The sequence below is a fragment of the Sylvia atricapilla genome, chromosome 21 (genome assembly GCF_009819655.1).
Source record: "Sylvia atricapilla isolate bSylAtr1 chromosome 21, bSylAtr1.pri, whole genome shotgun sequence".
Lineage (NCBI taxonomy): Eukaryota > Metazoa > Chordata > Aves > Passeriformes > Sylviidae > Sylvia > Sylvia atricapilla.
In genome coordinates, this window is record NC_089160.1 from 29 (window position 1) to 72,117 (window position 72,089).

The 72,089-nt window shown below is 41.2% G+C and overlaps 3 protein-coding genes and 2 long non-coding RNA genes across 5 annotated transcripts in view; 1 reads left to right on the forward strand and 4 right to left on the reverse strand.

The window, feature by feature from the left end:
• Positions 1-11,410: 11,410 nt before the first annotated feature.
• On the reverse strand, positions 11,411-13,561 carry LOC136370411 (uncharacterized). The gene is made up of 3 exons (XR_010745176.1): positions 13,486-13,561; positions 11,862-12,387; positions 11,411-11,748 (listed from the first exon to the last, which is right to left on the reverse strand). It is a non-coding gene; the product is annotated as an uncharacterized lncRNA (long non-coding RNA).
• A 971-nt stretch (positions 13,562-14,532) lies between these two features.
• LOC136370412 (uncharacterized) lies at positions 14,533-17,616 on the reverse strand. Its single transcript, XR_010745177.1, has 3 exons — positions 17,521-17,616; positions 16,844-16,998; positions 14,533-14,721 (listed from the first exon to the last, which is right to left on the reverse strand). It is a non-coding gene; the product is annotated as an uncharacterized lncRNA (long non-coding RNA).
• Positions 17,617-17,628: 12 nt separating this feature from the next.
• On the forward strand, positions 17,629-58,642 carry RPGRIP1L (RPGRIP1 like). Its single transcript, XM_066333787.1, has 23 exons — positions 17,629-17,726; positions 19,869-19,960; positions 20,742-20,886; positions 22,193-22,491; positions 24,091-24,190; positions 25,578-25,721; positions 26,983-27,088; positions 29,216-29,362; positions 31,197-31,270; positions 36,266-36,405; positions 38,668-38,774; positions 38,988-39,038; positions 40,214-40,393; positions 41,029-41,146; positions 42,284-42,736; positions 43,792-43,943; positions 45,418-45,501; positions 49,177-49,336; positions 50,460-50,587; positions 53,293-53,476; positions 55,545-55,629; positions 57,600-57,733; positions 58,526-58,642. The coding sequence occupies exons 2-23, from the start codon at positions 19,876-19,878 to the stop codon at positions 58,600-58,602; spliced, it is 3,153 nt and encodes a 1,050-aa protein (XP_066189884.1). The 5' UTR covers positions 17,629-17,726; positions 19,869-19,875; the 3' UTR covers positions 58,603-58,642.
• Positions 58,643-64,162: 5,520 nt separating this feature from the next.
• On the reverse strand, positions 64,163-70,302 carry LOC136370360 (small ribosomal subunit protein eS4, X isoform-like). The gene is given in 12 exon segments (XM_066333723.1): positions 64,163-64,325; positions 64,904-65,061; positions 65,467-65,638; positions 66,655-66,693; positions 66,695-66,754; positions 67,210-67,355; positions 67,358-67,387; positions 67,888-67,924; positions 67,926-67,970; positions 68,073-68,228; positions 69,568-70,020; positions 70,270-70,302. Coding segments are annotated over 12 exon segments (1,431 nt in total). The 3' UTR covers positions 64,163-64,223.
• Positions 70,303-71,269: 967 nt separating this feature from the next.
• HDAC8 (histone deacetylase 8) overlaps positions 71,270-72,089 on the reverse strand; it is a 17,275-nt gene continuing 16,455 nt past the window's right edge. Inside the window, 1 exon segment of the mRNA XM_066333724.1 lies at positions 71,270-72,089. This exon segment is cut by the window's right edge and continues 1,876 nt beyond it. The gene's annotated coding sequence lies outside the window, so the exon portion shown is untranslated.

The window sequence follows — 72,089 nt, forward strand, 5'->3', positions numbered from 1 at the left end:
CTTTGACCCCGTGACCTCTAGTGACCTTTGACCCCGTGACCTCTAGTGACCTTTGACCTTTGAACCCGTGACCTCTAGTGACCTTGACCCCGTGACCTCTAGTGACCTTTGACCTTTGACCCCGTGACCTCTAGGGACCTTTGACCCTGTGACCTCTAGTGACCTTTGACCCCGTGACCTCTAGTGACCTTTGACCTTTGACCCCGTGACCTCTAGTGACCTTTGACCCCGTGACATCGAGTGACCTTTGACCTTTGACCCCGTGAACTCTAGTGACCTTTGACCCCGTGACCTCTAGTGACCTTTGACCCCGTGACCTCTAGTGACCTTTGACCTTTGACCCCGTGACCTCTAGTGACCTTTGACCCCGTGACCTCTAGTGACCTTTGACCCCGTGACCTCTAGTGACCTTTGACCCCGTGACCTCTAGTGACCTTTGACCTTTGACCCCGTGACCTCTAGTGACCTTTGAACCCCGTGACCTCTAGTGACCTTTGACCCCGTGACCTCTAGTGACCTTTGACCTTGACCCCGTGACCTCGAGTGACCTTTGACCCGTGACCTCTAGTGACCTTTGACCTTTGACCCCGTGACCTCTAGTGACCTTTGACCCCGTGACCTCTAGTGACCTTTGACCCCGTGACCTCTAGTGACCTTTGACCTTTGACCCCGTGACCTCTAGTGACCTTTGACCCCGTGACCTCTAGTGACCTTTGACCCCGTGACCTCTAGTGACCTTTGACCCCGTGACCTCTAGTGACCTTTGACCTTTGACCCCGTGACCTCGAGTGACCTTTGACCCCGTGACCTCTAGTGACCTTTGACCCCGTGACCTCTAGTGACCTTTGACCTTTGACCCCGTGACCTCGAGTGACCTTTGACCCCGTGACCTCTAGTGACCTTTGACCTTTGACCCCGTGACCTCTAGTGACCTTTGACCCCGTGACCTCTAGTGACCTTTGACCTTTGACCCCGTGACCTCTAGTGACCTTTGACCCCGTGACCTCTAGTGACCTTTGACCCCGTGACCTCTAGTGACCTTTGACCCCGTGACCTCTAGTGACCTTTGACCTTTGACCCCGTGACCTCTAGTGACCTTTGACCCCGTGACCTCTAGTGACCTTTGACCCCGTGACCTCTAGTGACCTTTGACCTTTGACCCCGTGACCTCTAGTGACCTTTGACCCCGTGACCTCTAGTGACCTTTGACCCCGTGACCTCGAGTGACCTTTGACCCCGTGACCTCGAGTGACCCTTTGACCCCGTGACCTCTAGTGACCTTTGACCTTTGACCCCGTGACCTCGAGTGACCTTTGACCCCGTGACCTCTAGTAACCTTTGACCTTTGACCCCGTGACCTCTAGTGACCTTTGACCCCGTGACCTCTAGTGACCTTTGACCCCGTGACCTCTAGTGACCTTTGACCCCGTGACCTCTAGTGACCTTTGACCCCGTGACCTCTAGTGACCTTTGACCTTTGACCCCGTGACCTCGAGTGACCTTTGACCCCGTGACCTCGAGTGACCTTTGACCCCGTGACCTCGAGTGACCTTTGACCTTTGACCCCGTGACCTCGAGTGACCTTTGACCCCGTGACCTCGAGTGACCTTTGACCCCGTGACCTCTAGTGACCTTTGACCCCGTGACCTCGAGTGACCTTTGACCCCGTGACCTCGAGTGACCTTTGACCTTTGACCCCGTGACCTCGAGTGACCTTTGACCCCGTGACCTCTAGTGACCTTTGACCCGTGACCTCTAGTGACCTTTGACCCCGTGACCTCTAGTGACCTTTGACCCCGTGACCTCTAGTGACCTTTGACCTTTGACCCCGTGACCTCTAGTGACCTTTGACCTTTGACCCCGTGACCTCGAGTGACCTTTGACCCCGTGACCTCGAGTGACCTTTGACCCCGTGACCTCTAGTGACCTTTGACCCCGTGACCTCGAGTGACCTTTGACCCCGTGACCTCTAGTGACCTTTGACCCCGTGACCTCGAGTGACCTTTGACCCCGTGACCTCTAGTGACCTTTGGACCCCGTGACCTCTAGTGACCTTTGACCCCGTGACCTCGAGTGACCTTTGACCCCGTGACCTCTAGTGACCTTTGACCTTTGACCCCGTGACCTCGAGTGACCTTTGACCCCGTGACCTCTAGTGACCTTTGACCTTTGACCCCGTGACCTCTAGTGACCTTTGACCCCGTGACCTCTAGTGACCTTTGACCCCGTGACCTCGAGTGACCTTTGACCCCGTGACCTCTAGTGACCTTTGACCCCGTGACCTCGAGTGACCTTTGACCCCGTGACCTCTAGTGACCTTTGACCCCGTGACCTCTAGTGACCTTTGACCCCGTGACCTCTAGTGACCTTTGACCCCGTGACCTCGAGTGACCTTTGACCCCGTGACCTCTAGTGACCTTTGACCCCGTGACCTCGAGTGACCTTTGACCCCGTGACCTCTAGTGACCTTTGACCTTTGACCCCGTGACCTCTAGTGACCTTTGACCCCGTGACCTCGAGTGACCTTTGACCCCGTGACCTCTAGTGACCTTTGACCTTTGACCCCGTGACCTCGAGTGACCTTTGACCCCGTGACCTCTAGTGACCTTTGACCTTTGACCCCGTGACCTCTAGTGACCTTTGACCCCGTGACCTCTAGTGACCTTTGACCCCGTGACCTCTAGTGACCTTTGACCTTTGACCCCGTGACCTCGAGTGACCTTTGACCCCGTGACCTCTAGTGACCTTTGACCTTTGACCCCGTGACCTCGAGTGACCTTTGACCCCGTGACCTCTAGTGACCTTTGACCCCGTGACCTCTAGTGACCTTTGACCTTTGACCCCGTGACCTCGAGTGACCTTTGACCCCGTGACCTCTAGTGACCTTTGACCTTTGACCCCGTGACCTCTAGTGACCTTTGACCTTTGACCCCGTGACCTCTAGTGACCTTTGACCCCGTGACCTCTAGTGACCTTTGACCCCGTGACCTCTAGTGACCTTTGACCTTTGACCCCGTGACCTCTAGTGACCTTTGACCCCGTGACCTCTAGTGACCTTTGACCTTTGACCCCGTGACCTCGAGTGACCTTTGACCCCGTGACCTCTAGTGACCTTTGACCCCGTGACCTCTAGTGACCTTGACCCCGTGACCTCGAGTGACCTTTGACCCCGTGACCTCTAGTGACCTTTGACCCCGTGACCTCGAGTGACCTTTGACCCCGTGACCTCTAGTGACCTTTGACCTTTGACCCCGTGACCTCTAGTGACCTTTGACCCCGTGACCTCGAGTGACCTTTGACCCCGTGACCTCTAGTGACCTTTGACCTTTGACCCCGTGACCTCGAGTGACCTTTGACCCCGTGACCTCTAGTGACCTTTGACCTTTGACCCCGTGACCTCTAGTGACCTTTGACCCCGTGACCTCTAGTGACCTTTGACCCCGTGACCTCTAGTGACCTTTGACCTTTGACCCCGTGACCTCGAGTGACCTTTGACCCCGTGACCTCTAGTGACCTTTGACCTTTGACCCCGTGACCTCGAGTGACCTTTGACCCCGTGACCTCTAGTGACCTTTGACCCCGTGACCTCTAGTGACCTTTGACCTTTGACCCCGTGACCTCGAGTGACCTTTGACCCCGTGACCTCTAGTGACCTTTGACCTTTGACCCCGTGACCTCTAGTGACCTTTGACCTTTGACCCCGTGACCTCTAGTGACCTTTGACCCCGTGACCTCTAGTGACCTTTGACCCCGTGACCTCTAGTGACCTTTGACCTTTGACCCCGTGACCTCTAGTGACCTTTGACCCCGTGACCTCTAGTGACCTTTGACCTTTGACCCCGTGACCTCGAGTGACCTTTGACCCCGTGACCTCTAGTGACCTTTGACCTTTGACCCCGTGACCTCTAGTGACCTTTGACCCCGTGACCTCGAGTGACCTTTGACCCCGTGACCTCTAGTGACCTTTGACCCCGTGACCTCTAGTGACCTTTGACCTTTGACCCCGTGACCTCTAGTGACCTTTGACCCCGTGACCTCTAGTGACCTTTGACCTCGTGACCTCTAGTGACCTTTGACCCCGTGACCTCTAGTGACCTTTGACCTTTGACCCCGTGACCTCTAGTGACCTTTGACCCCGTGACCTCTAGTGACCTTTGACCTTTGACCCCGTGACCTCTAGTGACCTTTGACCTTTGATCCCGTGACCTCTAGTGACCTTTTGACCTTTGACCCCGTGACCTCGAGTGACCTTTGACCCCGTGACCTCTAGTGACCTTTGACCCCGTGACCTCTAGTGACCTTTGACCCCGTGACCTCTAGTGACCTTTGACCTTTGACCCCGTGACCTCTAGTGACCTTTGACCCCGTGACCTCGAGTGACCTTTGACCCCGTGACCTCTAGTGACCTTTGACCTTTGACCCCGTGACCTCTAGTGACCTTTTGACCTTTGACCCCGTGACCTCTAGTGACCTTTGACCCCGTGACCTCTAGTGACCTTTGACCTTTGATCCCGTGACCTCTAGTGACCTTTGACCCCGTGACCTCTAGTGACCTTTGACCTTTGACCCCGTGACCTCTAGTGACCTTTGACCCCGTGACCTCGAGTGACCTTTGACCCCGTGACCTCGAGTGACCTTTGACCTTTGACCCCGTGACCTCTAGTGACCTTTTGACCTTTGACCCCGTGACCTCTAGTGACCTTTGACCCCGTGACCTCTAGTGACCTTTGACCTTTGACCCCGTGACCTCTAGTGACCTTTGACCCCGTGACCTCTAGTGACCTTTGACCTTTGACCCCGTGACCTCTAGTGACCTTTGACCCCGTGACCTCTAGTGACCTTTGACCCCGTGACCTCTAGTGACCTTTGACCCCGTGACCTCAAGTGACCTTTGACCCCGTGACCTCTAGTGACCTTTGACCCCGTGACCTCTAGTGACCTTTGACCTTTGACCCCGTGACCTCTAGTGACCTTTGACCCCGTGACCTCGAGTGACCTTTGACCCCGTGACCTCGAGTGACCTTTGACCTTTGACCCTGTGACCTCGAGTGACCTTTGACCCCGTGACCTCTAGTGACCTTTGACCCCGTGACCCCGTGACCTCTAGTGACCTTTGACCCCGTGACCTCTAGTGACCTTTGACCCCGTGACCTCTAGTGACCTTTGACCCCGTGACCTCTAGTGACCTTTGACCCCGTGACCTCTAGTGACCTTTGACCTTTGACCCCGTGACCTCTAGTGACCTTTGACCCCGTGACCTCTAGTGACCTTTGACCCCGTGACCTCTAGTGACCTTTGACCTTTGACCCCGTGACCTCTAGTGACCTTTGACCTTTGACCCCGTGACCTCTAGTGACCTTTGACCTTTGACCCCGTGACCTCTAGTGACCTTTGACCCCGTGACCTCTAGTGACCTTTGACTTTGACCCCGTGACCTCAGCTCGGAACAAGAGCCCTGGAAAGACATCGGACCGGATGCTTCTGAAGAGAGATACAATTTCCGTGCCTGCCTGAGCTCCAGTGGCGATGGTCGATGCTGTCGGCACCTGGCCGAGGAACCGAGAGACTGGAGATGCTAAGAATGATGCCAGGGTTTTTGATATCCCGCTTGAAGGGCTACAGAAAATGAAATTGAACGCAGGATGCTTGATAGACACAAAGTGCACAATAGACAAGTGACAGGACATGCACCGGGACTGCTCTGCCCTGCACATCCCAGGCATTGGGAGCAAGCCTGAGACTTTACCTTGATAACTAACACCTGCAATAAGGCTGGCGAAGGGAAAATGCAGAGATACCCAATCCGAGGATCTCAACGACAGGCTAGACAACATGGCACACTGGATGACGTGACATTGAATAAAACTGTTCTACCCTGCCCACCTGTAGCTTCCATCGGAAGTAGAGACATTCCCTCCAGCTGCCTTAAGAAGCCCCTTAAAGGACATCCCTTTCCCATCTGCTACCTGTTAAACATGTCCCATGAATTTCCAAACCCCTATCATCCTATCTGCATTCCGTGGCCCGTGACTTATCTTTAGGATGTCCGTCAAGGTGAATCCTCATTGGAACTGAAATGAGTCTGCCTCAGAAGGCCCTGTGATTGTCGATTAGGCTTTTGGCTACAAAAAAGAAAACGAAAATCAATGTACAAATTCAGCAGCACGTGAGCCGACTCCCAATGAGTGGGCTTCTCACCCTCTCCAAAGTGTGCCTTGGACATCGAGTCTGTGGCTTCATCACACATCTAAGACTAAGGCTGTTACAATGTTTGGTACCTGAGTTAGCAGGGGGCAAAGCTGCACAGCAGTTCCATGAGCAGAACGTACGTGCTCACATTTATGTGTCTTACGTGCACTTGTGCTGTAAGAAACATAAATACATCTGCTATTACTTGTGAAAAAGCCTTGGGGGAGGCCCTCGAGTGGACATCCTTTCTCACTTTGCTGCCTTCAAAACCACTGAACAATAACTCCTATCAGGGTACCCTGCTCACAGTCCTTGACCTACCTCTCAGAAACCTTGATTTCAGACATTGCTTTTAACGTGTGGTGAATCCCTTTTGCGGCAGTCGATCGGCTGAAACGATCTAGAGCGTCACGCTTGACACAACCTAGAATTTCAAGAGTTATGATTCTCCTGAAAAGAAAATCAAGAAGTGCTCCAGAAAATTAAAAAAGCACCTTACTACCCCTAAATGCACAAACCAAAACCCTAGACTTCAATACTCACTGTATTCAATGATGGTCTCAAAATCCCAGTTACTTGTAGATGTCCAAACACACCTACTGCAGACAAGCTGAAAGAGCCTCTTCACTGAAATGAGAGGAGAGCTCTTATCCTGGCTGATTCCCAGAAGGGAATGAAGGCCTTTAGCCAAGGCTGGGGTTAATATACCCCTGATTGGGCCCACCTTCCGTTCCCATGATGCCCGGGAAAAGGGAGGAGGCAACTCCCACAAGGTATAAAAGCTTTCGAAGGACCTGCAGCAGTTTGGCTCCTCTGATTCAAGGTGAGTAAATGGCTTGATAGAGACAAATACTCCTTGAGGAAATAACACAGTTTTCCTTTTTTTGCTATAATTACTTCAGACTAGAGAGCAGAAATAAAACAGTATTTTGGCAGCATAGCTGGGTAGCTTGGGTAATTTGTTGTTGACTCAGGTAATTGTTCCTTAATGGCTACTATATAGTACTCCACGTGAGACTAAGTAGGGTGACAAAAAATAGCAACATCAGGAGTGGTGTAAGTCTCCTTGGCACCTCTAAGTAGGGATATCTACATTGTAATTAAAAATAAGAAAAAGATTAAACTCCTGGGCAGGGGTAAGGTTATGTATATCTCTGGCTTGCTGCCATCTGAGATAGCTGGCACTAGGGCGCTGGTACGAGTGCAACTGAACGTGCGGTCTTAAACTCTTAAAATGCTGAAACCGGTAAAGATTCCTTCAACTTGGAATGAGGATATGGGGTGGTTACTTCCACGGAAACCACAATATGGCAAATAAATGGCGTGTGTCCTTTAGACTTCTGCCACCAAGAATTCTGAAGAGATCAAGATTTTTCCCATATCCAAGCTGCCACAAGTGGGAACCCTGGGTGTCCTTGGACCGCCAAACACCTCCTAAAAACTGACCCCAGGAACCTGGGGGCTGAGTTTAGTTTCCCACAGAAAGGGCCACCATTCGTGCACCGAGCTCTGTGCCAGAAGTGGGCTTCTGCTACCTAGAATTCTGAAGAAACCAGGATTCCTCCCACATCCAGGCTGCTACAAGTTGGAGCCCTGGGTACGCTTCGAGTGCCAAACGCCTCCTGCAAACTGACATCGGGAACCTGGGGGCTGAGTTTAGTTTCCCACAGAAAATGGCCCCCGCTCCTGCAAAAATCTCTGTGCCCTGCAGTGAGCTTCTTCCTGCTACAATACAGAACGGTGCAGCGTTCCTCCCAGATCTGAGCTGCCGGAAGCTGGAAACTTGGCCCTCCTTGGAGAGAGAAATGCCTCCTGCAAACTGACATCAGGAACCTGGGGTCTGAGTTTAGTTTCCCACAGAAAATGGCCACCTTTCTTGCAAAGATCTCTATGCCCGGTAGCGGGCTTCTGCTAGCTAGAATTCCGAACAGTGCACCATTTCTTCTTGCTTTATTTATTAGTGGGTTTTACTTACACATCACTTTCAGATCTCACCCACACTCAGTGATAAAAACCTCTGAGCACAAAGCTTCCAGGCACTGCGTGTTCTTTTAAGATATCATTAAAGAATACCATTTTTCATAGCCTGACACGTGTTTTGCAACTAAGTTTCATTTTGAAGTTCTTTCCCTTTTTAAACTGTGTTTCCTCAAAGCTTCCAAAGTGTGTTAATGTTAAAATTCACCACAAGGAAGACCTGGAAAATGTCTTGCCATTCCCTTTCCTCCTCCCTCAAGCTACATCAGTGTCACAGAAGGTATTAGCACCTTTTCCAGAGAAGTTTGCCTCACTTTTGCTGTTGTCTGTAACAGCCGCAACGAAATATGCCTTCCTTGAAGTAGTTTAGCATTTACTGATCGGTTCTTTGTTTTGGCACTTCTGAGCCAGGGCCTGCGGGTCCTCCTGCAGCTGCAGGTCTTCCCTGACAAGGCTCCACTTGTGCAGCAGCAGCAGCAGCATCTCCCTGCTGGAGAGGACGCTGTTGTTCACCTCATCTCCCTAAAAGCCACGACAGCAGGGTATTCCAGCACGGGGCATAAGAACTCAGCCTGGCCAGAGCTACATTATTCTTTCAAAAGAAAACAAAACTGCCAAGTATTTTCCTGCGTGCCAATTTATAAGTACCGTTTTGGATCCTTACTGTCGGAATGGCCGGGAATTAGGGACATAGGACTTGACGCTAACTATGCATTGCATTTTATTTTATTCCCCAGGTATTCAAACCCCTAAATCCTCCTGTCAGAGCAATCTCATCCAAACTCAGTACTCAACACACAAACTGAAAGTGAAAAAAGGCATTCATCTACCAGAGATAAAGAAATCCTCCAGGCCTTAATAAAGTTCAAACTGGACAGAGGATGAACTGCAAACCAACTAAAAAAAAACAAGAGACCTCCTCTGCACAGGCTTCCTCCCTCCCCAGGCAAGGAACTGCATCCTCTCAGGGAACACCGACTTAGTCCTAGGCTGGCAACAGGAGAGGCACAAGGAATATTGTGAAGTCATTCCAATCTCAGTACTGTCCAAGCCTGGGAGAAAGCACTTCCTACACGGCTCTTGGAATTTTCTTGTCTGTCTCTTCCAACTTCAGTCCTGCGTTTTTCCTGCCGATTTTCCCTCAAGCTTTGGAAGGTCGGGCGGCTGCTCTACCCCCGAGCTCACGGCCAGAGGGCTGCGATGCGCATCGGCGAAGGGCACGGCGGAGAGCTGCGGTACCGCTCTCTGTCCACACGGTGGCAGCACTGCCTTAAGCCCAGGCCGGGGCTGCCAGAGGCTAGAGCTGCAGTACCGCTCTCTGCCCACACGGTGGCAGCACTGCCGCAGAGCTCGGCTGCGGGCAGCGCCACAGAGCGAAGGCAAAAAAGAACGTGGCCAAAAATGCCATCCCAAACCTCCTCTAAAATAAATGGCCCAAAAGACCCCCAACCACAATTGCAACAATTCTACCACTAATCAAATTCAAACCAGAAAAGCTTTTACTTATAGCTATGTTCCAATATTTTTGTATTCATTATGCTTATATTTTTTTTCAATACCATTTATCTTTTATGTTCATATCTATGTCTACTCTATATAATACATTATAATATACTTCACATGTAATAATATGTATTGTATTTACTGACGTTATTGATATTGTTTTGTATTTTATATTTCTATTTTTGTTACTTATACTTTTCTATTCCTGCATGTAATTTTTTAATTTGTGTTTAAAATATGAACAAATCAATGGTATTTTAAACTAGATGAATTCATTAACCTAACACATCAGAACCACAATTAATTAGAATTAAATTAGCCTGGTTTTCTAAGGGGTAAAGATTAAATTTTTATTTAAATAGTATGGGCATATTTTCTCTTTCTGTGTTTTTTTCTTAATAATAGTCAAAACTAAAGTAAAAAAATAAATAATTAAAGAAAATAAAAAATTAAAATATAGATGAAAAAATCTTAAAAACACCAAATTAACAAAAGATAACATGAAAAACCTCAACAAAATAAATGAACGTAAAAATTACAAAAATTAAAAAGTAAAAATTAAAAAATAACAAAATACAAAATTTTATAAATGCAGCTCTCTCCTCATGCCACTGCCTAACAGCTCCAGGAATTTCCTTTATTATGCAATATGGAAAACCAACCTGGTGCCTCCCACGAAATAAGGTTTTCCAGACGATTCCCAGTTTTGCCTGGAAACAAATTCTATCTTAGTGGGAAGCTCATTTTTTATGAGCATCCACACGTGTGCCGAGGCAGGAAAGAACCACCCCACTGTGTCCAAGGAACAGCAGCCAGGCCAGAACTGAAGTTTTAATAGCATTCGTGTCATTACAAATACAGCAAATTGAATTTTACAAAGAGATGAATCATTACAATTAAAGACGTAGCAAGTTTTCCTGGGAATTCACAGAATTCTGTGGGTATGGTGCTAAACAATGCCTGATTTACCAACATTAATTGGGTAAATTTCCTTGGAAATATGTTCTAAGATGTACAAAAATTCTAATTAGGATGGAAAAGTGTAAAATATAAATATTCCCTTGTCGGGGGGGGGGTTTCTCACCCGAGCTTTAGGTGGTTTAAAGTCCTTGGCCTTCTAAAAGCCCCAGGTCGTGTCAGTGTAAAAAAAGCAGAGTCCTCAAGGTCTGTTTTCAGATTTCTCGTGTTGTTTATTATTCGATATCTCAGAATTTTCTCTGCTCCCAGCCGAGGTCCGGACGGCAGCTAGGACACGAGGCGACTCCTGCCTCAGGGGATGTCCCCTAACATTTATACAGATAACTACGTACTGGTTATTTACTATTTTGTGCCAATGCCCAGTGCCCACACTAGAAGTGACATTCCACTTCGATCCAATCCACTCTAACTACTTTGTGCCATCACCGCCCCAAAAAATGGAGGATGAGGAAGACATGTACATGAGGTACCACCCAAATTCCACCATCTTGTCCCCATTTACTTCTATTCTAAATATTCTAAAACTACTGAATTCTATATCGTCTACTGTGCTAAACTACAACTTTCACATCCTGGAGGTTTGTAATTCCTTTTGCAATGTTGGAAGCTTTTCCCATGGATTAAAATCAAACCCGGTGTTTTCCTGGGCTCTGTGCCAAGGTCTCCGAGCCCCCTGGACCGGCTCCACGACCCCCTGTCCAGGGCTCAAACTCCTTTCCTCGGGTCCCAGGCCATCCAAGGGGATGTCCTGGACTCCAACATTCCCTTACTAAAATCAGAGGGAAAAAACATCAAATAAAAGGAAAGAAGAATATCTAAATCCCAGCTTGCCCAGAAAACAAGCGCAGGAATTTCTAACATTGAAAACTTTTGGAGCAGTCATCAAGTCGGTGGAAGTTCATGGAACGATGATTTAAAATCTGCTTCCTCTGCTCTGACTTTAAAGTGAAGTGGGAATTCAAAAGGTCTAGTTATTCCTGTTCAAGAGTTATCTGGATTTTGTGGAAGTAACAATCCAAAGAAATGCCAATGTTACTTGTATTTGACATCTGAAACTCCCTGCAGAGCTGGCAAGTTCCAATGGAACAAGAGCCACAATGCCTAGAAAAACATAAGTCAGGAATTCTATTTACAAATACAGAGAAGAGGAAGATGACACCAGGAACACACTGCAGCTGAAAGCAATGATTTATTGGAAAAGGCAGAAAGTCAACCTGACAGTCTCTGTCCAGTTATGGCCAAGCAATTATCCAGGAGTCAGAGAGAAAAGTGGGAACCTTGGACTGGGATAAGGCCTGCCAGCACCTTCACTTCCTACCAGCTCTCTCCTTCTTGCCCTGCAACCACCTGCAAGAGGAAAAACAACAGCAATAAAGTTTCAAACGTGGCCAGGACGCCCTTGCTTCAGGCAGACTCAAGTGCAGCTCCCAGGCAGAGAGGCCGGGCCGTGCCTCGGGCAGCTCCGGGAATCCGGGATCGCCCGTGGGATCCGAGGGCCGGAAAAGCGCACCCGCCTGCCGGGTTCAGTGCTGGGACACGGCGAGGCCTCGGCTCAGGGGCAGAAGTTGGAGCCGGGACTGCAGGAGAGCACCCCAAAGCCCCGTCAAACATCCAGCACTGCACGCAGCACGCTCCAGCAGAAACTCGGGTGGGATCCAAGGCCCCCGGACGCTCCGTGTTCCTTGCCCTCGGCAGCTTTGCCAGGGCCTCCCTCAGAACACTGACCTCACCGTGCAGCTCCTACAAAAGAGGAGAACTCACGGCAATCACCCAGCAATCCACGGATCTCCAGTATTATTAAGAAGCAAAGCTGCAGCAAGATGCATCCAAACTCCACTGCAAACCGGCAGGTCTCAGGAGACGCAGGAATTTATTCCGGAGGGGTCACAAGTGTCCCTCAGCCAGCCAGGATTTCTCTCAGGCTCTCTCCACTGCTCTCTGAGGACACAAACAGCAGTTTTTCCCTGGAGCTCCCCTTTCCACCAATGCAAAGACTTCTGTTCTCCAGCTCCAGGGTCAGGAAGGAAAACAGGAATATTATCATTGCACAGACTGGCCGGGAGAGTGTGCCTGAGGCAGGAGCACCAGCTCCCAATGCACTGCTGCCTCTGGATTTCTAAACGGTACCTTCCATCCTGCCCTTCCCAGCACCATTCCCTGGGTGCCATGTCCACAGACACCTTCCACCATGCAGTTTAAAACCCACAGAAACCAAAAAAACAAGATCAAAAAATCAATTCGCATGCTTCTGGTCTGGAGAGAATGAGGGAGGTCTAAAATCTATATTTATTTCCGAGCACTAGAGCAATTTTTCATGACCTTGAGTATGAGTGACGGGCAGCAAAAGCTGATCAACACCTTCATTAACTTATCAGCAGAAAAAAAATGAAGTTTTAAGTTTAGTAAAGATCAAGTTCTGTTGCTAAAAACTAGGGAGGTGGCATGTTGGTGTTAGTGCTTTAACCTTCTGACATTAGAGAGTATTTGTACAATAAATTCATTATTGAATCAGCTAACTTTAAAATAAGATTTTTTTAAAATAAGGTTCGCCAAAAAAAGTCCTGAAATCAACATATAAGCTGCACAGCTATTTTAAAAAAAGCTGTATTTGGTCTGTATAACTTGACAGCCCCTCAGGTTTTCAGCCCGTACCATTTATTTTTTACCAAGTTGATGATGAAAACCTTGTAGAAAGCACAAAAAAAATTCCAGGACAAAGCTGGTCATTTTGCCAAGTACCCCCAGTGTGGAGCAGTGTCAGCCCCAAGGGTTTGCTCCCTCAGCCCAGCCCGCAGCAGGCTCCAGCTGCTGCCCAGGGAGGGTTAGCAAGGGACTCACTCGTTTGAAGCTGTAAATGCAGGTGGCCTGCACTGGACTGCCAATAAATGTGAAATATGTGACTCTTGTCGAAAACTGACTGACCTTCTCAGGGGGGCACCCTCACCAAGGATAGGGCACTCTGCCATGGATTTTATCCAACTGCATCTGAAAGAAAGTTAGGACAAAAGTCAAATTGCTGCAGGGTAACTTGACGGCTCCAGACATCTTGTGGCAACCTAGGAATACCCTCGACAGGCCAGCTACACCCTACATCAAAAATTTCAAGGCCCCAGGCCTTACCCTATTACCCCTACACCCAGACTGAGCAGCAAGGCAGAGCAGCTCCGGCCCAAACACACACAGACACCCGTGACACAGGGCAGGACAAACGAGGGGACGCAACAGGGACAGAAATCTCTTGGCGAGACGAACGACCACAGGACCGAGAGAAGTCGGGATGAGATGACCGAGGTAAGACTGAGGGTGAGCTGACCAGGCTCAGAGAACCCTGCAGCAAGATGATGCCAATGGGATGATTATCCCAAGAACCAAAAAGATGGATGCCCGAGAGTCCTACGGTCAGAATCCTCTACCTATCTTTGCATTCCTACAAGACCTAATCCTCAAGAATGGATCGTGGCAGTGCACAGCTGTGGACACAGCTCAGAACAAGACCCGAAAAGGCACCAGACCGGATGCTTGTGAAGAGAGATGGATTCTGGTGCGTGTCTGAGCACCCGAGTCAAAGGCACCTGGCCGAGGAATGCAGAGATCAGAGATGCTGAGAGCGATGCCAGGGTTTTGATAAGACCCTCGAAGGGCAAAGGGATAAGTCATGAAAGATGAAACACCCAAAACACACAGAGGGCACAACAGACAAGGGACACGACGCACGCCAGGACTGCTCTGCCCTGCTCACCTCAGCACAGGGATCAAAAATGAGATTTTCCCTCTCTGTAGCCTGAGGTGTCACATCTCGGACATCCCCATCTCCAAACCTGACTCAAAACTTCCTCCTGGTGACTCCCAGCACCACATTTGTATCCCCCCTGTGTCTCACGAGCCCTCCACTTATCTCTCGGATGTCTGGGGATGACATTCCACGTCGGGTGCCAGAGAAGGCTGCCTTGCCCTCAGGGAACTTCCTGCTGTCTCTCAGTCAGGTACCATAAAGAAAACCAAACATCGATGCGTGATCTCGGCAGATCTGTTGGCTGGTCAGTGACGGGGTCCCTGTATAATACAATGGACCACCTGAAACACACAAACAATGATGGATGCTCAGAGCTGCACCAGAAACACTACCCCTAATCCAAACACATGAATTTTAGAACCACACACAAATAGATGAGCTTTAGAAAAGAAAACAAAACAAACAAAAAAAGGACACCAAAAAGAACCCCAACTCTTATTCCTCATAGTCAAACCACTAAATATCATAAAAATAACCCCGTGGCCATTCCCCTCAAAAAACCTCCAAAATATATACCCAGAACCCCTCAACTCAAAGACCTGCCTCTAACCAAATAAAAAGCAGAAAACCCATGTCTTTTGAACTACATAAATTCACTAACCTCACACATCCAAACCTCAGAATTTTAAACCCTTAGTCAAGACTAGTACACCATATACACCAATCCCATCACTACATACAAAATGAAAACCTATTCTCTATTACTAACATAACAAAAAGTCACAGATTTAACTGCAATAAAAACACCTAATTAAAAATAAAATAATCCCATTATAACTAATGCTAAACTCCAAGCAAACTTCCTCCAAACCAAATATTTTAAGTGCCAAAACCCCTCAAACGTCTAAAATAACTACTTCAAAAATGCCTTCTGTACCTTTCAGACCGATCTTGAGAGCAAAGAAAAGGAAGACAAAGCATGCAGTTTGTGTTAAGAAAACAGTACTCACTCCCCTGTATTCCTTCTCCAGTATATTCAGCTCAAGCACAGACAGACTGCAGCACAGAGAGCTGCTTGGCTCCTAGTCAGTTTTAGCTAGCTAGGGCAGAGACGTTCCCCACACTGTTTTTGGGGGTGGGTTTTTTTCCTTTCTCTTAGGACTTTTTAAACCTGCTGCAGACTAGAAAACCCAGAGGAGCACCAAGAGGCGGTACCTCAGCCCACAGGTACCAGGCAGCCCACAGGGCCTGGACTCAGCAATTTTATCAATGCCAGAAGAGCTGATAAAAGACCAAAGAAGCTTAGCTACAACCCACAGCAAGGACTTTCTTATTTTACCATCTCACTTAAAAATAACAAGAAGTTTTATTATTTTAAGCTATTCATTCTTTAGGCTTGAGAATGCTTGGTTTGTTCAATAAATAGCTTTGTCCACTTTTCTCCAAAGAAGTTATTTCCCAAACCAGTTCAAAAGAGAGATATAGTTTGGGTTTACTTTCCAAAAAAACACAATTCAAAAGGTTCCTCCCATATTTACCCTAAACCACGACAACACCAAACAAATCAAACTGCAAAAATAACAAGAGCACAATTACCCTTAAATTACAACACCAAAACCAATTATTCCTAACTCGATAAACCCATAATGCCTCAAAACTATGAAAACAAAAATACCACCTATAAATACACAGAAACCCAAAAGATCCATTTCACTATAAACAATATCTCCCAAATTACCCATAACTATAAAACACACACTATAGCCAAACCAGCTAAATAAATAAACCCCTATAAGAAAATAAACAATAATGCAATTATAAACATTAGGAAACCCTAGGAAATTAACTACATCACATTACCTGAAATCCACCAAAACAAACACTACACACTCACCGTGACAAATGCCACCACTAAATAAATAAAAACTTCCCCTATACCTCACACTACAGCCAGTTACACCATTGTAAACTTTAGGAAACATACCCCTGAAAAATATAAGACCCCACCAAAAAAAATTTCAACAACAAAACTCAGTTCAAAACCAATCTGATCAACGTGGAAACTAAGAAACCTAACATGAAATAAATACACCATATCCCACATCATACACCATCTACTAGCAAAATTAAGCTACACAGTAAATTATTTAAAACCACTAAACAGAAAAAGCTTTAAAAAAATTTAAAAGTGCAAATAACAAAACACCCAAACTCTGACCAGCCAGACTGGCCTCACCCAATCAGAATCCCTACATATAATAAACAAAACCCCAATAACACATATCAGAGGCCTATCAAAAAAGCTACTTAAATTAACTCTACCTCAAATACAAACAAGCCCATCCGTAAAGTTATTTTCACCCAAAAACCCAATTACACATAATAAATATTACCCCAAAAAGTCAAACAAAACACTATATACGATAAAGAACATAACATTGAATAAAAACCACATGCAAGTACCACTACTTATTAGAATCCCAGGTGAAGAAGGACTCCCGCCAGGTTAAACACAAACAATAACAGAAGAGGAGTTTCTTCCCTCAATTTCAACTCCTTTTGTCCTCATCGTCTCCTTTTTCTTCTGGGAGCACCAGGGAAGAACTGGCAAGATGGAACTGAAAAGGCAAAGGAGAAAAGCCCCCCCTACAAACCCACACTGGCTCACCTGCTGCTGCTGGGCACAAAGGTTTGTCCCTCAGCACCCCCTAAAGCAACGTTCCGCATCCAAGTGCTTCCCCCGACCCTGTGAGAGGCTCTCTCCAGTGCTCCAAGGAACCCAGAATGAGATCCTCTCCTCCCACAGCTCCGTGCCAAAGGGAGCGCAGGCTCCTCTCTTCAGCAGCCCCGGCAGGAACTGCCCCCTCATTCTCCTTTACAGCTCTCACCTGGGGCTGCTCTGTGCCCTCACCATCCTGTGACTGCTCTCACCTGAGGCTGCTCTGTCCCCTCACCATCCTGTGGCAGCCGGCATCGTAATAAACATACACTTTCTAACTTCAAACTGTTGGAGAATCTTTGTCCGTCATAGTTGGATATCAGTATTAGATCAATATCCATATTTTTAATAAATCAGTAAAACAGCCATAAAGAGCAGAATTCAAGAAAACGTTTACATAGTGCACATTTTGAAGCAGTACCTTCGGTTCTCGTTGCCGCTCCCAGGCTCTGCTCCTCCAGCACCGCGCCGGCAGAGGCCGAGGCTGCGCGCCGATTGGCGGCCGGCGGCGCCCCGCACTCCAACTCCCAGCAGGCAGCGGGGCGCGTAGCCCCTGAAGCTGCGGCGGCCGTTTGTCCCGCGGTAGTTGCCGCAAAGCGCTGAGGGTCGCGCCGGGCTAACGAGGCGGTGAGTGGGAGCCCCCGGTCCTCCTCCGGGCACGGCGCGGGGAGCGCAGCGCAGCGTAGCCAGAGCTGCTAAGGGGGATGTGGCACCGCTCCCTGCAGCAGGCTGTCTCCAGCCGGGGAGCTGGCCTGCGGCGGAGCTCCTGAAGGGATAATGTCAGGCCCAGGAGGCTATTCGCGCGCAGCTCGATGCCTGTGGGAAAGGCAGTGCGTCGCCGCTTTACTCAGAGCAGCCCGAGAGGCCTTTTCTGATGCAGTATCTGTTTTGTACGTAAAAAGCGGGAGTTTGCCGCTGGGTTCAAGCGGGATGTGTGTTTCCCTGCCCGAGTATGGGAAAAGAGCAAAAAGCGTAATTTTGGCCGTGTACAAGACGCATGAAATCCTAAATCCACGTTGAAACAATTAAATTTCGTAATCTTAAAGAATTCCCTAGAAACCACTTACCTAGAAGTGCTTCGTACCCCACTGGCTGAGTACTTCTGAAAATTTAAGTAATCCGTCGTTAGTTTTGCTACTTTGGGATGATGCTGGGGCACTAGTTCATTTTTGTGAATTATATAAAAATTTGGACCTAAAGCATGAGGTTTGGTTCTCTAGTTTTTAAGGCTGGTCTCACATAACGCAGCAAAGTCATATGCGGCGTTTTGTAATTTATCAGATGGTGATAGAAACATTAAATAGTGCAGTATATGAGAAAGTTAAAGTTTCTTGAGCTCCAGTAAGTCTAAAATTCTTGCTTATACCTAACTGGAAGTTCTTATAGGCTAATTCTAAAGATAGGAAAATTCTTTTCTCTTTGTATGTGAGATTCTTTTCTCTTATATTTGATTAGCAAAATGCTGAAGTGACTGTATGGTAACTTTTCTTGGAAATAAAACCTTATTTAAACTTTTAAGGTTCAGCATAGCATCTGGATCTATCGAGGTATCAGTTGTTATTTTTTTCTAAATTTTAATGATGAAAAAACAAAAGATTGAAAGCAAGACTGACTTGTTTGAAACTGAACTTTTTGTTCCTTTACGACAGACTAGTTTATGATAGAGGGCTTTGTTGATAGAAGAAAGGCATCACTTAGTCACTTGTGACTATAATCACAAGTTTTGATTATAAATTTAAGAGATACTTCATGGGATGTCTGTGGATTGTACTGTGTCACTTCTGTCTTCTGATGCAAGTATTTTTAACATCACTGCCAGTGGATTCCTAGATATTTTTGGATTCACTAAGGATTTATATCACCTGAAGGATGTAACAATGCGGGGGTGGGGGGAAGGCCATCCTAGGGGCTTTATGTTCCTCTTTTTCATGTTGTTTCAGCATTCCTTAATTCTCTGGCCAACATTTAATTTTCTGCACTGGAAGACAAGAAAGAAACAGCAGTATCTTCATATATAACATTGATTAATACTTTAATTAATTATTTCCTGGTCTCACTTTGCCATGTAGGTGAACTTTTTGTTGTCTGAAAAAAGAAACGTGTTTGGATTTGTGACTATAAATATGACACTCATACGAGTGTCTCTATTTTAAAATTCTCTTAGGACAGCAATTGAAAGAAGATGAAGAGATTGGCAGGTAACACTGAAATGACTCCCCTAACCCCCAGCACCTCATTTCAGAGTCCCATTCAGATGGAATTACTCACCTACCAGTTGATGCCTTAAGCTTTGACCTGACTTAAAATGAACAAACAACAACAAAACAAATAAAACAAAAAACCACAAACAAAAAAAAACCCCACAAACAAACACAACCTCCCCACTGAAACCCCAGAAGAAACCCCCTGAGGTCCTCCTCCCACATCCAATTGAAAATACAGCCTTAGCCCAAACATTGCTGAACACAATAGAACTAGAAATTTAATAGCTAATACATTTTGCATGCATTGTGTCAATTTGAGCTACTGCATAACCAAATAAGCCGTATCTTGTGCGTGGATTAAAAATGGCATGATGTTAAACTTGAAGGTTTTGATTTTCCTCTGAGGAATTCAGTTGAGATAGGAGAATTTGCAGTAATGAATGAGTCGTCATTCCAGTGAATCTGTCATTACTTTTGCCATCATTTTATATGATGTTTTGTAGTTCATTCTAGTCTCGCAGTTTAAATTGCAGGTGAAGAAGCGTTTGAATTTTTTTATTCCTAGGTAAGCCATGCCTGTTTCTGCTGATGAAACTGTGGGGAACCTGGCTGTGAGAGATACAGTCCTAACTCCATCTGGAATTGAAGGATTACAAGGTTTGTACCGGATGGTGTTTATTGCAATTACAGACCTCAATCAGTGGCTTCCTTATCTTCCTTCTAAAAATGTTTCACAAAATGAAGTTCAAAATCTGGGTTAAATTTTGAAAGGTACTGTGACTCATTTTATGTTCAAGTAGGTTGTTATAAGAGAGAAGTTGCTGTGAGATGCTAAAAACAGGAAAACTCATCAAGCTATAACATTCGTCCTTCCAGAAGGAAAGTGAATGCTTTTTTTGAGTTGAAGGACAAGATTGAATTGAGGACAAGATCAGATCTATTTAACAAAATGAGAACCAAAAGTACTATGCAATTCTTACATGTTACTCAGCTGTTACTGCTGGGCTTAGTCTTGTATTTAAGTTTGTTTTCACAACTCTGAGTTAGTTCTTTCAAGCTTCAAGAGAGTATGTTCACTTTGAAACAGGTTAGAAAGCGTCTCAATGGTAATGCTCATCCTATTTTTTAATTAGTATGTCTGACCATTCCTGGTTGCTTGCTAAATTGTTATCTTTGCAGTGCCTGGTAGGTAATCAGTTTGCTGCATCATTTGAACTACCTTTTTGTTTTTTAGTCTCTTAAGAGGAAGGAAAAAGGAGATGATTAACCTGTCAAAGAAGTCAGATGAAATTTATCAATAGACTGAAACAAGTGTAAAATATGATATTACTTGAAAATTGTTGTTTACTTTTTTTTACAATTTCAAAGTAAGTTAGACTTTGAATTATAGGTTGTTGAATGTATTGAAGGTAATTTAAAATTGCCTTGATTTGGGTAGAATCATCATCTACACAAAATGTAAAAGCTCGACAAGTCATATCACGAATCAGCCGAGAGGAACTGGAAGATAGATTTCTTCATCTACGGGATGACCACATACTACTCAAACAGTATGCAAATAAGCAAGAGGAGAAAATTAAAAGGTATGGAGTTCAGTATTTTTATTAAATGTATTCTTACTTTAACTCACAGTACCTTTTTGGCTCTTTAAAGCGTCATCGACAAATAAAAAATCATGCTGATTTCTCTCAGAGCACTTTTTAGTGCAGTAGCAAAAATCACTCACTGGACGTGATTTTTGTATTGATTTCTAGTTGTCTCTGCGTATGTGAGATGTTTTCTGCGGTGACCCCATTAGATCTCTGTTTACAGAGGTACGTCAGAGATGATACCTTGGATTCCCAGGTGTGCTGGCGGAGTATTCTGGGAATTGGAGAGCAGGCTGCTGTAGAAGCCTAATGGTTCATCAGACATTTCATTCTAGAATCAAAATGATCTATACAGAGAGATTTTGCCTGTTTTTCGGTCCCTGTCTGTCTTTGAAGAAGTTGAACGGCATCTAGATTTTTTTTGTGAATTAGCACTGCAATGTCTTTATAATCATCACTCCTTTATTCAGTGTTACAGGTAACTTCAGTGATGAAGTCCCAAGTGGCACAGGGAGCACAGTACCCAGTTTGCCCACAAATATTTAAGCAACTTTAGGCTGATTATTAAACTTACTATGCTAAGATTTGTGTGCTTTTCCAGGACTTAGTGTGGCAGCAAACCAATCTGCACTGTGGAGAACTGTTTGTAGTATTAGGATGTTGCAGGAAGGCTGAATGCTGTGACTCTGTATTCGCATTGTGCTAGTTGTTAAGAAAGTATTTCTGCATCTAAGACAGTTTCAGGTGAGGATCTAATGAATTCATCAAGGGGTAGTTGAAAATACTGCCTATTTCATACTTTGAAGTCCAAAACATTATTTTCTTTTGACTCAGTATTCAGTGAGCCACAGTCCAGTTGACCAGCATTACATAATTTCCATCTTTTCTGTCAGGCTGTTGTCAAATACAAGACTTTAGATTAAATTATTTGTTTTGTTATTTCAAATGGCAGTTCCTATGTTTCTGTGCACAGAAAATACCACTCATCATCCACTTATACCGGGTGGGTATACTCATAGTCCACCAATGTAAATGTGTCCTTCCTTTACTGAGCTTATATGATAAGCCTTAGGAAACTGTTATTTGTCAGTGCTATAAAGCAGATTGCTACTCAGTGGTTTCAGTTTTCTTCAAGGAGTTCATCACAGGCAACAACAGTTATATCAAAACTTGACATTTTTTAATCAAGGTTCTATGCTGAAGTCTTCACAGTGGTCATGTTCCTTTAAACAGAATACTTTTTATGCTGACTTTTCACATTATTTTTCTTCTTTTTTTTTTTTTTTATTGTTTTCCCCAGAATGACCACCAAGTTAATGCGGCTTGTTAATGATAAAAGAAAATGTGACCAGGCTGGCTGTGGGCCCAAGCAGCTGGGTCAGGCTCTGGAGCTGGAAGAAATGATTGAGCATTTGCGAGAACGAGTTCGTGAGCTTGAGAAACAAAATGAGAGCCTCCGTAACAAACTCATTTCAACTAAACAGCAGCTGCAGATTCAAGGCCACAGGCCTTCTCTGTACAACTCTGTTCAATCTCGTGTGAACACTGGTCTCAAGAAAGAGATTGAGGCTGCTGGCATGCCAGAGCACACCAAGAAAGGTATGATTCAAGTTTATTAAAAACACTGAACTCTTTGATTGCTCTTGAAACCATGAGTCTGAATTTCAAAACATTTTTAGTGCAGATCAGAAAATATGCAGAGCAATTATTGAAAAATAAAATGCCCGGAAAAAATACGGGTAGTTTAGCTGTCTCTAAGGCATTAAGAGACAAGAAAATGCTGCAAATAATAATCACAGCTTCCTGTATCTGCTTTTTGTTTGGCTGATTTAAAAATACCATGTAAAGTTCCTCCAAAAGTCCTAATCAGGTATGAATGTTCTGTAAATACTTGCTTTCTTTATTGAGTGCAACCATCTAATAAATAGCTTGATTTGAACAAAAGTAAACAAAACAATATGTATTCTAGTCATATATATATATATGTACACATATTCCTACACACACACATAAATGTACGTATCACTATATATATATGCACACACATATATATATACACACACACATATATGGATATATATGTATCACAGTTAACAGTATTTTAAAATAACAGTGAAAGATCAAAATTCAAAATAGGTCAAGTTAATGCAGCAAAGTACATGAGTTCTTTTTCAGGTATTTTGAACTGCTGGTATCATTGTACCTTGAACCTAAATGATGCAGTTCTGGGGCCTGAGGGATGGCTGCGTTAATGCTGTCTTTGAAATGAAATGTGTTTTGTCCCACCTCAAAACTTGGTTAATTTCTTCTTGCTAAGAGTAGGAGGAAAAGGTGGAAAAACCATTGCATTTGCTCCTAAAGTAGCAATACTTTCTTAATTTCTCACATCTGTTCTTCACCATGGGCTTAGGATGCGTCTAAACAGCACAAGGAAATTATCTGTACTGCTGCTAAAATATGGTCCTACCAGTTGCATGTCTGGGTGAATGACACTTGGGATTTTGCAAAGAAAATGCTGAAAAAGTGATTACAAGTCCATGTTCCTGTCTAATAATACTGATATTTCTCTTCTTTGAAGACATGATCTCTGTTCTCTGTCTTTGAAAGTAAAATCTTCTAAAAAAACTTTCAAGACATGTTTTTAATAGTTTGCTTTAACACTGTGTTGTGGTTTTATATTTGCCAAATTTTAATTATTAACTGGGAGATAGGACTTTGGGAGAAAAGGGTAAAACAGGCACAACTTAAAAGTAAAAACAGATAGATTTTATTCATATACAGTAAAGAAAAGGGGGAAGGAAAAAAAATTGAGACATTCTGAGACATTCAAACACCTCCCCCCCCCCCCCCCCCCTGCTTTAAGCTGTTTACTTTTCTACTCATCACAGAGAGAAAACTATGATTTTCAGTCAGTTGTCACTATTTAAACACGATCCTACATCATCTTGGGAGAGGAGCCTTTCTAGGGTTATGGAAAACATAACACAAGAAAAAGGACTGGTGGCCCATCCTTCAGATTTTATAGCAGTTTATGTTGTGCATACTGTAATTATTTCTTTTCATGTGATTTTGATGTAAAAATACTTTTTATGACGTCTATAGAGAAATTGCAATTGTTTGCACTGTATAAAGATAGAGTTAAAAGCTAAAGCTTTTTCATTCAACAAATCAAAAATTTATCTTTTTTTTGGTTTTCAGGAATGAGATTTCAGAGTTTAGAAGTGAGATCATCTGACGTTGTGCTTCCCAAATATGGACAGGGTCTGCTTGAGGATTCAAGGGCGGAAATCAGAAATTTGTATGATTTTCATCTTACTTATTTGTCATTATCATTCTTTCAACTTATGGTTTTCTTGAAGAAAAAAAAGTATATCTTTTAAGTTTTCACTTCAGAAAGTAAAATAGTTGGTTCTGACAACAATAACACTGGTAACAATGCAGAAATGTTTTATGATAAGGAAAACAGGGAATCTGCGATTTAGAATGCAAAATGTATGTAGGTATGTAAGAATTTGGCTACAAGTTAAAACTGATCTCCAGTGAGGCTCTCTTTGTTAGAATGCAAGGCCTGCCTTGTTTGTTATGGGTCAAAGCTGACAAAAGAAGAAGGAACCTTAGCTGCAAAATTTTTACCAGCTTAAATCCTAAAATGTGCACCACCATTTAGGTGGTGACTAAGTGAATGTGTTCTGCTTATGCGTTAAAGTTTCATTTCTAGAGGGAGACATAATATTATGGGTAAGTGCAAAAAGCACAGTATTGGGATAGTTATGTGAAATGATTCTGATTCAGTTTTGCATTTTGAAGTGTGGTTTGTGATCCAAGTCCACATTTTAACTGGAATTGAAGCTTAGGAAACCCTTTCAACATCCTTGATTTAGAGATTGCATGAAAATAGAGAGGTGTTACATAGAAAATATAGTTAACACCTAATTTGAAGATACTGAGATCTGATTAGAATATTTTTCTACTCTGAACTGTGTATTTAGAACCTGGGTTTTCTAAAAGCTGTTTATTTCCATAGTGATTTACTTGAATCAGATTATTGATTACATTCTCTGTAAATGCTAAATTGGAATTAATGGGCAAGCTAAGTTTAGAAATACATGGATTAATGTGCAGCCATTTTTTTTGTGCTTGAAATTTTATAAACACAAAGATTAACTGGAATCATAGGAAACAATTGTCCAGAAATATTCCTGTAAATTACTTTTAAAATTGCATTTACTGGATGAATTCCACTGTTTAAAACACATATTTTGATTTTATTTTATTTTTTGATTTTTTGGAGGGCGGGGGTTAGATTTTTCCCGTCTCAGAATAAAAGCTTAAAAATCTGTTGAAGATCTAATCTTGTGATGGCCAGTAATGGTGTTTCGCTTTTGAGAAACCATTGGTGCTAATGGATTAGAAGGAGGATACTGCTAATACAGAGTATAAGAAACTGTGAACGATGTTTTCAGGTTCTGCCAAATACTGTTCAGTCCACAGAAACATTTATTTTGAGAGTTTGTGTTGTGCTTTCGTAGCAATTTAAACTCATATGCCTCTCTTATGATACATGTTAATAAGAAATACAGATTTTACTGAACACTTAAGAGTTTGACTTACTTCAGTACTCTGGTTTTTTTTCCTTTGAAAAAATAAATAGCTGGTTTTGGAATGTAGAATGTTTGTACTTGCAGGGAGACTGTCATTGAGTCCCAAAGAAAACAAATTGAGGAACTAGACCGTGCCAGAGAGATTCTTGGGAGTCAACTAAGAAGGAAGGAGAAGGAAATTGAAGAATCCACCCTACGGCTGAAAGAGCAGGGTACAGCAAGCCAAAGGTATTGTGAAAAATTAAAGTCTCCATGGTGGAAGCGTTAAAAGAGCTGTAACATTTGTAGGTAGCTGTGGAAGTTACTACTTCTGTAAAAAAATGTGGGCCTCATTAATTTTTGTCCGATTGGTGAAACCAAGTCATAAAATGTTTTGCCAAAGAGCATGGTTAATTCTAAGCAAGGAGATAGGTACAATAAGAAGTTATGATGTTTTTTCATAAATAACCAAAAAAGTTCATACTTACCATTTTAGAGAATAATTTTTTCCCAGATGATACAGGTTCAATTGAAGTTGAAGTCATAACATTTTAATCACCTATTTTTCGTTCACTTTAAATCTTATCAAATTTTAGGTGTAGGTTAATAGTGGACAATTTAATGTTCACTACTCAGTAATTAGGAGTCTACAAATCATTGAAAAATACTGGTTCAGCTGTTACAGAAAATGTTGAGACAAATTAAATTCTCTAACACTGTTTTAGTATTAGAGAGCAATTCTCTATTTTTTTTACTAACATACTCAGCTGTTTTTCAGATGTCTAAGCTTTGTAGCCCCTTCACTTGCTCCAGTGTGGCATTGTGACAGTTTGTCCAGCATGTCTAAAATACACAAAAATGTCAAAATATTGAAAGAGAAATTGCCTTCTCAGATATTGAAAATTTATTCTGATTTTATCATCATTTATATTAATAAAAATCCCAATTAGTTCCTGCTCTCATACTTGTGGAAGTAATGGGGTTTAGTTGCACCATTTGAAGTAAGGAAAAACTAAGTAAATATATGTATTTTGATTTTGAATTATTTTAAACATCCTTTCTAATAAACAGTACAGGCTCAAATTAATCGTAGAATTCTAAGAATATTTGCATAGATATTAAATGATTTTTATGTAATTAAAACACACCTGCAGCTTGTTAGAATACCAGACTTAGGATGCGGTAGTCTAAATTGCTAACTCATATTTCATTTACAATATTTGATAAGGAAACTTCATAAAATTGTTTTCTACTGGCACAGAATACTTTTGATGGGGGGAGAGAGGGAAAATAATCTCTTTAGGCGTAGGATTGTTATTTTTTTCAGTCATGTGCAGTTTTATACAATAAACAAAGATGTGTATGAATTGATTGAAGTTGCTGTGTCATCAAATGGTTCATTTACCTAAATTCTCTAGTATAAATTATAGAAGAACAAATAATTTGGGTACTATACACTACATCTTCTTTGAAGTATGTGTTTATGATGCGTTTCTTTTTAATTCTGAAGGCTAAACATTCAGGACAATGTGGAAATGATAAAGGTCCGTAAACAGCTAGCTGAGAAAAGCAATGCTCTTTCAGCATTGGAAGGAAAATTTCTCATGCTTCAAGAGGTAATTGGAATTTGATCAATAACATGCCTATACTCTTATCACATAAACGTGCTAAACAGAAGAAAAATTATACACAGGTCTTCATTCTAAGTCAATACTGAGTACATTAAAATGAACCACATCCTACATTGCGCTCAAACTACTCCAGATGGTGTAGGGATTTTTAGTATTAATCTCTGGGTTTTTTTTTTTTTTTTCAGCAGGATCTAGCAGGTCTTAGTGATTTGATCTGCAAAGTCATACCAAGCAGATTATGACAAATTAACTGAGTTGTCTGGCTATGAAAAGAGCTCCCTGATCATTTAAAGAGAGGACTTTGACTTAGATTTACTGATTTGCCAAAAAGGAGTACCAAGCCCCCTTCACTTTATTACTCTTTGCTGAAGCTTGAGCAGTTTGGCTCTACTGTTTTGACATGAGGATTTAACCTCTGCTCATGTGTTAATGGAAATTACTTTAGAGGGCTACTTTAAGTAATAATTTTCCTTCTAAAAAGGGCAATTTTATGAAAATGTCTCCAGAACATGCAATTCCATGGTAGATTATCTATATATTTTAATTATACAGCTTTTTTCTGCTTTTTCCTGTATGTATATGGAGAAGTGCATGTGAATACAAAGGTGGTGTGATAATACCTTGGAAATGGGAGAGTTCCTGTAAGTAGGAATCCTAACTGCAGTAGGGCTTTATAAAGTGTCCAGCCTTACCAAATGGAAGCACTGATTGTCCTTATAAACTCTTAGTTCTGTCAGCATATTTTTAGTGTGCTAAATAACACTAGTGCCATTAGATTTTTGTTGGATTGGGTTTTTTGCCCATGTTTTTATGTTTCTGCATTTTGTTTTGCTTCGCCTTCCTCCTCCTCTTCAGTGTAATTCCTGTATCTTCTCTGCTGATCTGAGAAGAGGTTTAACATGGCTTTTTGTCTTCTTTCTCTTTAAGAAATTTGAAATCTAAAATAGAGAGTTTAACTCTAGAATTTAAATTATCTCTATTAATATCTATAAATAACTAGTTATAAAAATTGCTATAAAAGTAACTCTATTTCTTTTTCATAGACTGACTGCTAATGTTGTTTATTCTCCGTGATTTTTAACTTGCTGAGAAATGAGATACAAAAGACTGAAGATGAAGTTGGTGACTGATTTTTCTTTTTTTTTTTTTTTCATTTCCAGTCTGTTGAGACTGCATGTGAACATAAACAATTTTTACAGGATTATCATTTAGCTTCTCCATTTTACTATTTTGTGGGAATATTGTATGGAAAAAATGAAGCTAACTTCTTTCTGTCTAAAAGCATTGAACATTAACTGTATTCATGTATGTATTTGGCATAAATTATCATCCAGTCATTTTGTGAAACAGAAGATAGGGCTTTCGGCTATTTTGTCTCAAATCATAATTTGAATGTGATTTACATTTGAATTTTTAATAAGTGAGGCTTACTTGTGGAATATTGACAGTATAATATTAACTAATATTCTGGAAACAGAGACTCTATCAGCATCCTCCATTTAATTTTAAAATTGGTTAAATGTGTTTTACTATAAGCTATCAAAGTAAATGAAAATGTAAAGGAAATCAGGAGTCCCTTATCGAAATTCATCCAGCTGGGAAATAGAGCTGAATGCATGAGGGTTGTGAAAGAATTATATGTCTACAATTGTGTGTATATGTATAACTATAGGTATAATGTATAACTATAGGTATAAAGATTTATATGTGTGTACATGTATATATAAATATAAGGGTTAAGAGAGCTATGGCAAGCTCATGATTAGCATAGATGTGAACGACATTGATTTCTGCTTGCTGCTGCAGTGGCTTTTGGTTAGCATGTCAAACCACTGTAACCAGTGCAAAATCTTTTAATTGCTTTACAGATTTATGTCTTTGTCATTTTCATCATGAGTAAACTGAGGGTTTAATGTTCATGAGGTCACCTTCTGCTGGCCATGGGAAGTGAAAGTTACTTTCAGTTACTTAGTGCAGGAATGTGTCCTCCGGATCGCATTGAGATCATCCACTCAGTAGCACCTTGAGAGCCCCTTCTCAAGTATATGTTGAGATGTACTCTGTGGGAACATTCTGAGTCTGATTTTGATATTCCTTCCTTCCTTTTCACAGAATCTAAAGAACTTGAAGACCAACCACGATGCTTTATTAGCAAAAGGTGATGAACTGAATGTTCAGCTTAAAGAGGAGCGGTTAAAGTCCTTCCGTCTTCAAAAAGAATTGCAGTCGGTAACTATTTCAAACAGTAGGACAGAAGAGGTGAGATTGTGTTCAGGAGATCTTGAATCTGCTTGAGCTACATATAGATAAGGGAACAGTTAATATGGGATACCTTTTAATTGTGGAAATGTGAATAGATGTTTCAAACACATTTAGCAGACTGACCTAGTGATATATATACTAGTGATCTATATGATTTTACCCCATAGCTTTGTTTGGGAAGACAGGTATCTGCCAGGGAAAGCTGGAGCTTCCCTTGGAATGGAGAATGTAAACCACCACCTCCCTTTTTCCAATTATAATTTTTTTCAGTTAAAAGCTTTTAGGCAAAAGATTTTGGAAATAGAAATAGCAGTTATTTACCAGTATGTATAACAAAGCAAACAAGAAACAAACAAAAAACCACAACTACAGCATTGATAACAAAACAGTATACCGAGAACTTCGAGGACTTTGCTTCACAAAAACTCAGGGCAGTTTGGTCTCAGTGCCTTTGTAGGATCCTCAAAACACCAAGTGGAAGCAGTGGAGAAGTCCCGGGCTGGTAGCTGGGATGGCAAGGTGTCCAGCAGGGTAGGGGGGTGCAGGGTCACTCTGTAGCAGACGAGCAGTGCCGACAAAAACTCTGACGGTGGGGCAGGGCTGGCCCAGCTCTCGCAGGGCAGCAGAGAAGCTCAGAATTCTAGGGCGAGCAGATAATGGCAGATTTCCCAGGACTGGACTCCTCAGAGACAGTGAACTCCTTCAGCAGGAGTACCAGCCCTACCCAGCGGCCTGAAGCTCAGTCCTTTACCTGCCTCAAACCCCCACCCCCCTCAGCACCCCTTTGTTTTGTTAAATAGTCTTAAGTATGACATTTAGTCTCATTGGTAACTTATGGGGAAAAATTCTTTAGAGTAAAAAGGAGCAAAACTCACCCCCCAACACCCCATTAAAAGAGAAAAGAACAGTGGCTGCTGCTTGCATTTGACAGAATATCAACCACACCTGATCCCTGTGCCACATAGTCACTGCACTGTATTTGGACATTATTTGAGGTTCAAGCATAGGATTTCATATCAATTCTGATACTGAACAAGTGATTTGTTTACTGAAAGAAAATCATACTTGGTTTATTGATAATAGCTTTTTTTAGTATTCTTTCAACCTGATTTAATTCCAGTACTTTATAGTACTGATTAGCATAGAACTGTATAGAACTGATTTAGCAGTTCAAGTTACTTCTGTTTTTTTGTCTAGAGGCTCTCGGACTAATGTCATTCACACTTAGGGCTGAAAATCAAGTGGTTTATTCCTCATTCTCTTCAATGCATGAGGAGTAAGAGTCTGCCGGCTTACTTGTTTTTCTGTTACATTTTGTAGTAAATTTAGTTTTGCCACCTGGTTTATCTATTTTTAATGTATTTTGCATGAACCAGGTTTACCAAGATTATCTCATAGATCCTTCCTCCAAACCTTTAAACTACTGTAATGCATATAAGTATCTTCTTGGTTATCTCATAGCTTTAAAGTTATGTCTTGCTTTAGCAAATATTTTGAAAACAAGAATATGTTGTTTATGATGTCAGTAATACACTTTGACTTTTAGATTTTTTTATATTATTTTGCATGTATACTCTGAGATTGGCTCTGTTGGTTAGAGTAGGGTGCTAATACTGTGAAGATTGTGGGTTTCATCCCCAAATGGGCCATTCACTTAAAAGTTGGACTATCAAGTCCTTGTGGATCTCTTCCAATGCAGGATATTCTGTGATTCTGACGTTGTATAAAAAAAAATAGCTTGACAATGCATACAAATAATTGACTATTTGTCTTCACACATTCATTGTAATTTCCTTTTGTGTCCAAATGAAACTTCCTTCTTTTTTTTTAGTTACAGGAAAGAATAAATGATCTAGAAAAAGAGAATGAACTCTTGAAGGAAAATTATGATAAGCTCCATAAGAGGTAAGTTATGGCTTCGGTATATAAAAAATCAGATTCCTGTCCTGTTGAATAGGTTTTCATACACTCTGTGCTGGAATGTGCATATTGAGTGTTCATGTGCACACATAAATACGTTCATGCTCGAGTTTATCATATCAGTAAGCACATATTAAAACATTCATGCTACTCTACCTGTATTTCATCTGTCCGGTTGAAATGGACCAACTTGTTCTAATACTCTTGAAACAGTAGGTTACTATTTAAAAAGTGTAATTAAAAATAAGTAGGAGTCACTTGATTTTGAACATAAATGAAGTAATTTCTTACGTGAATTTCTCATTATTTTCTGCAGAGTTATTGTTGAAAGAAAAATGCATCTAGGTAGATATATATTAATTTGGGTTTCTTTCATGTTTTGGAATTGTTTTTTGTTGGTTTTTTTGTTTTGTTTTGTTTTAACATAGAGGTGTTTAAATTTCTGTCTAAAGTTCTTCGAGCACTTCACAGTGAACCTTTATAAAGTCTGATATTTGGCAGCTTTTCCACTAATTTTGAGGTGTGATTTGTTTCTTTTGTAATAGCTATAATTTCATTTCTACTGATATAGAAAAGAGGTAATTTTTGCCAATTGCCACAAGCATATTAAAGAAAAAAATGACCTTCAGATGAACTTTTCCTTTATTGTGAAATTGTGATTTTTTGTGCTGAAGAAGGTTAGATAATAAGACATGTCTCAGAGTTAATAATTGTCTCCGAAAGTAGGTAAAATGCTTGATATTTTTTCTTGTATTGAAATTATTTCTCCTCTTTAAGTGTTTGACTTGTCAGTGGGATGTCTGTCAAAAAATACCAATGACTAAGCACAATGGGAGTGATACCAGATTTTGTCTATAGTGTTCTTACAAATTTTCTTTTACTTTTTGTACTATTTGTGGTGAAATTAAAAATTATAGAAGTGAAAAATGGTGAGTACAAGTAACTTAAACCAATTTTTTACTTGTGAGATGTAGCAGTTACATAAACACAATACTCAGAGGTTTTGAGTCAGGGTCAGCTGATAGGGTCAGTTGATCTGTTGTCTGTCACTTAAGTTCATTGTTGTAGATTTTTCTAAAATTTGATCATATTATAAATATTTATGATTATGATTTCTTTTTGTCTTTTATCATTATGTAGAAAAGTAACACAAATCAATTTATAATATTTCTGTTCTACTTAAGTCATAGAGAATTTAAGAAGATGTTAAACTAAGTAAATTTAAATCTGTTACTATGCAGTAACCTACAGTATGGCTGTTCTTTTATCTAAAATTATCTGTCTTTTCATACAGTCCCATTTAAATGTTGATTCACGTTTCATCATTCCATGTTGTGGTTTAACCCCAGCCATACCCCAAGCCCCTTGCAGCCCTTGCTCACTCCCCCACCAGCAGGCTGGGGAGAGAATTGAAAGGATAAAAGCTAGAAAAACTATGCAGTGAAATAAAGACAGTTTAATAGGGAAAACAAAAGCCATGCACACAAGGAAATCTAAACAAGGAATTAATTCCTGGCTTCCTTGGGGTAGGCAGGTGTTTTGCACCTTCAGGGCTCCATCATGTGTGACAGTGACTTGGGAGGACAAACACCATCATTCCAAATGTCTTCCCTTTCTCCTCCTTCCTCTCAATTTATGTACTAGAAAATATTACTTTGATCTGCTTTCCGAGCTGTGTCCCCTTGCAGTTTCCCACACCCAGCCCTCTCCTCAGGGCAGCACTATGAAAGCCAGAAAATGCCTTGGTTATCTCCAAACCCTCCTCAGCAGTAACAAAAAGATCTCTGTATTATCATCACAGTGTTCAGGACAAATCCAAAACACAACCGCATACCAACCACTAGGAAAAAAAATTACCTCTGCCTCAGACAAAACCAGCACGTTGATTAACAAGAAGAAATGGATAATTTCATTATAACATTTTCATTTCAGTTTCCCATTTTCACAATGCAACTGTACTGCAGATTACTTGTTGCTAGTGTTGGGTGCTAAGTGTCCACAGGTGCTAGATAATTAATACATCTTTTTAATAGAGGAAAAGAGGCACAAACCCATCCTTTGCTGAAGCTATTTTTGGGAAGTTGATAGCAATTTTGCCGAAGCAAAGACTGCAGAACTGCACTTGAAAAGTTTGCAAAGAACAAGTATGAATTTGTCAGTTGACTCTTATTATTTACTCTTTGTCCAATAAAGCAGTACATTTTGATAAAAGGTTTGGAGGAGTGGTTTTCATATGACCTTGTAATGCAAATCTGGCAATGCCTAAATTCCTCCAGAAGAAACAATGTGCAGTGTGGTTGACCATTATAGTTTATCCACATGGCTTCAACTCCAATGAAACACAGTAGGTGTGAAAGGCATCCGACATGAATCTTAAAATTCAAATTAAGAAAGCAACACAAGTGGACTTAATTCAAACCAACCAACATAAACGTAAGCAGTACATAGGTTTGAATGAAACCTGTCTTCTGAAATGTTCTTCATTTAAACTCTGAAATCTTGAACTGCTATCATTGTAACTCTTAATGGTTTCTCTGACAGTATAGTGTTCCAAAAAACTAAATTAGATGTAGCTACATTTTTATGTGAAGTTACTGTACTAAAGCTAACAAATGCATGTATAGTCGTCATTAAAACATGAAAACACTTTCAAAGTGTGAAAACTAAGGATATTTGATGTCTTTTTTGATATCATTTATTCTTTCTTCATGGGACCAATGAGACTTCAGGCAGTTAGAGAACACACTGTATATTTTCTGTACCGAGGCAGTATTATGGAATGATAGTGGATGCAGTACGTTATATTCCCTGCATATTAGCATCAAAATTATAGGAGAGTAAAATATATATTATTTTACTGCAGAACTTAGAAGCATTTCCTAAGTTCTTGCGTGCTGTAAAAGACAATCTGTCAAAGTGTAAGATGCTCTGTGCCTGGAGAAATGTATTAAATAGGTTCTTATACTATAAGGAAACAACAAAATAGGGGGAAATAAAACTGTTTTTAAGAAGAGCACAAATCTGGAATATAAATTGGTAATGCAATCCCTATACCTCTAGCAGGTGCTTCCAAATAGGGAAAGAGTCTCACTTTTCCTTTTGACATGTTAAGAAGTTAGCTGGAAAGTTCTGTCTATTTCTCTTTGTAATTGGCTCGGAACCAGCCCAGAAGTGTAGATTGGACCCTGAGAATGTTACTCAAAGATTGTTGTTTCACTCACTGGGCCAAGGGCCAAAAAGCCCACCTAAGCTATTATGCGCAAAAGAGAGAGAGCAATGGAACTCCACGCTTTTCACTTTTTGAGGTGCTGTAGCAAGCAAGAGTTCATCTCTGTGCTGTGCTCAGCTTTGTTTTGCCTTTTGTATAGTTTTCCATCTTTATTAAAACCCTTTTGATTTTTCAAGGCACTCGTGATCAGCCGTCTCGCTCATTATTATAGCCACGTTCTGCCAGGCTGGACCCTCAAGTGTGGGTGAAACCCATAATAAACCCTTGCCATATACTTCAGAGTCTATAGTTCATGCTGTAACAGTTTGTTTTCTTAAACCTTAAGGTCATTCTTCAAGTATTTTTGATGTAACTGCACTTAAAAGTACTCAGAACTACTGCATGTAGTCACCCATCAGAGCAGGGCATTCTCTTTGAGTCCTCAGGTACAGTCTGCAAAGCTCTGTGGGCTGCCCCTTCTGCAATATTTCTTTCTTCTTTGGTGTTTTTTTTGTTTTTGTTGTTGGTTGGTTTTGTGGGGTTTTTTTTGTTGTTGGTGGTGGTGTTTTGGCTTTTTGTTTGGTTTGGTGTTGGTTTGGGTTTTGTTGTTGTTGTTGTTGTTTTGTTGTTGGGTTTTGTTGTTGTTGTTGTTGTTGTTGTTGAGGCTTGTTATATAGCTCTGTGGGGGGAGATAGATGTCAAAATAGATTCCAGAAAAATTTTTAATACATGTATGTGTATATATATATATATATATATATATATATACACATATATATACATATATATATGTGTAAAATATTATGTTTGTTAACTGATGAGTTTCAGCAAAGGGAGTTGAGGAATTGACTCCTTTATTTAAAAAAAAAAACCCACAGTTTTATGATTTTTTCACAGAATATATAAGTGAATAAACTGGTTTATGCTTTGTCAAGATGGACATTTTTCCAGTCAGTAAGAATGCAAGAATTGAACAACAGTAATATGAAGAGCATAGCATTCACTGTCTTAAGTTACACATTGGTTTTTATTTTTACCTGCAAGGAGTTATACTGTAGATTATATAATACAATTACTTTTATTTGTCTGAGTTACACATTTTGTTCTGGTTTCAGCAGTTCTGATTCTTTATCCAGTCCTTGCAAACAGATTGGCAGTCTACAAGTAAATAATGTTAAAGGCAAAATAGTTATTCTAATTTATTTTCTCACTTTTTTTTTATTATTTCTTCAAGTAGAAGAAAGATTACTTTATATGTGCTTCTTAATCAGTAACAGAATTGTTATTTTAGAGTATTAGAATACTGTTGCCACATTGTGGTCAGCATTTCTTTGACTAGGCAACTGACTTTAGGTTCTGCATGTCTCAGAAATGTAAAAGAAATCAGGTGGATGATCCCAATTCTCTAGATTAAGACAGTTTGTATACAAAAGTTTTGTAGTTGTCGCTTACTGAAGTTTGTAGTTGTGGATTATTCTGGGATATGCATCTGAATTCATTTTCTAGTCCCACAAATGTTGCGTGCTATGAACTTGTTTTAACTTTGGATCTCTAAATTGAGGCCAGTTCCTTTGCTTATCCCACAAATCTTTCATGTTTTTTAACTGCGTGCAGCCTGAGAGAGCCACCTTGGTTTCAAGTGCAGCAGACCAACATGTTTACATAATTCTTCAGCCACGATGACAGTGGTCTCTGTGCTACATTTTTTCTTCATTGTTTTCTGGTGAAGCTGATTTCTAAAAGTTTTTCGTGTAACATATATTTTATCACAGTGTCTTCAGTCTGCCCCATGAACAGCAATGGAAATTAAAGGAACAGCAACTGAAACTGCAAATTGCTAAGCTAGAGACGGCTATCAAAACTGATTTAGCAGACAAAAATGAAATCCTTGACAAGATCAAAGTAGAAAGAGGTATATTTTTCAAAGAACTAGTATTTTCTCGATATGTGACGTTACACTCATGTTGGAGTTGAGGTATACTGCCCAGAATAGAGTAGTTCTCTTGCTGGTATGTTCAAAGCTGCATTTTAAGTGTACATTTGCTAAATATGGCTCAGTTGTAACTATCAAGTGCAAAAATTGACCCAGTACAGAATATGGGCTGAATGAGGCTCATGTAATTTCAGCTGCATTCATTCTTCATCTGTTTGGTTCATATTTACTCTTTATTCAGTATTTCTTCTCTTCTCTACACTGAAAATTCTTATGAAAAAAAACTCCTGTGACAATCTCTCTCAAATTATAAACCACTATTCTGTTCACTGTACAAAGCTACATGAAGCCCACATAGGCCCTTGGTGACGCTTGTCTTTCAATTTGATTAATTCAGAAATTCTTTGTATTTTCAGTGTACACTGAAAATAATTTTTATTTACACCATCGTACATTTAAAATAACACTGTTTTCTTTTAATCTAATGAACAGATTATTTCATGTGCATTTTCTTCATGATGTAGGGTTGATTATTTTCTGCTTACCCTTAGTGAATACTTAGTTTGCAATCTTTATCTCAACACTGATTACTGCAGTAATATGAAGTTTACAAAAGACAATCACAGGCAGAAAGTGAAAATATTTAGTTAGGAGTTGATTCTTCAAATGTGTATTTTTAAGAGGTGCATTTCTGTGAACAATTTAATGGAATGAAGTGGGCCAACTTGTTGTAAATAATTCTTATGATTATGGCTTGAGTTCAGCATGTGCTTACCATTAGGATTCTCAATATTTCTGCTGAGTTAAAATACCAGACTCAATATTTAAATATTTAATTTGACCACAGCAAGTGTTTGCAAAATTAGCCTTAACTTGTACTAAAATAAAGATGCCTTAAGCTACACTATTATGAAGTTATGACATGCTAACAGTTGTTCCTCGTAGCATGATTATGAAAAAGCTGGCATTCCATCTTCTTTCCTTCCTGTGGGCATTACGTTTAATTGTCAAATGTTTACCATCCCTTCCACAGGTAGCTTGTTGTACTGCTAAACTGAAACACACCGTGAAACACCCTACTCTTCCGATTTGTAGTGAATTGACTGCAGCTGAAGTAGATGTACTAATATCCTTCTAGGCCTCTGTATCTAGGATTTGATTACAGCTCTGTCTTTCATGAAACATAGTCAGTATAACTTTCTTCGGTCATGTATTTCAGAGTATCTGCCTTTTCTGCACATTGCTGTTTGAAGTTCAGTAGGAGAATTGAAATAAATGCTTGTCTGAACATACTGCCTAGAAGTAGCGTAGAAATAATGTCTTGTCTACTCTTTCTAGTTTGGCATATGAATCTTTTTCCTAAACTTCTTTTCCAGGTCTAAGAAAGATGGTAAAATAAATGAAGCCTTGAAATTTTTTAATGCTACAGGACAGCAACATCATCTTGACATTTTCCATGTCTTCCTTCTGTATTTCCCTGTTAGAATGACCCTTTAATTTTATCTAAATGTTTTACTAATATTTTTCTGGCCATAACATCATAACGTGCTTTGTAATACTTAAAAGAGATGTATTCACACAGAATACAGAGTAACACTCTAACTATGCTTACCTTTTCTTTTCTTAATATGGTACTTGCAAAAGCTATAACACTCTTCTACTAGCCTCATTTCCGTTAGACATTTATTCTTGTCTTACCAGTATTTTCCACGTTCTCAGCTATAAATTACAATAGCTGTTTGGTTCATGTTCATTAAAGCTTACTAACAGTAGTGTTTCATGCAAGTTTTAAAAGACTGAGATAAGCTAATACAAAATCTAATTTGAAACAATTCCTATAGCAAGGATTGTTGTCACTCATAAATTCATGCAGTGTATGTATTTACTTAGTTATGTCTATTTAGTTATGTCTCTTTTTATTTTACGTGAATAAAATCTCATGCATTGCTGCGTTTGTTGTTCTTGCAGTACTGATTTACAGAGTACACTATTTACTAAATACAATTTTTTTATAGTTGTCTTAATACAGAAGTATGTATTGTGTCAGTGAAAGTTGATGTGCTGCAAAAGTTAACCTTGTCCTAACCAGAATATGGATATGAAGATTTCCACATACAAAATACATTCGTTTCTGCATTTTGCAATGAAATTTTCATACATATATTAATATTAAAAAATCGAGTTTGTAATTTTTTTAAACTATGTTTAATTAAGTGTAATATTTTGTTCTTCTATATCAAGATCAAAAGGAAAAGCTAATGCAAGACAACAAAGACCTGCAGTTACGCTACCTGGAACAAAAGGAACAACTAGATGAACTGAAAAATCAAGTGAAGCTTTTGACGAAGGTTAACTATCTTTTTGTTTCAAATATGAGAAAAAAAACCCTCTGTGTTTTATGCATAGTGGAGATACTTCTTGAAAGTCAAAGAATATAGAAAAATAAGTGTTTGTTTATTCAGGCTATATAGCAAAATAACATTTCTAGTGAGAATGTATCTTGTTTTTCTGAATGAGTTTCTTCGATTCACATCTGATAACACCTTTCCATTAATTTTCAGGAAAGTGATGTTGGTGTGGCAGAACGTAATGAAACCCTCTTCCTTATAAAGGTAACTTACAAAGAATGAGGGTTTGGAACTCGATGATATTTTGGATCCCTTTCAACCCAAACCATCCTAGAATTCTGTATCTTGCACTCTCTTATTTTCTCGTTTGTGCCAGGGGTTTTTGTTTGTTGGTTGGTTTTGTTGGGTTTTTTCTTCCTTTGTTAAACCCTCGGCTGACGATTAAATACTTTCTACACACCTGGAATTTTCAAGGGTTGAATTATTTGAGCATCTTTTGGTAGTTGTAATGCCTCAAGCTCAAATGTGTGCTTTTGTTGTTTTTTAGTTACAGTTAATCATAATGGAAGACTAAAAATTTGCCAGAATTAAATCTTAATTTATGTAAATAATTAATTATAACATCAAAAGTTAATTAAGTCCAATTCACAGCCATATTAAAAAACCTTAGTTGTTCTCAGTTATGTGACTTCTCATGGCATCTTGTTATCCCTATAATGTTTACTAAAACCAATTTTGTTTATAAATTCTATAATTGATGCAAGTATACCATAAGCATGAAAGTTCCAATATGTAGTATAGCAATGCTTAGCAACTTCTTTTTGTTTATTAAAACAAAAACAAAAATACTCAGAAAATATTCTGTTCTTTTTTTCTCTTGCACAAATTAAAAATGGAGTGAGAGGAAGAAATCAGTGAATAAATAATTTTGCAGTGTTTCCACTGTTTGGATAACTTACGTTTTATTTTCTTGAGGAGGAGTTTACTGTAACAATAATTATATAATGAAAAAAAAATGGATAAAATACAGAAAACCTCAATGAAGATTAACTCCCCATTATTAATAACAGAAGGAATGTCGACTTGAGAATAATAATTCAGGGTTTGTACATTTATGGAGGCAGGATTATTAATTGTGAGAAAGGCAAATATATCTGTTTATGTATAGACAGGATAGACAGGCGTGATTGCTTCTGAATATCTGATACATTTTAATTAGTTCCTGATAAACCTGAGATTACATTGCTGGAAACAATCCTGACACATACTAGTCTATCTCATGCCTATTTTTGTGTTACCATGTGTTTAAAGTTTATAAAGTTCTGCTTACTATCTTACTGTTGTACCAAAAAGATATGCCCGTGTTGCATTTATCCAGCACAAATACATGTAAATATTTGGCAAAAGTCTTTTCTAGTAATTTTTCCAATGTGCTCCAGGATCAAAAGCAGCAAAAGAATGTGGACCTTCTGTTCTTGGAAAATGGGGAAGATGATATCCATAAAGATTTACAATACTCCATGCAGGAGCTGCAGTTAACACATGTGGAAACAGTGCAAGAGCTTGAAAAGACAAGGAATTTGTTACTTGTGCAGCACAAAATTAGCAAAGATTACCAGGTACTAAACTCTACTCACAGTAGAAAATAGCATGATAATAGCATTTTAACCTTTGTAGCTCTGACACTTGTAATAATTAAGACTTGCAAATTCAACAACAAAGCCAGTCTGTGCATAGGGAACCAACCTTAAAATCTGCTGTTGCTGAAAGTATTTATTGTTTTAAAACGTGTGATCCAAGTGACTGTAAACTGTAGTCTTCTAGCTCATCCTGCCCTTAACTTGGGATTATCTCTGAGCTCCTACCAGGTCTTCACCGGTATGATAGTAAATGTGCTTACCAAATAAGCTTCCTTTTCCATACCGCTCTGCTTTCACTGTCTCCTTTCTACTTCCACTGTTGGAGTACTGCAGATCATATTTTGACTTTTCATTAATTTAATTAGCATTTAAAATACCAAAATCAATAAAGAAAGGGTTAGGCATATTGTCCTGAAACCAAAGCTACTGTGTTTTTCCTCATGATGTTTTTGGATTTTGCTGAAATTAGAACTGATTTGTTGTATGATAAATGAAAAACTGCTGCTATTTTATTTTCTCAGATCTAACTGTATTTTAACTTGTAGCCAAAAACATGTGCAACATCAGTACAGACCATCCCCTCAGAAGTTCTTTTTACATACAATTTCTTTCAGACTGAAGTAGAAACAATAACAAGAAAGATGGAAAGTCTTCAGAAAGACTATGAGTTAAAACTGGAACAATATACCCATCTTCTCGATATTAGAGCTGCACGTATCAGAAAACTAGAAGGTATCTTTAAATTATATTATATTTTTTTAATATATATTTTATCTCTTTTGAATTACAGTTGTGAATTTGTTCTCCAGTTGAAACTCTTTTCCATTCCTAAAACTGGTAAAGGTCAGTTCTTTCACTGAAGGGTATCTATTCCAGTTAATTTTCATTGACTTAAATCCAACAAAGTGTTTTTATACTTCAGCTATTGCTGAATAAGATAAAATAAAATGTTTGTTGCTGAATAAAATTACCAAACTTGGGGATTTTCTAGAAATCATACATTTATGATCAGCTTTTTACTTTGCAGTACTATCATTACAGAATCACTTTGTGTTACTAAAATCCCTCAAGTTTTGTTATAATATACTAACCTAGTATTTAAACAGAATGAATTTGAAATATTTTTAGTGGCTTCACTAAAGGTGCATAGGCAGCCTCAAATAGGATATTTTGCAAACACCGATGTTGAAACAATTTTCACATTTTGTCTCCAAATTGCATCTACTGCATCATGGTTTATGTCCTAATTCTGTAAGCATGTATTTTGATTTCTTAGAATCATACAATCCCGGAATGGCTTGGGTTGGAACCCATCTTGTTCCAAATCCCTGCTAGGGGCCAGACACTTTCCCACTAGAAGGGTATTCAGAGCCCTATCCAACCTGTGTTAATCACTTACTAACCACTTACCACCTGGGGCTGGGAAACATATGAAGGTCTTTGCTGATAGTTCTATCCACTCAAGATATAACAGACGTTAAAAGTCAAGTGTATTGTTTCTTTCTCTGGCAAATTTAGATTAACTGTACAAAAATATGCATCTTAAATCTCTGTTACGTTTGCACAGCGATACTTTCTTTGGATATTGCATAAGACTTCTGAATTTTTGCTTTTTCTCCCTTATAACTTGATAATAACTGTTAGGAGCCTGTATCTCTGTATACTGAGGAAGCTCGTTGAGGAAACACTCTTGACTGTTGTCAGTATGCTCAGCGGGCATTCAGTGTATGAATGCTTTTTGGTAATGCCATTATGAAAGTAACATTATTAATGTAATTAAATTATGCTTTTATCCTTTGTTCTCAGTCATTATTGTATTTGATTTTTTTAAAGGACAGTCGTATTATAGCTCTATTTTATCTGTTGCAGCCCAACTAAGAGACATTTTCTATGATACAAAACCACTTAAGTCCAGACCAGAAGTATTGCCAAGTGATCCAGTGGGTGGATTTGTTGAAACTGTTCATTTAGAAAGAGGAGAGAACCTGTTTGAAATTCATATCAGCAAAGTCATCTTCTCTTCTGAAGCTGTGCACACTTTTGGTGACTGGGAACCTGCAACCTTTTGTACTTACGCATTTTATGACTTTGAACTTCAGATAACTCCAGTAGTTCATGGGAACACCCCATCATATGACTTCACTTCTCAGTTTCTTGTGCAGTCTGATGACATCTTCTTTCACTATATACAGGAAAACAGCATCACACTTGAGGTTCATCGTGCGTATGGCATAGATTATGAAACAATTGCTTCTTGTCAGCTTAAGTTCCATGAAATCTTGGAAAGCGATGGCAAGATCTACAACACAGCAAATTTAGTTGGTAGTTAATATATTACAAAGTATTCTGTTTCATTATGTATCACTGTATTGCAAGTGATAAATAATGCATATTTGACCAAAAATGAATTTGTGCATTACTATTTCAAAAGGAAAAAAAAGTGTTTAGAAGAATGCTATTTTCTGTTGGATGTGCAGTGTGTTCTTGTGATTCTGCCAACACTTGTGGAAAGCTGGGATGGGTGCAATTTTGTCCATAATGACTTAGAGCCGCAGGGTAAGAGGGAAAAAACCCAAAACAAGAGGCACCCCCACTTTGCCCACAGAACATCAGTGCTTTATGTCTGGCCAGAATGTCAGAAGTATATCCTCATGCTTGTTTCTTATCAATGAACATAGGAAGAAATGGTGTAATCTGAACTGATAAAATAAAGGTCACCATATAATAGTGGAAAAGGTACAAATTATGGCGATTATGATTAATAATATTTCATATGGTAGCATAATCTAGGAGAGTGTTTATGTACATTTTGTGCATTATTTTAGGCACATTCATATTCTTTATGTTAAAATAATTTTAAGGTATCCTGGACAAGACACTTCTAAGAAGTATCGAATGTTCTGTGCTGCTTTTTCTTCTAGAAACATTTTGTCAGATCAGCATGTTCACTGACTTCTTAGCTGCCCACTGTTGTAGGGAATCTCGTTTAATAAGGCATTGAAAAGTGGTATTTTCACGAGTAATTAAAATTGCATACCACTTTTTGGGATTCTTCTAACTGTTGACATACAAAACTGTCCTAACCATTATTGGCTTTAAGGAGATAAAAATACTAAACTTTGATTTGACCTTGTAGTAAATATGTAAGTAGGGAAAAAAGGTCATGTTTTGATTTTGGATTGTACAAGGGGAGCCTGAGTTGTTGTTTCCGTTTCTAACATGAACTACAGATCTCCCATCACAAGCACTGGTGCATTGCATAGGCACGGTCTTTAATTTCTGGCTGTTTTATAAAGCTTTGGTTTTTTTCCTAGCTTTTGAGTAACATACCTTTATGCTGAAAAGAAAATTAATGCAATCCCCTGTTTATTCCTTAGGAAAACCAGGACATATTCAAAATTATGGTACCGTAGAATACTGGATCAGGTTACAAGTTCCTTTGGACCAACCTATTATTCCCTACAAACAGAGATCAAAGGCTCCGGGATATGTAACACCCAGTTTTAGGGAACATGAACAACCATCCAAGGTATGTTTGCGTCTGTACTTCATAGAGAGAATTACTTCATGGAGAAAAGAAGCTTCAGGGTGACCTAACTGCAACCTTCCGGTACCTGAGGAGACCTACAAGATGAATAGAGGCTTTTTTACAAGGGCATTGGAGAAGGGGGAATGACTTCAAACTCAAAGAAAGTTGGTTTAGATTAGAAGGCAGAAATTCTTAATAGAATCATAGAATAGGCTGAGTTAGAAGACACCCATCAGAATCATTGAGTTGAACTCCTGGCCCTGCAAAGACACCCCCACAATCCCACCCTGTGCCTGAGACTGTTGTCCAAATGCTCGTGTAGCTCTGGTAGCCTTGGGGCCATGACTTGGAGAGCTTGTTCAGTGCCTGACCACCCTCTGTGGAGAGAACCTGTTCCTGATGTCCAGCCTGTCCCTCTCCTGACACTGCTCCAGCCATTCCTTCAACTGGCACAGCTTGCCCACAAAACCTGGGGCTGCACCATCCCTGGAAGTATCCAAGGCCAGGTTGGACAGGGAATGGAGCACCTGGTCTGGTGGAGGATGTCCCTGCCCAGGCAGAGAGTTTGGGACTAAATTTTAAGTTCCCTTCCAATCTAAGTCTTTCTGTCCTTCTGTGATAGTTTTGATAAACTGCTCAGTTCTTTCTTTTTAAGTTCAAATAGCTTAGGTCAAGTCTTGATATGTTCAAAGTGCAGTAAAGTTAAAGATTCTTGAACTGGGAAATACGTCAACAGTTTTTCATATAAAGAGATCAAGAACCAGTTGCATTATACCTTTCCTGAAGAGGCAAAGTCTTAAACTTAGTTATTTATTTTTACTGAAATTCTGACTAGAACATTTGGCATTATATTTCATTTTCTTGAGCTGTAAGTGACAGATGTTTTAGCATCATACTCATAAATTTTAAACCAGCTAAGTGTCGGATCCACAGAATGGGTGAAGCAGTTGTTCAAAAAGGTCTTGAAGTCCTTAGCACTGGAGTATTACGAGATTGAGATTCCTTCACATTGGATTTTTTTACTGGGTTTTTTAGCTGGATATTGAATAGAATTTTGACAATATAATTCATTGTACAATCACATTTAAATAAGGGCCACAGAAAAAGAAGGGACTTTCAACATCTTTAACAGTTGTTAAAAAGATAAAAGCAAACAGGTTGAAATGTATAAATTAAAATACTAGCATTTTTAGCGGGCTTTTTTTAAACCTCAGCTGTTTAAAATACCCTATGTCTGGATTAACTCTCATGTTTTATATTATTCCATCATGGAAATTTATGTTATATATAGAATCTCCATAGGTTCCATGATGTAATCTGAGAAGCATGTTGCGTATGAGTTCTATTAAACTATGTCTGATTAGAATTGAGTTTCGTGCTGTTAGATTTGGCTTTGAAAAAAATCAGGGTTCCTCATAATTTACTGTAAAATAAGATGGCAATAAATTATCTTCAATGTATTTGTTTATTGCAGACACCAACACTCAAAATGAAGCAGCATGCAACTCAAGCACACAAGAGAGTCTCTTTTCTGGATCTCAGTACAATACAGATGGCAGTAAGTTCTAAGTATTTCTGTCATGCACAGTGAAGCATGAAAGGTTATTTATGGCTCCGTAGGGACAATTTGGAGGACTAATAATCAAGAACACTGTATTATTTTAGCAGCACAATACTGGGTTGTCCCAGGCAACGAATGATAGCATGGTACTGCATATAGGTGGGAGATGCAATACAGTGATATTTGTGTGACTCCCTCAGAACTGCTTGATATCCTCCATAGTTTACAAGCTTCAGTTTACGCTGGCTTAGGGCAGATTCTAACAGAACCAATCAGCTTGCTCTGCACTGTGTTTCTCAGCTCTCTGTGTCCTTCAAATGTCTTTCTACAGTGTGCCACTTGCACTGCATATAAATGGCTCTATAGAAACCAGATCCAGACAGATCCTGAGTGTTGGACTAAGTAGTCACCTCTAAAATGAGGTTTCAGCTGAGATTGCACACATTCTGAAAATAATTATACTTCTTAAATTGGGATGCACTGTCATATGTACATCCTCCCAGAGCCTAAGAGTCTGCATGGAACTAACACAAATGTATTTCTGCATTGTGTAAATTTTCATATGAAATAATTTGCATCCAGAGAACTAAGAACAGGTTGCTTTTAGTCTTTTAAGTAAAACCAGTAAGTAGGTTCTTCAACAGGGAATTATAAAAGGTTATGTTTATATATTACATATAATACTAATAATATTGCATTAATTAAAAACTAGTTGTGGGGGTTTTTCCTTTCATAAATTTTATTCTTTGAAAGGTTAACATCAATTTTCGATTAACAGGTTCTGTTACTGTTTAGTTTAACTAGAACATCATTGAGAGCTATACAGTATAGACTGGAAATAAGAAATGAATCTGTTGCATTTATTAACATAAAAAACCAAAAATATAATATAATCTTTTGAGAGCTTAGATAGGAAAAGCTGAAATGTTAGCCGGATAGTTACACACACAAAATATCTTCAGCTGTCCAAACAGTAACATTTCAAACTTTGACGATTTTTCACAAACTAGGATTTTCTAAGTGAGACAGCTACTTGGTCTCCATCAGAAGTCTTCATTGCTGGGCTGGCAGCTCCTCTGGCTGTTTTAAAAATCTAAACCTCATTGTGTGGTTAAAGGCAAAGTACTATTAGGCCTAAATAATGAAACAGCTGGGCCTTCTCTGATATCTAAGTCTTGTGATGAAATGGCAAGAAAGTGTCCATGCAAGGAAAACATGCAAGTTGGACAGATTGAAACGGGAAATCTGTTTAATTTTCCAGATAATTTTCTGAATAGCAGAAAATCTAATTCTTATTAAAAGTTCTTGTCAATGTGATACATACTGAAGCAAATAGAAAAGGAGACTCACTAAAAAGTGAGATGAATGTTTCAACTAACCCAAACTGCTTATAAGAATTGTCCCGCCTCATATGTAGAAGCTATAGCACAGGGTGGTACCAGTGATGCTAACACAGGGAAGCAAAGGAGGACATTATTTCCTGTCCAAATGCTTCTTCACCTGTAAATCTATACCTACTTTCGTGTATTAATTGTCTACTATATGTTAAAGGCTTCCCCTTGTTTTATTTCTTACTTAAGGCACTGTATTTGAAAATAATATGGAATTACTTTACCACTTAAAATGCAGTTCCACAGGGTTCACTACAATTATAATAATGACTTAACTACAGATTAGAGATAGTAACATTCATACCAAAATCAACTCACATGCACACAGATAAAATTACATGCAGGCCTATGTGTGTAAATTTAGCTCTCAAAAGTCTGTCTTGGGTTCAGTGACATACTTGCATCTAATTCCTTTGCATTTCCCAGCTGGCAAGGCTTGCACCTCTAAGAATGTGGAAATGTGTGGTATCAGCCCAGGCCTCGTTGTCAGTGACAGTCTTTCAGATATCACAAACTTGAGGGTTTGCAAGCTCTGAGAGGCCCCAGGCAGAGTGGGCAGTGTAGTGGAGCCACTGCTGTCTGGAAGAGCTCAAAGCGTCTCACTCAGGACTGCTGTTTATAGGGTTGCAAGATGATTTGTGTTGGTCATCAGTTTCCCTCCTGGCCAAAACACGAATCAATTGCTCCTGGTCTTTTTTCCCAAAGTGCAGCAGCAATGATACCGTTACACTTGGGCTACAATGCAGGTAAACGGTTTACTGAGGCTGAAAAAGACAATTGTTTATCCTTTGTTTCCCATCTTGGTTAGGCAGCTGTTGTTTCTGATTGTGCTCACTTATACCATGCCAGAGCTCCTGGTATAATCCAGCAGTGCCTCATGATTTACCTGAAAGGGTTGAGACACTTCATTACTCAGCTGGTTCTGTTAAGGCTTTTAAGAAGTGACTGAGATCACAGAGCAGGACTGAGGATGATACACTTGCAGATGATGTAGGAGGGATGCACTACCACAATATGTAGCATTTCGAGGAGAAGAAAAGAATTAAATATTGTACTTTGTATTGGCCCAATTGATTGTAGAAGTAAGTTGTGGCAGATTGACAAACTGTAGTTTCTGTTAGTCGTATACTGTTGTTTCTAGTGATATAACACAGTATTTAATCACTGACTCTTACCTTCCTTTTTCTTTCCTACTTTAAGGCTCATCTGGGGCTTTGATTGAGAAAAGCCTCTTTTTGACCATATCAGGTGGTATTGGTTGGTTGGACTAATCAAAAAATGTTCTCTCTGAAACTTTGATCCACAAAGTGCAACTCTGTCACTGAAGGAATTAAGAAGAATGGCCAAATATTGTATAAAACACAGTAGTTACGACACATCTATAACAAAAAGCAACATAAGGCACATAAAGTCAGTTTTCTATGTCTTGAAAACTTCTAGGATAACCTTGATTTGTAGAACAAGGCTCTATTTTGTTTGTTAACATTGCTTTTCTTTGTGTGGCTCCAAATGTGTTAGATCAGAAATAATTCTTCAGGTCCAGTTCTGAAAAGGTCTGTGGACAGCTGAAAGTTTTTTCATGGATTCTGAGGGTGGGAGGTGAGGCATCAGTGCCTCTCTGAAAAATTCAGTCCTACAGGGGAATTGTTGGATAATAGATAATGCACAGGTAATGAAGCACTGCCAATATTCATGGAAGGTGCCTTGTCTGTAATGCAGTATCTACTGGTGAGGTATTATTCTGTGTAATTGAACTCAAAGAGAAGGAAAAAAATAAGATTATTTCAGAATGCATTGTGCACCATTTTACCTTAGATGACATGTTTATACTGTGTAGTAAAAACTGATTCTGTTTTTATATTATATTGATTTGCTTTTGAGACAGAAAATACTGTATAATTTAAGTTAGAAAATCGTTAACTGAATAAGATGGTGGTGGTGTTTTCTATGTGTTTTGGGTTTTTTTCAAGACTGAGTCTTGCAGAATTTGTAAAAAAAGATTAAATATAAATGAATCTGGAAAGTGTAAAATTATTATAATTATTATCATTTCACAAATACGCTTAGATAAATGCCTTTCTGCTGTATATGAATTATATGTTGCAGCAGTTGACACCTTCTCATTGTTTCCTGCACTGCATAAGCAACACAATTGTTAAAAGGCTCTGGATAATGAACATGGGTCATAACTCTTCAAGATTGGAACTTCAGTAACTTCCGCTATTTAAGGAGTTTTTATAAAGACTGTAAGCTTATCTTTTTCTGTATCATGTGGGTACAGGAGGCTAAACAGCTGGCAGGTGACAAAGTGAAGGAGATGGCTGAAGAAATTCAGCAGGAAAAAGAAGAGCTCTCTCACCTGTCTGAGAAGCAGTTGGCTGACCAAACATTGATTGCTTCTAGAGATGAGACAGAATTAATTGAAGAATTGGAACCAGAAGGTAGAGTTCATTGTTATTAATAAGTAGCTGTATTTTCTGAAAAAATCTGTCTCTTTCCATTTTCCTAAGCATTTCTTCCTAGTAGTGGAAGCTCTTTCATTATGAGAAACTTAATTACATAAATTATATTCTGGTGTACTTTACAGCTGAAGCTGAGTGGTGGCTGTGTTTACTTCCCAAATGTAAACTATATTGTAATTGATTGCAAAAATCTGATATATGACTTAGATTCCTAAAATATTAAAGAAAACCTGGCTTCTATTTTAAATGTCTTCGTATTCTCCCTTAGAACTATGCTGTTCCAAAGACTGTTTTAATGAATATGCTCCTTTTGTCTGCAGATAACAGCCAGTGCTGATATTGGAATCCTTTCAGACAGTGAGAGGGCTCTAGTATGCCATATCACATATGTGACACTAAGCTGTTAGATTTATTTAAAGATTGTAAAAGCCAGGTCATCCTATTCTTCCTCCGAGCTTTAACTGTTTATTATGGAAATAACCATGTCCATGGTACCAAATTTAAAATAAAGGCAGAAGGAGAATGCTAAAATTGTATGTTTAGTTGTTTGCAGCTTTTGCATAAGAATTGATTAAAAAGATTGGAAAAACTTACTGAATGTTGATTTTGAATACCAGTTGTCTTTATAATTTGCTTCATGGAAAAAAATGCTCTAAAATATTTCAGAAAATAATGCACCTGCATACAGAACTACTTTTTACTAAAGAAAAAGGGTACATTCTTCTTTTACGTATGCATGGTATTAAATGAAGTCAGAGGAGATCAACAAATTCAGGCCATATTCCTAAATAAAGCTAGCATATTCATACTCCTAAAGTTAAATAAAGTTGTGCAAACTTAGTTCACTACAGAACTGACTCTATTCTCCACCTTGCATCTGGAAAATTTTACTTAAAAAAAAAAAAAACAAGCGAAAAAATACAGATTAGATGACTAAAGGTCATGGTTTCACAGTGTTAATCTCCTTCAAGGAAGAGACGATTACCTGGCACTTACTCTTTTCATAATAGAAAAGGAAATTTATTGCTATCAGATTTCTAACTACGTCTTAGGTGGTCTAAATTATAGTGGGTGTTACCTGCATTGATTTTTTTTTTTTAAGATCAAGAAGATCATCAAGAGGATGATGCTGTTGAATCAGTAAAGACGGACAGTGATGACTGTATTATTTCAAGTCCAATATCCACAAATATTAAACAGCTGAGTCAGAGTATACATGGCGATTATTTGGTAAGAAAAATATTTTAAGCCTAATGTCCTCTAAGAGTAGCTTTGCTATATCTAACATTAGTTTTCCATGAAGCTGTACATGTACAGTATCAAATCTCTTGACCTGTTCTTAAAACCAGCAATTCAGGACTTGAAGTCATACATACAAAATACCACAGCATAATGTAAGTTTGGAAAATTTACTTTGAACAGTATTTCAATAGGATAGTTCTAAAAAAAAAAAAAAAAATCACACTTTTAGATCTAACATCAACTGAACAATCTTAACCATAAAAGTAGTACTTAAACTTAACAGGCTTTCATGTTCTGCAATGTGATATCCTAGCGGTAGTTTTATTTTTTGAAGTGCTCTTTTCAAGGCTATGTGGTATCTTACAAAGAAACTAGCAACAAGAAATATATATAAGAAATACGACTCCTTTTTTTTAAGCTTTAGAAGGTACAGCTGGAAGAAGCTACATGTCTTCAGGTACAGTAGATTTGCTGTCACTTATACGATCTTCACTTATGTGATTTACAGTAGAAATGCTGTCACTTATATGATCTTCAGAAAAGTACAGAAGGTAATTTTGAGGATTGCATTATTTATATGTAAAATGTTAAAAAAATCCACCTGTAATTTTGAGAACTAAAATGAATACTGCTAATCACTATTAAGTCCAGCTATAATACAGTTGCTCTATACTTTTCTAGTCATCCTATATTATATTTTGTCAAAACTATTTGAGAACAATTCTGAGAGGATTTTGTATGCAGATTCATTTAATGTTCATCAGTTTCTACATCCCTCCATTGATCTGTTCTTCAGTAACAATATGCATGTTTGTGAATGGTGGATAACAACAGTAAAAGCTATATACAATAGTAAGGCAACATATGTGATAAAAGCTGGATTTTATAAATACACATTACTTGAAAAGCACTGCCTTTTATCTTTTGAGATAATTATCCTGCTGGTACTCAAATAGTGTAAATAAGTTTTGTGATTTTTGGAGATCATTGTGTTAATTATCCTATAAATCTGAATTGTATGCCAGGCTGGGTAAGTAATTTAAGGTCATAACCGGGTTTTAATGTGTGTTGCAGATTAGACAGTTTATTATTATTTCTTACATGTATTGATCATAAGGCATATCTAACAAATTTTCCTGTATCAAGCTATGTCACTTGCTTCTTTATTTTTTTCTTCTTGTATGTGATGTATGATTGATCATAAATTACTTAATTTTGTTTCATTTAATTTATAAATTTTAATATGAAAAGCATATTCAAGTCAAAGACCATCACTTTAATGATATTTGGTAGCAATTTAACTTACTAGATCTTAGGAAAAAGAAATTTGCTAAAGCTATTTACCTGTATTAGTAGAGACAGAATGGTGTGGAAGTTTTTCTTTCATCTCAGTAAAATTTCCATGAACCTGCTGAATAGTGAAAGAAAGTTATTGAAATATTGATCCAGATTTGGATTTTTAGTTAAAATGTCATAGGATACATAATAAAAGTCTTTCGAAAGGAGGCGGTAGAATTATATCATCAAATACTGAAAGGACTTTACAGCAGTGGAAATTGTTCCGTTGTGGTGGATATTTTTTACAGTAGGATACTTTGGCCTTTAATTTTGATTAATTCTATAATTTGCTCATCAAAATGTAAGCTATCCACCATATTTAATAAGAACATTAATTTGGAGTCCTGACTGAATATAGAAAGCTAATACTTTTAATGTGATTTAATACTTCAAGCAATTTAAGTTAGAAATAAAAATTGTCAAATATTTCCATTAGAAGAAATATTTTATAAAGTATGAAAAGAAAGTAATATATTGTAAAGAAATAAGGGGAAAAAAATCAACATTTCTGTTTCCATTGTGTTCTGTTTGCTCTTTGAAGAATATCATCATTGAAGGTACATATTCTGGTTTTGAAACCATAGTGAGTTTTCTTTCTTCTTTCTTATCAGAGTAACTTTGGGAAATATTTGTGACTCTTTCTCTTGAGTCTGACATGCCCACTTAAATAAGACTTACTAAAATTTATTTGTACATAAATATTCCAGACTTTGCAGAACAGCATGAAGCAATTTCATATAAGGAACAGAATAATGTCATTTTTGTTAAACATAATAAGAAAAGGGTCTGGTGAAGAAAAAATTGGGAGATTACTTTTATTGTCACATGTTAATTTTAACTTTTTAAGGTGTATTTGATCTAACTAGGAAAGTTCACAATTCGAATTCTTTACAAATAAATCACTTTACGTGCCTAAGAATTTTGTGATTTGATGGATTATTGAACTGGATTGATGTTATTGAACTGTTTGTAGTATAATCTGCAGTAGGTACGAACAATTCTCTTTTATTTGGAAAACTTTGGTACCTTGTGTTTCTGGCAGTATTTTCAGTAGTTGCAGGATAACTTTGCTGTGTAGGTAAAAATGATGACAGCTGAAATTTGTGGTTCAGAGGGCATTTTTACATGAAGATAACCAGCAGATTATAACAATGACTACTGCAAAAATATTTTAAACATTGAATCATCAGTATCTCTTAGCTACAAACTCTGGAGCTTTAGATTCTCATTTTGTATATGTCAATCAGTATTAATCATATTAAAAAGCTGATGATTTACATATATATATATGTTTGTTTTGTGTTAACACATAAAGAAAGAAAAAATAATTTGTATTATATTTTGTTTTTGAATAGGAAGTTGAAAAAATCCGGATTAAAATTACATCACTCGGTCTTACTGAGTCTCGAATTACAGCAGATGAAACAATACAGCAACTGTTTGTAGAATGCAAATTAAACAGTTTCATTGCAGAAGAGACCCCACTGTCACTTCCAAAACCAACAGGTGGTCAGAGGATTCACTATAATTATAGCACTGGTAAGTCTGAGGTATTCCTGAGCAGGCTTGGTTGTTCTCTTAAATTCTGTCCTATGAAATACCTTCAATAAAGCCTACTTTCTATATATTATAGTTGCATTTCTCTATGTGCTGCCCGTTTTCCAGATATTTTGGGAAATACTAGAAATGATTTTTAAGAAATGAAGTAAGAATGAAATTATCAAGTACAAAAAGAAATGGTATATGAAATGGTAACATCACAACAGACTTGAATTTGCTGGTAGTGCAGAAATTTCAAAATTAGATTATACATAACTAAAATCTGTATTATTTTTAAAAGAGATAGATAATCTCCTTTTTCCATTGGTACATGATGCTGCAGCAAAAGAAAAATATTTTAACCTGTACATCTAAAACACAATTAAAAAGAGAGAATATGTAATTAGACTTCGTCACTACTTGCAAATACTCAGTGTTCCTTTAATTACAACTTTTTAATAGGGGAACTGATTGATCCATATTTCATACTAATACATTGTTAATTAATACTTTATATTTACACTGCTAGTGTACATAGAACTATTGTCAAGATTTATAATTCTCTTGTTAATTACTTCTGCAGCTATTTAATCATACTTCAATTATTCATTAACTTTGTCTTCCTGGTAAAATTTTACTTCATTTAAGATTCAGCCTGAGTGCCTCAGTCTTGGATTTTTAGCTGAGAGTATTATGGAGTAGGTGAATCAGTTCGCTATTTGTGGCAAACCCTTAATACAAATTTCATAAATGACTCAAACCCCAGGCAGGAATGGGTAAGTGAAAATTAATTGGAACCCCTTAAAATTACAAGGCAAAGGGGGACAGCCCTGGGAGCATAGTGAGTCTCCTTCTGCCCGTCAGAAGCTCAGGCTCACAAAATAGCGGCTCCACCTTTTATACACTTAAGGTATTATTAGTATTCATGAGCAGTCCTTATATATCCTACAGCCCTCCCACAGTCCGTGGCTTTGCACATATATGTATACCTGGCTCCTCCTAGGGTCTGTAGCCTTATTCTTTTATGTAAGCTTGACTCCTCCCAAGGCTTCTTGGTCAACAAGTGTCCCCGACTCTCTGCTGCCTCCTGCAAGGGGCAAATATACGCCCTCCGCAACGTGTTTTTGACAGCTCTGTTAGCCAGACCTGCCAGGCAGTAACCACAAAAGGGGATGGGAGGATTGAAGAGACAACAGAAAAGGGTTCAAAACCATACTGGAACAACAAAAGTACGTGTCAAAAGAACTCGTGAACTTTAACAGAACTTTTCCCCACCATACTTAATAACTCTTCATTTATGAGCCAATCACTACACCTTACTCATAAACACAGACATTCAAATTGAGCGTTATTTTAAAAATAATTCTGTAAAAGTGGCTTTGCAGAAATGGTTGTCTCAGTCAGGTCTTTTGAAATGTTACCATCTACAATCATGATTTTAGAATGCAGCTTGCCAAAGAATTCACTCATTTAGATCCTTCTCTTACTCATAAACTATTGGATTGTTGGGTGCGTAGCTGAAGGACTGAAATGAATGCCTTCATGCATTTGAATGAAACTGAATCAGAAATGTCACATCAACGCACTGCTACGCTGGCATTGCCTACATTGAGAGGGAATATAGATGATAATTTTCTCCAGTCCATTGGTCTGAAGATTTCTAGTATTGAGATACTGTGGCAGGAAAGGAGGATTAAATTACTGAGGCTGTCAAAAAGGATAAGCACTTAGCATATTCTCATTATCTCTAGCTTCCTTAGTGGAATAACATACAGTAAATCACTTCAAATACAAAGCAGTAAGGACCCTTGGCTTTTAAAAACATGGCTGCTATTGCCATTAATAGAAAGTGGTGGCTCTGTGACATGCTTAGATGCTGCTTGTATCTTTTCTGAAAGTGTTCATATAAACCTGCCAGTGACACACCATTAAACCATATGGTTCTAGCATTTGATTCTAAGGTTGTTTTCCCTTAGAAGAGGAAATAAGTGCTTATTTTATTTTGCTCTTTCTTCTAATAGGTGAAAAACAATTGATAACCAGTTATATTAATTTATTTGCTTTGCAGTGATAAATGTGGATAAGGAAGATAATCATGCACAAAGAGAGTATCTTAAGTCAGTTCTTCTAAAGCCAGATCTACCTGCTGACAGGTACAGATTGATGCTGAAAACCTCTATTATAGGTCTTTGTAAATAATGCTTGTGGTTTGCCTTTTTGTTTGTCTTTACTGACAAGGTAACCCTTAGTACTTAATGCATAATTAACAAGAACAAAAAAAAAATTGTTTCAGCTAGGAATTATGCCTTCATTCTGATGTGGCTGCTGGTCTTATTTCTTCTCCAAGTAGGTGCATATGGAATGGAGTATTGTAAACTCATCTAATGTTTGTTTAGTTCTGTAGTTTAATTTTTGGGGGGTTGTTTGGTTTGTTGGTAGTTTTTTTAAAACAAGTTTGTTTTACAAAAGAGAGTTTCTAGATTCTATCATCAGGAGTCTATCAGTAATGAATTTGAAAAGCATGTATCTGTGCAATGGTAGAGTAGTACATTTGTTGCTTTCTAAATTCAGAATACTAAAAGAAGTCTTAAGAACTTCAGGAAGTGTTCCTTGGCCCCAGAATTTAAAGAAAAGAAAAATATGTGTATATGTATGGATATAACAGACATCTATTATATGTATACATATGAGAAAGATTATAAATTAGACTTGTTCAATTTCATAGTAATACATTTGTTCTTATTCAATTTTTGTCATTGAAATAGCATGTGCATTACTTGGAGAGAATGAATGACATACATTGAATCTGTTTCTTCTTGAATGTCAATATTCATTTAAATGGAATAAATATTAATTTAAAGATCCATTTAATTTTCAGAAGACTAGGATACCTGCTGACTGCATTTGAAGTGTCAGAGTAATCTGTAAATGTTACTCTCAAATCACTGATTCATCCCAATAAAAATAGTGATCTCTCTTCATTCCGTATCACTTATTTTGCCATCTATATTAGGAGGGGTTGATAAACATATTCTATTAAAGCATGTTTTACTTAAGATGTAACAGTAATGTGGATAAAATACTCCTTTTTTTTTCCCCCTGACAGAAATTTAGTTGCTAAAAGATACTTCCCTGTCCAACCATCCAGGGCCACTTGGGGCAGTCACACTCCAACACCTGATCTGGGACTGAGGTCCCTTCACAGCTACACCCCCCCATACTGTACCAGTCAGACAGTTGCCCTCATCACTCCAGCCCAGGTTCCCAATCACTGAGTCTTAGAGTCCCAATCCTTAAAATAATTTAATTTTGGTGCAGTAATTGAATGAGACAATAAACAGTTCATGTTGGAGCCTCAGAGGAGAGACCCTGAACAAAGGAACCCCTGGGCTTTCATACGCTCACATGACAGTCTGGGAGTCATCAGCTCCTGCCATGTCCCTGAGTGTCCCTGACCTGGCTGTACCCAAAGTCTGGGGGTTATTGGCTCCAGCTGTGTCTCTGGGTGTCTCCCCGCTGAGTAGGCCACAGGTCCCTGGGCCCTTTGTTGTGCTAAGGGATGGTAGCCTCTTGCCTTGTGCTGGGCTCCTCCAGTGATCAACCTGCAGCTGCTCCTGAGCCACCTACATCGAATGGACTCCTCAGCACAGTGAAACAATAGCTGGTCTGTGTGCTGCAATTTCCCCTATAACTGCTTAGATAACTATACTAAGTATTTTACAAACCTGAGGTAAAAATAAGGTAAAAGAACAGCAGTGAGCATTTTCTCAGAACAGAAGCATCCATGTGTCATCATGTCATTACTGTCCCTTGTATTACTAAGTAGGCTGTTTCCTGCACTTACCAGACTGTCTAGTTTGGCTTGTGCTGAAATTTCCGTTCTGTATTGAATAAGCAGGAAGGCAGAAGTTCATCAGTAGTCCAGTTTCCCATTTTATCGTAGCAAGAGGACCACCAAGAAACTAAATTTATGGAAAGATTTCTGCCCATACACCAGTGTTTCCACCTCTATGCATTTTAAACTTGTAAAATAGTGTGGGTTTTCTTTTTAAATCACTTGTAATTTGACTTTTTGACCCTTTCTGAAAGCAGAATACCTTTGTTTTTGTGCGTGTGTGTTTAGTCTAAAATTTACAGTGGTCAGTGATCCCCCAGAAGATGAACAGGATCTTGAATGTGAGGATATTGGGTTTGCTTATGTCAGTTTAAAAGAGATATTCCAGAAGCAAAGAGATATCATTGAGCAAGATATTGATGGTAAGTTTTAAAAATCACTTTCTTGTAAACTTCTGTACCCTAAAATTCATTGAATTTCTACTTTACTTTGCAGGCGTTACTGTCCAAGTAATTGTTTGACATTGTTTCAATCAGAAACTCTGTAATACTATTAACTTCCACATTTGTTTGCAAAAGTCTGCAAAAACTATCCATTAGTTGTAATTGATTGCAAAAACAGCCTTAAAGTCTGTTTTTAAAAAAACCCAAACCAAACAGCATTCTTACCTCACAGAAATTAGTTTATAAAGCCAAAGAACTTTCACGCTTGTCTGCTACTATAATCTCTCTCTTTTCTACAACATACTTCATTATGGTAGCACAATAAATATGTATTTGTGTAAAAAATTATTTGTATTAATTTTTTTATCAGCAATTTGGTATACATAATATATTTTATTTGAAATTATGTTATAACCCTGAGTACCTCGGGTCCTTTCCTCCATGAAACATGTATGAGACAATATGAAATATTGGTGGGTTTGGTTAAATCAGTTTTACTGAGCACCCTTTCGTAAACAGACTGTAACCAAACTCGTTGTGACTCATTAGAGCAAGGTGATGTGAGTAGGAAGTATGGAATCTTCCATTTCCTGGAGTCATAGGATGCATTTTTGTAACACTGTAAGACTCAAGAAGGCTTTTTGGTCCTTTGGTTGACTATGAAGCTAATATTCTCCTTGCTTAATTTCCTGTTCCCCATTGCAGCAGGGACATGGTTACCAATGGTGCACTTTTCTCTTTACCTTTCCTCTCAGTCCTCTTTTCCCCCAGGGGTGAAGCTCAGTGAGAAGCCGAAAAGCACCTCTGTTAAAAGTTGCTCTCCTTTCCCAGAAAGTGAACTAGTTTGATAATTGGATGCAGAGCACCCATGTTCACAAGGTGCTTGCAACAGCAAGAGTTCTAGTGAGCACCAGCAGACTTCGAGGCAATTGAACTTTGCTACTTCTACTGCTGTGTCTAATTTGCAATAGGGAGCTGAGTAATGAGAGAAAACAAATAGGCTTTCTAATCCATTACCATTATCATGCGTGATTTGTATCCATGCTGTTGCTAAATACTCAAGTTGCAGGAACAGGATAAGGAAAACTCTTAAGAATCAAATTTCCATACTCTGGAAAAATAATATACAGATTTGATGCATTTCCTGGGGTGGCTGAGCAACTTAAGCTTTTCTCCACCAATATTTTTCTCCAAGCTCCACCAAAAATGTATTTGTTATCTCTCATTGGAAGATTGATTTTTGTTCAGGAATTTAGGACTATACTGTCAAAATTCCCCTTTGATAAGATTGGTTTGTTGTGTAAACATAATTTTTGAAAGTCACTTTTCACAAAACTCTTAAAACTCCTAATCATCATCTGAGAGAATTATTAGGACCAGGAGGACTAGGTTTTATTACTAGTTACTGTAAACTAATCATTACCATGTAATGACAACTACTTCAATATTGTGGAGTGCATTTCTTCCCCTAATCATCTGACATTTAAACTAATTTTTACTTTATATTAATTATAGATATAAAAATGGTAATAATAGCTAGAAATACTTTTATTCTTTTTCCCTTTTGCACTTCTCCCCTTTCCTGCACATGCTGTACAGTTTTTTTGGGGATTTTTATTACATCCATAACATAGAAACTTGCATATTTTCTGAAAACTAAGATGTTTCAGATAATTTAAATTAATTTTATGTTAAAATATGTCAGATTATGGAAAATAATATATCTATATATTTTCTTGGATAAAGTCGTTGTAAAAGGATAAGTTCTTCAGATCTGGACAGAGATGTCAATTAAATGTAAGGGCACAATAAACAAAATTCCTAAGTAGGTGTTGTACACGTTCTCTGAATTGGATATTGGTTTAAGGAAAAATTATAAACCCAGACACAGGGAAATTCATAGGACGCTACCACAAGAAGGTAAAGTCATTCTCAAGTTAGATATCAAATTTCCTTTATTATTTTGAGGATTGCAACCATATCTTTTCATATTGTTACTTTCATTGCTGATTTTGTCAAAGTAGTTTATGTGAAATTTGAAGCAAATAAGTGAATGACTAAGCAAGAAGATGGATGAAAAATATAGTCAAATCATCTAACAGTGTGTCTGAGATAATAGGACAGTTATAAAAGTGAGGAAAATGCAATTAGTGTTAATCTTCTGATATAATTACTACAATTATCCTGCTGTTCTTTAATTAAAAAGGATTAAAGTCCCTTAAAGTCTCCTGTTGAAGCTGACAGTTCACTGAGTGATTTGTCGAGGCTGATTTGGACCAATCCATCATGTGTAGTGTAGAAAATGCATTAATTGGTGTATTTTTACTTAAACTATTCCTATATATGTAGATATGTTTTAATAGAATGCAGAACATCTTTATATACTGTGAAAAAATAATTATTTTTATATAGGCAGTTACTATATCATGGTTTCCTTTTTAAATTAATTTCAACACTAATACTTTTATTGATGTATATTATAGTTCTAAGAGTGGTTAGTTTACAGAAACCTGAGGGACCTGAGCTGCACGATCATTCATTTGCTAATGCTGTGTTTCCTGATGTTTCCTGTCTATTTTGGATTCACAAGATGCCCGTACAGTAATTGGAAAAGCTCACAGTGACAGTGGAAGCCCTCAATGCACTGCGTTCAGTCCATGTAGGAATGCAGAAAATGAATAGGAGGCAGGAATGGGACATTTGCCTGTTGAAGTTCTTGCGCCCAGTGTAAAGATGCACTTGATGGTTCATCAAAAATGAGATCTTTGTCATTCTTACAGTATTTAATGCAAAATGTATATGAAAAAGATGCTTGATGTCCAGATATTTGTCCAGGTAAAAGTTTTGTACACTTTTCAGTCTATTTTCCTATTTCTAAGGTCTTTGCTGAATCTTACTTCATGCTCTTGACACTTGATAGTTATAACAGTCTAACTTTGTTCCAACAAAGGTTTGGTTTCAAATGCAAGCTTGCTTGTAAATTCTCAGATACCAGTTTGAGGGTATTCTGTCTAAGGAAATAAGTGATGGTGAACCTTCAAACAGAAATGCTTGTAGATTCTTACTGAGAGTAGTTCTATCACAATACTGTATCAGAATGCAATCATTCATGTTAGAAGTGATCTCAGGTAGATTTTAGTCCAGTCACTGATTAGACATTATGTTAGACCATGTTGCTCAAAGCTGTATCCAGCCTGGTCTGAAAACCTCCAAGGATGGGGACTGCTTAAGTGCTCTCTGCACAACTTGTTCCATTTCCTGACTGTTCTCATAAAGAAAAAAGGAGATGCATTTCTACACATCACTTCAATCCGAATTGAAGCCAAAGCTAGATGTAAGTGGAGCAGTTTTTGCACTTAATACACCATCCAATAATTTAATTTGGTTTGGCTTGTTTTGTTTTTTTTAATTCTCGGGATGGCATGTTTGTCATTTGTTCAGCCATTTAACATTTTGCACAGAAATAAAAATAACAAAGCATTTTAGTGTTGATTTTCATGCTTTGCACTATGCCGTCAAATTTTCATCCAGTTTTGTGAAGCAGTTGACAAAAAATGTTATTGTTATCAGTGTGGTTTGCTCAGGTAATATTTCTGTAGCTTTCAGTGGTAAACAATTTGCTTCAGTTTATTCCTGGGTTCAGAGGTTTTTTATATTCAGAGATAAGAATTAGCATCGAAGGCAAAGAATTCCGTAACCAATAAGAATCCAAATACTAAGAACTGCGCAATTTGGGATAATGAACGTTAAACTAATGAATTTCTATGGGTTTTGACTGTATAAAATACGTGGAAAATCTAGTAAAGAACTGTGTCATGGAATGTTTACTCTGCACAACCCAGGCAGTGTGTGGATGAAATGTTTTCTGCTGCACATCCTGGCCAGGAATAAAGTATACTGCCTTGATTTGCTACACAAAAAACGCTGGAGAGTTGTTTCTGTTTGTCCCGCAGTTTCGGTGACACTAATGACCCACACAAGCCCCAGACGGGTGCAGTCACTGGCATCACCCCGGGATGCTTTGGCGAAGAAAGCATACTTAGACACTCAGTGTGGCCTCTGGCAGATGGAAAGAAACAGCAGCGACCATTACTGCAGAGGCCCTCACACCGAATCTCTCCTTCTGCAGGGGCTTCTGGGGACACCTTGACAGCCAACCTGCTGCTCTTACGACAGGGCAGGTTTCAGGGTCGATGCTGGAGCAGCGGCATAGGGTGAATAGGGTCGGTGGAGGCTCAGGGGAGCTCTGTCGGAGCTGACTGAGAGGTGCCCAGCTTCAGACTGGGGATGTGACTGCCTCCACTCGGGCCAGGAGCCGCGACAGGTGGGCTGCAGCTTCTTCCCCACCATCCCAGGCGACCCCGAGGCAGCTCTTCCGCACCGGCTGAGGCTGTCATCTCACCGCTGCAGCGACCGCATCCGCCGCTGCCACGGCCGGGCCGCGCACACAGCGCTCAGCCACGCCGTTCTTGGCGCTCTGCCATGCCGGCTCCCGAGCACCCGCGCAGGCACCAGGTACAGCGGCGACCCCGATGGCACTCAAACACCGGGTGGCAGTGGCAGCAGCCCGCCGGCCGTACCGGCGCCGCAGTTCCAGCGCTTTAACACTCCGAGGGCCGCCGACATGGTGCCTGTGGGACGGCAGCGGCGTGTCCCTACCGAGAGCCGGCTCCCACCGCGGCCCCCGCACACACGGGTTTGGCTGTTTACCTGCAGCTCAGCATTTTGGCCAGGAGGTAGCAGCAGGGAGAAACACCTTTTTTCGGTCAACGCGCTTTCTTGGCCGCAGGAGCAGCTCGTAAAGCGGACGGTGGCGCCCGCGCGTACTCGACCTGGGGGGCTCTGCGGGGCCGCCTGGCGGGGGCCGGAGTGCGGCAGGTAAGGGCCGAGGAGCGGGAAAAGGACACGGAGGCGCGGAGATGCACGGGAAACACGAGATGACATACACCAGATCAACCCGCGATAATACTCAGGCAGACAATTCATTTGGGATAACCCACACTAAGCAACCTAATCTGGCTAACTGACCCACACTGGATAATCATTTGCAATGCCCATCCTCAAACTACGAACATTTCACCCCCAATTTTCCCAACTGTTGGTTTCACTGACATTTTGGAGGTTTTTGGCCAGTATAAAAATTGAGGTTTACTTTCCCAAACATCCACTTTTGTGATTTTCTGGAGCTTTTTAACAACATAAAACCAAGTGATTTTTGCTTTTGGCTCTGTGCAACAAAAATGTGGAGATTTTTTCTGGTTGCTCACATCTGTGCATCCCAGGACAGCCCAAGCACCAGTGGACAACTGCCAGCACCATGAAAATCCCTGGACATGCCTGCTGCTCTGAGCCTGCACAGCATCCAGAGGGAGCAGCACAGCGACAATCGAGGGATGGGAGCATGGGCAGTGCAAGAGTCATTCAGCTTTCCTCAGAGCATAACCTTGTCAGAATACAGCTGGCTGCAGACACTTCGTAAGGCTCAACTACATTTCACCATGGACACCTGATGAGCCAATAAAAGATGCCAATTTGCCATTATGCACATCCGTGCCCCATCCATCTTGGAAGACAGGTGCTCACAAGGCCAATGTAGGCAGGCAGTGGAAGAGCCCGCAGGGCACCTCTTCTCCAGGCCAGACGAGGTTGTGCCTCAGCTCCTTCTATGCCTCCATCACTCCAGCTCCTCCACTGGCATTGCTCTACAGTGTGCATACCTGCCTGGACCAGGTGGCCCCAGCCTACACACTATGCCCAGGCACAGCCTCCCCTCCTAAAGTGCCTCCTGCACCCTTGGTGGCACAGCCCAGTTGTGCGGCTGCCCTTGCTGACTGGGCACACTGCCAACACTTGCCCACCTTGTCCTCCAAGGCCATTCCCAAAGCCACAACTAGTCCCCAGCTCCCTAGCTCCTGCAGGGCATCAGCCCACTCACTGCCAGGCGAGTACTCAGTGTCCAAATCGCCTATTGCCCTCACCATTTAGTCCAGGTTGTCAGTGTAATTACTTCCACCCTCCACCTCCAACAGAAAAAAAAACAGAAGAGTAGCCTTCAAGGGATCTCCCCACTGCATGGCCACCAGCCACACTTGGACATTTGAGTGCCAATACCCTTGAAGCCAACACAGCTGGAGTAACCCTCAAGCTGACCTGGTACCAACTGGCCTACAGAAGAGCACAGCTAGCCCTCCCCACACCCCTGCTTCTCCTGCACATCCAGGAGCATTTGTGCCAATACCTTCCCAGGGACAGAGCAGTCTGAAGGGCTGTCCCACCCCTCCTCCTTGCCCTTCCAGATATTGACTGTGGCAGTTGTTTAGATTAATGAGAGTCCCCTCAGAGAAGCAGGACCTGGCACTGGCAGCATGGCTCCCCACCCTAGCCCCAGAACACTCCCAGCCAATCAGAGCCATGTAGTAAATGGTTTAATCAACACAATGACAGCACCAGAGCCAGTCTGAGCTGAACTTCATCCACTGCTCTGCTTGGCTGCCAGTCTCTTGTCTCTCTCTTCAGCAATGGTCAGGCGGATGCCCTTTCCACGGGGCAAGGAGATCCATGGCTTGTTGCCCTGCAGCAGGGAGAAGAAACCACATCAGGAAACCAGACAGCAACACAGCTCTCCCTCTAAAGGGAAAAGCAGCAGAAGCCCACCCCTGGCTCATGCTGGGTCAGGTACACATGTGGTGGCACTGGTGCATCAGAGGCCCTAAGGAAGTGCCAAGGGATACATCAGGTCTACAGGTGCCTTTCAGTCACATCCATGAAGAACGCACTTCAGTCAAAACCAAAACACCACTCCTCTCCACAACCTGCACAAAGAGCCCGTCAGGGATGGTAAAACAGCAGAGGCTTTGTGGGGGCACTCTCGAGTCACAGCAGCTGCCCAGATTACACCAGGGTCTGAGAACTGCTCAGGCCCCAGCTCTTTGGTTCAAGGCTACTTCTTGAAAACATCCTCATTCCTAAAGCTGGAAATGCTTCTCCCCCCTTCCCAGAGCAGGAAGAAATACAGGGAGCCAAGTCAGAAATGATGCCAGCACTGAAGCTCCACTGTATGGAAAGACAGCTGCCTAAGGAAGGCTCTCTGCCTCAGCCGGCAGCCCCACACAAGAGAGAACCCCCAACCTGGTGCTGCCATGGCCTTACTTTGCCAATAACAAAGATGTTGGAGAGCCTGGTGGCAAAGCTGTTGCCGTTGGCATCCTTCACATGAACCACGTCAAATGACCCAGGGTGCCTCTCCCGGTTGGTGATCACTCCAATACGGCCCAAGTTGGCACCGCCAGTCACCATGCACAGGTTACCTGAGTAAGGGAAATACAGGTGTGACAAGAGCTGGCACCAGGTGCTGTGAAATCCTTTCACTTAGGCTCTCTGCCCATACCAAAACACTCCATCCCACCTGTGCTAGCACTGCTCACAGCTTTGTGACTGAAACCATCTCCCACCACCAAGAGACAGGCTGAAGCACCTCCCCACCAGCCTGCTGCTTCTACCTGGTGCCTCAGAACTGCCAAGTACCTGCCAAATGCTTCCCACTGCCAGGACACAGGAAGAATCCCCTGCTCCAGCTCCAGGTGGACATGCTCCTGGGAAACAAACCCCTTCCCAAGACTGACACCACTGCCTCTATTTCAGTGCAAATATGCCTAGCATTTAATTTCTACAGTGGGAAAGGGTGCAGTGCTTCAATGGGATGCAAGACCTACCTGTGTCAAACTTGATGAAGTCTGTGATCTTGCCTGTCTCCAGGTCAATCTGGACCGTATCATTCACCTTGATGAGGGGGTCTGGATAGCGGATAGTGCGGGCATCATGAGTGACCAAGTTGAGGGATTCCTTTGTGCCCACGAAGATCTTCCTCACCTTGCACAGCTTGTACTGCAAACAAAACCCAACACACCTCTCAGCTGAGGCAGCGAGCAATGCCATGGACTAGGGAGCTCTTGTACTCCAAAGAACCACCATGCTGCAGAACACCCAGACACTCAGGGCTCACACACGAGCGACCTGGAGTGACTTGTCTAGCTTCCTGCCTCAGTAATAACTTCTGAAACAGCTGCCATGCAGCTCTGCTACAGCCCCACCCAAAAACACCTTTGCTGTTGGAGTAGCAGCCCACCTTAGGCTTCAGCCTCCCCACAAACACCAACTGCACTTCCACAGGCAAGTCATTCTCCAAAGCCCGTGGGCACACAACAGAGACAGAGGCTGCATTTTTTCAAACCCTAGAGAGATCTGTACCCTTCAGGGCACTGATTTCCCTCCTGCCTGTCACCCTAACTCCTTGTAGCCTCTCCGAACCTCACAGATCACACAGAGTCACAGTAAGGGAAGGAGAACCACATCACAGTTGGCTCCAGCACAGCCAGCTCTGCTATGCACACAGCTATATGCCTGCACAGCCTGCCTTATGGAAGGAGATGCAAAGCAGAGCACAGCCTTGCAGTTCAGGCACACCATGCCTGGTTGAAGAAAATGCATGAGGAAGTTACTCCCCAGCAGCCAGGGTTGAGTAGGCAGTTTTGTGTCCTGGGAAGAGGTCCAAGGCTTTTACACCACAGGCAGTTCCCCGTTTCTGGTCACGTTAGCTGTCAAAGCCGAGATTCTCCTCCACCCCAAAAACTCTTTAAATCCAGCCCTTGCCAACAGCATCATCTATCTCCAGCACCCAGACAATGCACCTACACCCATCTCTGAACTACTTTCACATAACCAAAGGATCCTCCCCCCAGCGCAGGGCTTCACCACAACCCTGAGTGCCCCAATCTCAAGTGCAGCATGGCCTCAACTGTCGGGGAAGAGAGACACCAGCTCTCATTCAGGATGCCAAGGAAGAAGCACTGCCCCAACCAAACCAACTGGGCCCATTCTTACACCGTATCAAAGCTCCTCACCTTGGCCTCCTCAGGTGTGATGCGGTGAACAGCAAACCGGGCCCTTGGTATCATAAACCAGACGGAAATGCTCACCTGTCTTATCAATGCTGATGACATCTAATTGCAGACAGGGAAATAGAACAGCAGCTGTTATCAGCTCATTACCCAACATTTTAACTTGGGATCAAGCTCATATTTAAAAAAGAAAAAGAGACTGCTGAACTACACTTAGGATGTCATTGACGAGACTGGGATCTACTCACATCTTTGCTGACCACAGGCTCGCATCTTTTGCTGTCACTATTTGTAGTGACAGACTACAAACTAGCAAAAACTGCTGTAGGCTAGAATCTGAAGAGCAACTTACCCAGGTCAAGCAGGCACTTACAGGCTACAGGTATCTAACTAAGGTATTCACTGCAGTGCCCAGTTCCAAACTAAATAACTGCTATACATATCTTTTCTTCAACTCCAGCAGGGAAACCTTGCCCCTCAAATAATGCCAGCCCCAAAAAACACTCTGCCTCCACTGCACAAGAGGTGCCTAAGAAATTGCCCCAAAACTACTCACCCCATGAAGCCTGCAGGGTAGGTGATGTCAGTGCGGACTTTGCCATCTATTTTGATGAACCTCTGCATGCAGATCTTCTTGACCTCATCCCCTGTCAGAGCATACTTCAGCCGGTTGCGCAGGAAGATGATGAGAGGAAGGCACTCCTCAGCTTATGTGGGCCTGTTGATGGGCGGGTGCCTTGGACAGAAGCTTTCTGCTGGAGGCTCAAGCAGCATCAACCACCCCAGAGAAGGAAACCATGGCGCCAATAGCTCCCACAAGAGCACGGAAGGGCAGCAGCACCAAGTGAAGCTGCCACGCAGGCACGACCAGCTGAAGCTCTCTGTTTTGGTATTCACAGCAGTTTCCCCCATATCTTGCCAGCCTCACAAAACCACCCCAAACGGAGGCATCCATCCATTTCCAGAGGTGGAAAAGCACAATAGGGAAAGTTAAAAGAGAACAGCCAACGACCCCATCACATCCTCTGCAAACGGAGGAAGATGAACGCTATTCAAAAAGACCTTAACGTTAAATAAACACCTCCTGCCCCGTCCAATTGGCCCTGTTCACCACTCGCCCCCGCCACAGCACCCGAACTCTTCCCCTGATGTGACGGCGGCTGCCCCACCTCCGACTCCGGCCTCAACCCCAAACCCAAGCCCGACCCCGGCTTCAAGCCCAAACCAGGCCCGCACTCACGAAGACGCCCGTCAGCTTGTCCAGCATCCAGTGCCTTGGGTGCAGCCACGCGCTTCAGATGCTTCTTGGGGCCGCGGGCCTACAGGACGGGAAGCGTTAAGGGGTGTGTAATGGGCCGCCGCCAGGACCGGTCCCCCCCAGCCATCCCTTCCCGGCACCCTCAGACTCCTGCCCCTCGGGCCCTAGCGCCGGGCTCCCTCCCGCGCTTGTCGCCCCAGGGTGGGTGGCCATAGCCCGCGGTGAGCGGGGGATGGCGGCGGATGGCGGCGGGGAGTGACAACGCCGCGCTCTCACCATGGCTGCGCTCTGCCGAGAAAGGGTTGGTTCTTCCGGCCCGCTGCGGAAGAACAAAGCGTGTCGGCAGCGACGTGCATCGCCCCCTGGCGGCCCGGAGGTCCAGGGCCGCCCGCGAGGTGACGGAGGGATCGGGAGGGCTTGTCCCTTCCTGGCGGCCCCGACGGGGGCACCCCCGCACCGAGACTTCCTGCTTCTAGCCGGGCACCGTGTCCGTGGTCATCGCTTATGGCACGGAACAGCCTGCCACGTTCTGGCCCTGCGGTTTGGGAGACTGTGAGTACCGGTAGCCGAGCCAGGGCTACCACCTGTACCGGGACCTCTCCCTGCCCACGCCTGCCCTCCCACACCTGTGCCCTCTCCCTGCCACGACCCCTCCCAGGGCAGAGGTGTGACCCCACGCAGCCCCCAGACCTAAAGCCGGGCCTTAGCGCCCACTCCTGAAGGCAGTTTGGGGGTCAAATGGTCGTAGCTGCTCTCCCAGGGAGGCCCCGGGACACTCCCAGGCCCCCGCACCCTGCCAGGCAGCCCAGTGAGTGCAACAGCCCCACACCTGAACGTCCCCGGAGCAGCGCTCCCGGAGCAGGGTGCAGCTGGGATAGAGGTCCCGTTCCCCAGGGTGACACTGTCACCGAAAACGTCGGGATAAATGAAACTCTGTGTTTAGATTAGAGAGCAGCATTACTTTATTCACAGTGCTGGGTGCATAGGGGAAGCTCCCCCTATGATACATGCACACTTTCAAAACTTTTCACTATTTATATACTTTAGCACAGAAATTAATGTTCATTGGCTATAAAATACATAGTTCTCTTCATTAATTAGTATTTTATCTTCTACTGGTTATAGATTTCTTGCTTCATCATGCTAGTCTGCATTTTCAGTCTTGTTATCTTACTATCTTTTTCCCAGATAAGACAATTGCTGAATTGGCTGTTAATTTCTTTATCTCTGGGTTCTGCAAAATGTCCTTGTAGTCTACAAATTCTGCATTCCATGCATCCAGTTTCAGCAATGTATCTCTCCCATGCTTAATCCAATGAAGCATATCAAGGTTGGTTCAGCCAAAACTTGAAAGTTTAGTAATTTTCCCGACCTGTGTTCCCACAATAGCAGCTTATGACAAACCTTGCCAAGTGCTTGGCTACGGTGGAAACTTATACTGTTCCTGATTCATTAAAACAATTAATTAGAAATTTTAATTAGAAAAGTTACTAGGAAAAGTTGTATACTTTTCAGCAACAGGATGGGAACATCACAAGCCGAGAAGACGCACTGGACCTGTAAGGCACCCACCCTCCTTCCACCAAGGACTGCTTCACATAATGTCCTTCTCCGAAACGGACAGCAGAAGGAACAACAATCCTTCCAAATTTTATTACATGGTTGCGCGTTTGGGGCAGGCAGCGCGGCCGCAGCTCCTCTTCCCACCCCTTCCCACATTCGGCCAGGTTCGGGACGTTCCCTGTGCCTGCAGTGCCGGTGCCTGCGGCAGCCAGAACACTGCTCACTGGTGCGGTGAGGTAGGAGCCCCCCCACCCCAGCCGCGTTCCAGCCTCAATAGCCGGTCGGCAGGTCTGACAGGGAGTCGAGTTTGTGGTGACTGAGCCGGAGCTCTGGCAGATCATCCGCCCTGTTGAGGCCAAGCTCCACCACCTGAGCACCTTGGCCAGAGGGTCCAAGTCAATGAGGCCTGGAGGAGGCTCCCCTACGACTGTGTCCCAAGACCCAGGCGAGCAGTGAGCTAGGCTCTGTGGGCTTCGGGGTCTCTCCACGGCGTGGTTCTGGACGAGGGGCTTCTGCAGGCAGAAGCTGGCCAGGAGCTTGGGCCCCGCCTAGGACCACAGAGGCGGGGAACAGGCGGAGTCCCCACCGCTGGCACCTCTTTGGCCCCGAAGGGGTAGCTGCACAGGATTGCCACCACTGTGAGGTCCTTCGTGCTCTGGGGAGGGGACTACAAATGGCTCATCTCCAATGTCTACAAGGACACAGCAGCGCTCAGAGAGGCGCGGGCTGCCCCGGGCGGGTGCGGTCCAGTGACGTACCCAGAGAGAGGGGGGACCGAAGCAGCGCGCCTAGCTTACCCCCAGTGCTTGCGTGGGTGGCAAGGCAGGCATCCCACTCTGGGTGGGAGATGGAGGGATTTCCACCCGAGAAGCACCTCACCTGACACTTGTGGGGTTTCCTATTAATTATTTTCCCAGTTGTGTTCCTGAAACAGCTCCCACAGCTCACAGGAGAGTCTGCCTCTGTGGGGACAGAGCACTTGGGGCCCTGAGGTGGGTCAGAGGCAGCAGCTGGCCAGCTTCTCTGCTCTCTCATTCCTCACCTTTTTCCTGGATGGGCAGTTCCCAAGCCTGACATCTCCCCCAGGCACTGGGATCCTTTGCTGAGGCAGTGGCAGCACCAGCCTCCCGACAGCAATCACCACACAAGACTGGTCTCTCCACACCACACCAGGTGCCAGGGGTACATGGAAGCAGACAAGGGGTCAGGAGTCATAGGAGCGACATCCTGCTGACCTGTCTCCACACCAGATTTCCTGTTGTTTCAGTCAGCAGTGAAAAACAACAGAGCAAAGCCAGGCCCAGGCCAAAGCCAACAAGCCAAGGCCAGGCTGGGAGTCCCTGTGTCTTGCTGTTTCTTGCAGCATAATCTAATTAAAGCCACAGGAAATGTGCTTTCCCATAGTGACTGGACATCTTTTAAAACCCAGCCAATAAAAATCCATGGGCAAGGGAATGAGGGGACAAGGGCAACAGAAACCAGGCTCCATGGCCCCTGCCACTGGGAGATATCTGCCCCAGATCCCTGTATACTTGTTCCCTTGCTGAGACACCTCGTGGCAGCTCTCATGGGGCACCAGATCATCTGGAAGTTCATCTGAGATCTCCCTGGACAGGAGCTGCTACAATGCCCTCCCATCTCCCTCCACACTCTTGAGAGGCTCTCCAGGGTCTGGCCCCTTTGTGCAAGATTTCAGGAGCTCACAAATGGCTCTGCAGTGGAAGGGGTAGGGTGGGGGCTGTGGAAAAGAGCACTGGAAAGGCAGGGTGGGTGGAAGAAGAAAGGAAAGGGCTGGAGGAGTATTTCAAGTATTTTATTTTTAAAATTTCCCAGTTAAAAAACACAGTGGCTGTGCCTTTCTCTGGGTAAGAGACACAATCTGTGGTGCCCCAGGATAGCCCTCAGGTTTACTTCCCGAGTGGGCAGCTCTGAGGCTGTGGCCCTGCCAGACAGGTAACACTGAACTGAGCTACAGCTGAGGAGGGCTGACAGCTCTGAGCAGCCCCTCTCTTAAATACATTTAAAAGCAGTTGTGGGAACAAACTGTGGTGTTAAAAAGGAAGGAGAAAGGAGCAAGGGAGGGTGTGCCAGCACTGGAAGGTTGTAGATGGAGGACCCACACTCCTGCCTGGGGAGAGCCACAGTGATTATTGGCATGCAGCAGCTTTTCTTTTAGAAGAAAGAAAAAAATTAACCAACCAACAATACTTTCCTTCGAAAGTTTCCCTGCAGCCACAAATTTCACCAGTTGTTCACATAAACGTGCTGTCTTCCCCATAGAAAATGCTCTTGCCTGAGCCTTCCTTTGCTGCTAAACAACGTGCTTCAGGATTTCCCTGCAAACAAAAGGAAGCAGAAAAGGATATAACAACTGATATATTAGCCTGATGGAGTGACCTGGCAAGAGGTGCCACTCCCATGCCTGACAGACTAGGCCACAATATGGGAATTCCAGCCTCAGCACATATCTCAGTTCCTGCTGACCTCTTGCTCCCTTTGCAGAGGCTGCTGCCCTTGTTCAAGCTGGGCTTGGAAATTACCACAGGGGGGACTCTGCCACAGCTTTCACTAATGCTAAATGCTGTTTCAGGATTCATGGACCAGCATCCGAGAGGCA

What these genes read in the sequence shown, in the direction of transcription:
- RPGRIP1L (XM_066333787.1), top strand. Translation starts at nt 19,876, where the DNA reads ATGCCTGTTTCTGCTGATGAAACTGTGGGGAACCTGGCTGTGAGAGAT. An exon ending in AAACCCTCTTCCTTATAAAG is followed by an intron (nt 39,039 to 40,213) that starts GTAACTTACAAA and finishes AATGTGCTCCAG; the next exon opens with GATCAAAAGCAGCAAAAGAA. An exon ending in AACATGAACAACCATCCAAG is followed by an intron (nt 43,944 to 45,417) that starts GTATGTTTGCGT and finishes TGTTTATTGCAG; the next exon opens with ACACCAACACTCAAAATGAA.